Below are 72089 nucleotides of genomic sequence, written 5' to 3' on the forward strand. Positions count from 1 at the left end.
TAAAATGGTGCTTCTACAAGATAACATTCAATAAAACGACAGCAAGCGCTCATTGAAATGAAGCAAACAACACTTACACAAAGCGAAACACAAAAAGCAAAAGAAATGTAGCGCAAGACATGAGAAGCAGACTTACCTTGAAACAGCTAAGGTGAAAGTGCCGAAGACTCCTAGATGTGAGGTGGGATGTCAGAGCTGTAGGATCAATGTGAGGAATGAGCTCAGCATCATCTGGTTCATAAGTTTTGATAAGATCGAGGTTATGACATTCATGCCACAAATCTAGGAAAAAATGACACTTGGCGAGAGGTTTCTAAAATGATCTTTGCATGTAACCTCTAGCTGCTAAAAATAGATCCCTAAAATCTAGGGATGCCTTTTGCATGTTGCCTTTTGCTATTTCAAGAAAAGCAGCCCATGCATGAAAATCAGTTTTGCTCAGTTCCAGAGGGAACCAGTCAACCTGAAGGCACATGCATTGATCTGTGAGCCTATGATGAAACGTTTCAGAGTTTTTGGGCTGAGCAGAGCTAGTTGTCTGTTAGGCATTGCACAATTTTTGGGCTGAGAAGGTCACTGCCTCCCAGAATTATGCAATTCCTAGGCTAAGTTCTAGTGCTGGGTCATATTACACAAATTTCTATGGGAGGACTACATAACTGTTCACACAATTCTGGAGCCTAGCAGGCTCCCCAGCTAATTTGCCCAATTTCCGGAGGGAAGGCTAGTTCCCCTCTAGAATTTCACAATTTTCTGGGAGAGCTTCTCAGTGAGAAATTAACCTAAGTCTAGGATGGCACCCTTTAAAGGGAGTGAAGCAAACTAACATGCACAGGCTGGTGAGCCACTGAAAATCAGCCGAAGCCTATGTACTTAATAGTGCAAGACATGCTACTAAGGATGGTTGGTTGGGAGTTTCTGTGCTGAAGTAAAATTCTAAGTCCGGATACAAACAATTCCTCTAGCCCGATAGCAGGTCTAGCCACAAAAAGGGCATTCTATGGAATATTTTCTTATGTTAGAACCAATTAAGAGGGCCTACCTCTTAGTATGTTTATCCCGTTTGGTGATGACCTTGCTTGCTCGCTCCAACTATCTCCCGTTTCCTTCTTCGAGCACCTGGAACAAGTAAACAACAACAAATAACAACTGTGATAATAGACAAATTTTATTCAACCTACTTAACAAATCAAGAAACATTAAGCCATAAAAATGTGAGATGACATATTATGTAGGAAATCAATCGATAGTTGCATATATATTAAATCAAGAAGAGATTACAACTGTTGTCTTGACGTTGTTGTTCTCCTATGACAAATCTGGGTTCCCACACACTTCCCTTAGCATTCCATGATGGCCTCAACAATGGCAGTTATAAGGCTCTTCCCTTTAGTCTTCACACTAAAACAAATTCACACTTCTCCCTCACACACAACTAGATAGCTACAACTATGAATAACTTGTTGATTACTCCACAATCAAAATTTTAACCAGAGCCTAATTAGAAATAGTTTGTGTGTGGGAAAAAGGGAGGTTTATATAGCATGGATGGAAGGGATATGTTTCTTCTTCTCATGGGAGAAGGTCTTATCTCTTGAGGTAGTTCCATCCTAATAGGGGAAAGGAGCCCAAACTGACCTCCTCGACTCCATCCGACCCAACCATTTACTAGACTTCCATTACGAAACTTCTAGAGCTAGAAGCTTGGGCTCCTTATTTAAAAAACTATCCAAAAGAGGATCAGCATGACTGGAACAAGGCTGAGTCACTCCGGTCAGTGCTAGGGACAGTTATAATCCCTGCATATCGGTGCGAGGAGGACACGGGTCATTAGCGCCAGTCTTGTAAACTAGGAAAAATAAAATATTTTTGGGAAATGATGCAAAAGGGAATTGTTTAGCTCATGAAGAGGGACACAATGGGAGTTTCTTCATGAAGGTAAATCATGTAGGGTTCACTATAGAGGTCCTCCAGGATCATGGAACGGGAAGTACAAGGACAATGACAAAATGTTGTGTAAAAGATGCCCCCTAAAGCGTGAAGGCCAAACTAGAGTGAGGCGTGAAATGCTCTATGAATCAGTGCAGGAAACCAGAGTCTGTCTTTAGAAAACCTGCAAGCAAGTACAAATACATACACATAACCGAAAACTCTATCAAATGATACATGAATCGTGGTATGGACACATCCATCCAGAGAATGGTCATGTAAATGGATCCAGGCATGGGCACAACCATCCGATAAAGAGGATCATATCAAAAGCAAGGTATGGTCACAACCATCCAATAATGAGAATGATCACATATGCCAACTCATGGTATGGTTGCAGCCACCCATCCGAAAGAGAAATGCATATCAGCACAATCATGTCACACCACCGTGCAACCTAGACTTTTGTAATCTAAACCCAGGGTCTTGCGCTCCAACACAACCCGATCAAAGTACAAATTCCAACATGTGAATAGATGTGTTGACGTCGAACATGCTAGAAAATCACTTGATTACCAGTCAATGATGTAAATTGTTAACAAGCGCGAGAGAAACCACCAATGGTCCTCAAGGTACTATCAACACAATTCACAGAATGTGAATAAAGGAACTGAAGTCGAACACCCATGAAATCACCCGATCGAAAGCCAATGATGTGAACTTGTCATCGAGTTCGAAGAACTTGCCATTAGGGCATGCAAGCTCTAAGGTACTGGAAGGGAGTCTCTCGGTCAACTTCCTGGATAATGAGCTGAAGTTGACAGGAAGCGGCCATGTCAAAGGAGGGCCATAATGTATCCCACATCATCGACACGAGATGAAGGGATGCAAAATGATTTTGGATGATACAGAGAATCAAGGGTAAGTGTAACTGCAAAAGGACAAATCTTGAATATATCAATGACACGATTGGAGGTTTGGCAGCTTTTGGATCCATAGGATCAGTGGTCATAATCACATGGTAGAGATCAAATGGAAGGAAAAATAAATGACCCAACCTAGGAAGGTCGAAGATGAAGTGAGGACATCCCAACCCAACACGAAGCAGAAAGTGTCATTTTCAAGAGTGAGTTGTCGCACGAATGATTGAATTTCCAATTTTTTCCCCACCATTTCTGGTAGGTACCCCAATTATTTTTTAATCACAAGCTTGAAGGGGATAGAATATGCTTGCACTGTAAGTTCATCCTTCGTATGAACCTGACCTAGTAAGTTTAACGAGCCCTAAGAAGGAGAAGCTCATGTTCGTCATGGTGACGAATCTGATGTCATTTTATGTTTTAACAAGTCCTACAAAGGTGCAACTCGGTATCTTTTTCATGTTTAGAGAGTTTGAAAAAGACATGGAAAAGAAAACTCCACATAGTCCCTTTTCGTACATTTGTGTCTCTTAAGCTCGAAAAGGTAGAAAACGATACTTGAGAGAACCACTTGAACATTTCATTCAACGAGTACCTTTTTCGTAAATAGTGCATCCCAACCTGAAAAAGGGGTAAACATATACTAGATGCACGACATTTTGCATCCGTTAATGAGTTCAAAACAACAAGAGCTCAATGAAATTTTCATGTTTAAAGGGTCGGAAAAGAGATTGAAAGCGGACCCCGCATTTTCTTCTCTTTTACGAGTCAAAAGGGAAAAATACTCAATAATCTTTTCATTTGAGTTTTATGAGTCAAGAAAAGAGTTGAAACGTGACTCAACACCACCATCGAACATCCATCACCTATCATTGTGCACAAAGGTAAAATGAATTATCTAGTTCTTGAGGTAAAAATAGGTCAAAAACACTTTAAAACCCTAATATTTCATGAAAAACTGAATAAAAGGACGGAAAAGTAAATATATTTTACCATTTACCTTTTTACCTTGTTGTGAAAAACTTTTTACCCACTTTTGCCCTAATTTTTCGAGAGCAATGTGCGGGAGATCCGGGATTTCATTCTCCGAGCTGTCAGTTGCAGGTAAGAGCCAAGACCTTGAGCTCCATATCTATATTATTTATTCCTATTTTTATCCATTTTTTGGATTTCTGAGGGAGGTTTTGCCAAAAATAATTCTCCCTAGGTCGGTGCCATTTCCGGGCACAGAATCGCGTAGGTCGAGGGTTGCTAAAACAACCAACCATGCTGTCGGTGCAACTGTTTTTAAAATAGGCACGATGGAATCGTGAACAAAGAAAAACCATTTTTTCTCTTAGATCCACCATTTGAATCCAAATTTTAGTTGCAAAAAATGATTATTGACTTGAATACATGGTTTTTGTAGCAAAGAATCGTCGAAAATGGTAGACTAAAATGAATGTGAGCACGAAGATGTGGACACCCAAGTAATGGTTGATTCGAACTACTTGGATTCCTTGAGGAAATGTGGGATCCTCAAGTTCTTTCTCACACCAGGGATGCGGGCTCAACCGGAGTTGTACCTGATTAATCTCTGGGACATAAATCGGGAAATTTTTTTCATTGGTGACCAGGACTTGGAGTTGGAAACTTCATAAATCTATTTCATCATAGGACTGACCCAGAGATGGGAATCAGTCAACCTATATGGGTCACGACCGATTGGGGTAAGCATATCCATGCTACTTGCCGAACATTGCCCAGAAGCCCTCAATTCCAAGAGTGGCAAGATCGAGATTGTCACTGTGCGAGATCTTACACTGAGAGTGCTACTGTTGACCATCAATAGAGTGCCTGGGTCCCAAGTACAACACAATGCCAACAAGTCTAAATTTCTATATGCTATCGATTGTACATCACCGACGATCTTCAATTGGGCAGAAGCCATGAAGATCAACATGAAACACCAACTGTCCAAAGCTAAGGTGGGGAATCTGAAGCAATTTTGCTTCAGATTTGTGCTAGTGACCTTCTTCCTGGAGCGGGTTTCGTTGTTCCAGTACTAGCTAACTAAGGTAGGTCCATCGATGCCACAATACCCACAGATGGTCTGTTGGAGTCATTTGATGCCTAGGATCGTCGGGGGCCAACATATGTCCTACAAGCCCACCTTCTTCTCATGGCTACGATGACAGTAGATCGTAGTGGAGGATTTCCCGTACAATGGTACAGAATTCCGCAGAGATTCAGATATGCCGCTTCCAGATGGGGAGGATTTCGACGATGGTAAAAAATAGATTTTTGATTTTTTGATTTTTAATTGTTTTTTATATATATGTGTTTGTAACAACATTTTGTTTTACCAATGTAGATGTTGGACCAGAGCGTCCTACTAGGATGTCCCCGATAGCCAGGTGCATCACTCGCTAGTTTGATGTCGATCCTTATCAGAAAGGAAGCGAAAACGAGGAGGAGATTGCAAGGAACCTTGAGGGGTTGACTTGTGGTATCCCAGAGTATGCCTAGGTGGGAGACATCCCACGCCAGTACCAGAGGCATACGGTGGGGTATCTGATCGGATCCATTGATTGCTGACTCATGTAGCATGAGCAGTTTCATGTTACCATGATCACCATGTTGATTAGCTCCTAGGTCCAGCATTTACATTTTTGAGGCCTGTGTGCCATGAATATATGAGGCCTACGAGCCGTGAATGTTATTTGAACACACATATTATTTTTTTGGGTTTTGATGTATCAAACATTATCGCCATATATATATATATATATATATATATATATATATATATATATATATATATATGTGTGTGTGTGTGTGTGTGTGTGTGTGTGTATTTTCTTGCTTACTATGGTACAAATGATTTGTTTTAGCTTTTCACATGTTTCGTAAATATCTATCCAACACATAATTAGTTAATGCATCTGTCAATGTATTCATGTGCCTGGGAATATGATGATATGTAATGTAATCAAAATTTCTTTCTAGTAGACGAATACGTAGATACATTCTCAATATCTGAGGGTTTCTGATGGAATATTGCCTGTTGAGTTGAAGGACAACAAGTTGTGAATCCAGGTTGACAACCAATTCCCGAATGTCAAGAGCAATGGATTCTGACAACAATTCAATAACTGCATTGTATTCAACAATGTTATTAGTTGTACAACCTAAAAAAATACCTTGAATATCAATCAACTCACTATGAGGGTCATAAATGGCCCATGCCATGGAGGATAGATTCTGGGTACTACAGTAAGCACCATCAGTGAAACCGATGTGAGGAGTCACAGACATCTGCAAAGCAAGGAAAAACATAGTAAACAGGAAAGTTGTTTGAAAACTAACACACCAAACCACACTGCACAAAAATGAATGACACACTAATGTACACAAGTAACCATGCAAGATGACCTAAGCATAGTATTTTTTGAGATAAAGCCCATTTCGGGGCTTGTCTAAAGGATTTCCTTCATAATCAATTAGCTCATAGGCCCCTTTTTGCAACACTCATTTAACAATGTAGGGCCCATGCCACATGGGTTCGAACTTGCCTACCCCTAGCTTATCATTAGCTTGATCATATAGTAAAACCAAGTCACCCTCAGAGAACGTGCGAGGGGAGATTGACCTATCGAAATGGGACTTGACTTGCTTCTTTTGTGCTTCTATGTCCAAAGCAGCAAGATGACGAGTCTCATCCAGCCATTCTAAATACAAGAGGCATTCTTTGTGAGGTGAGGTTTCGAGGACAAGTTCGACAACTAGCTTGAGTGAAGGAATTTCGCACTCAATCAGTAAAGTTGCTTCCAGACCATAGACTAGCTGGAATGGTGTGAAACTAGTTGCGTCCTTGGTCGAGGTTTAGTAAGCCCACAGAGCTGAAAAGAGCATGAGATGCCAATATGACTTATGCATCCCAATAGTACGTTGAAGCATTGTAACCAAAACTCTGTTCACAGCTTCAACTTGACCATTGGCCTAAGGGTAATATGGGGTTGAGCCATCATGGTACAAACCCAATGTAGAGGTTAGCTTAGCCATCATGTAAATTCAGAAATGGGAGCCATGGTCGGTGACAATGGCTTGAGGTATGTTGAACCTAGAAATAATGTGATTGAATAGAAATTGAGCTATCGTTTTACTGTCTACAAAGTATGTAGGCATCGCTTCAGCCCATTTGGTGAAATAATCCATAGCAACGATAATATAACCATGACGCTTGGCCAAATGAGGGTTACATGTCATATAGTCAATGCCCCATTTGGCAAAAGGACCAAAGGTAATGACGGGGTGTAGGTGAGCAGGCGAGCGTGCATCTTGCGCTGGTAAATTTTGCATTCATGACACTTGCGAATGGCAAGGATGCAATCCTTAAAGATGGATGGCTAGAAATAACTAGCATGAAGGATTTTTTGAACAGTAGCATAGCCAGACATAGGACCTCCACATACCCTAGAATGGAGGTCATTGAGAACTCTCTTAGCCTCCTCAAGAGTAAGGCATCGGCGAAGAACTCAATCGACACGACACGGTATAAAGTATCTTCAATAATACGGTAGGGTTGGGAGTGATGTTAAATGCGTCGGAGATCATCCTTAGTCAACGCATCTAGAGATACATGATGATATCACCATACCACGGGTCAAGGGTGCTAATCAGGAAAAGAGTCTCATCTGGGAGCTGCTCATCTGCACCAGTGGGGAGAGATGTAGAAGGAAGGGAGCAAATCAACTCGGCAAAAACCAGTGATTTCTTAGATTTGGCAGTAGTAAACACCAAATCAAATTCTTGAAGGATGAAAATCCATTTAGAATACTTGCCCCGCAGCAACTGACGAGTTAGGATGTAGGTCATGGGGTTGCATTTAGAAATCACAGTAGTAGTGAGTAAGAGAATGTAGTGCTGAAAGTGTTGAACAGCATGTACGACAGCCAAAGCCAATTTCTCGACATGGGCATAACGCATTTTGGTGTCGACGAGATTGTGACTGAGGTAGTAAATAACATGGTCATTTCCTTCATCATCATCTTGTACTAACACCATAGCAATGGTACTACAGGTTGCAGCTAGATAAAGGAAGTAATTGTGATGATAATCTAGGGGATGCAGCAAAGGAGCATTTATGAGGACACCCTTAAGGTCATTGGAAGACTTTTGGGAAATCTCATCCCAAACAAAGGGAATTCCTTGCTTTAGCAACCGAGAAACTCCTAAAGCTAGCTCAACATAATTGGGTACGAAACGACGGAGGAAATTTTCTTTTCCCTGCAGGCTCTGCAGTTGGTGCAACGAAGATGGAGGGGGTAAATTAACAATGGCCTCGACTTTAAGTGGATCAAGGGGAATGCCTTCCTTAGAGACAATAAAGCCGAGGAGTCGTCCGGATTTGACGCAGAAAACACATTTATGCAGATTAAACTGAATGTTGTAGTGTCTACAGCGAAGAAAAATCTGACGAAGATGATCAAGTTGATTATAGCGCTTACGAGAATGAGTGGGAAGGTCATCCAAGTAAGGTTGAATAATGTTTTGAATGTCGTAAAATGTATAGGACATCACCCTCTGAAATGTAGCCCCAACACTTTTGAGGCCAAAAGGGAGTTTTTGTTTGCTCCCAGCACATTCATCAATGATCTTATCAATGAAGGGAGTGGGATAGTTATCCTTAGGACAGGCACGATTGAGATCACAGTAATCGACGCAAACGTGGATTGTGCCTTGTTTCTTGGCCACCGATACAATATTTGACAACCAATCTATGAGAGGGATCGGATAAATAAATCCAGATTTGAGAAGTTTTTCAATTTCACCCTTGATAGTTGTTGCTTTCCTAGGATGCACTGGCGAAGCAGTTAGCGCATGGGCTTCATGTGAGGATAAGTTGTTATTTCATGCATGATAATTCTAGGATCAATGTCAGACATTTCCTCATATGACCACGCAAACACATCACAAAATTCATGGAACAGACGAGTATAGATCTTGATCTCATATGGAGAACAAGTTACCCCGTTATGGACATTTTCAATGACACTAGGCTTGACAGAAATATCAATTGGCATCATTTGGGTAATGTTACCCAAATTTCCTTCCGACCATACTTCATGAGGCATGATCGGCACCTGAAGTGGTAGGGAAGGAAACTGAGAAGAGAACTCTTCGAGACAAGTAGACATGACTGTCGGGCTAGGCAGGAACGAGGAACGATGATGAGTATCATTCCAAGGTGGTTCCTCTAGAGACATTACTTCCATGATACTCTCGTCAGCAAGAAAAATCTCAGCTAAGGGATCAGGAGATTCCGAAGCACCAAGCCACAGGGATTGAGAATATGTATCGAGAGATGTCCTCGAAACAAGAAAATCAAAGGATACGAAACTTAAGGCCGAAACAATTTCCACATAATTGATTTTGGTGGGACTAAGTGGCATAACCTGGCCCCAGGTATCAACAAGATCCGGTGAAGGTATGACCCAAGGATCAGATTTGACTGAGATCATGTTGACATAGGCAACATGAGGAGGTGGGAGCAAAAAAATCCCCATCAAGGCAGAATCTTTAAAAATTCCTGCCCCCACACTCTCATAAGGAGCACCGGTGTGCTTAACATACGAAACATTTCCATCTGAGGAGGAAGAGGCAAAGAAGGACAATTGGTCAACTGTGACGATCTTCCCTTGATGGGGAAAACGAATCATGTAGAACAGGGAGGAGGCTACAACATGTATGGCATGGTTCCAACTTCGTCTGAGTAGAAGATTATAATTGAGATTAGCGTCAACAATCTCCACCTCGACGTGTACTATCTTGCCCTCCAAAGTAATGGCAAGGTTGGGTAAGACACCGAATGGTTGCGAATCATGCTCGTCAAAAGCTTCCAAAGTGTTAGGGGACTGGTTCAAAGTAGGAGAACCAATTGCCTTCCAACAAGCAACTGACATGATGCAAGTAGAAGCACCTTCATCGATGATGGTGCTATGAATAGTTTTCTCATTGATGATTACCTAAATGAGAAAGGAAATCTGATGAGGTAGTCCCAGAAAGTGGTTCTCTAGATCAAAACATATCAAATTGGAATCGATAGGTTCAATACCTTTAATAGCTGACAGTAATGATTTCCACTAAGACGGACAACTTTGGAGTACCTCGAGAGCAGACATAGCTGACGGTGCCTGACCCAAATCCTCAACAATATTATAGTGTTGAGCGGCTTGAGCATTGGGATTGTACGAGGACTTCCTTAGCACACCTCGAGAAGGTTTTCGAATGGGGGAATCAGGGTTAGGGCACTCAATATGAAGAGGGCCAGAACTCTGGGCTGAAGAAGAAGGGGTGGCCTCTTTCTCTTTCCCGGCTGTCGGAGCAAGAGTTTGATAATATTTTGATCTAGTAGCCACATTAATAGGCGTAATCATCATGAACACTTGTGATCCTGAGGAAGGAGATGATTGAGGTTGGTCTACCATTTGAGTCTGCTAAGACGGAAATGGCTCTTTCAGGATAATTGGGGTCCCTTTGAGCAAACGACTAACTGCGGACCATCAGGGACAATCCTTAGTATAGTTATCCTCCTCACAAATGAGGCATAGACTTAGGCTTCCATTGTGAAGAATCATCAACAAACGACATAGGAGGACCCTACTTTGGAGCATCGGCTTTAACGTTGCCTTTGCCTTTCTTCTTACCTTTCGAGGATTTTTCCGCTGTGGTAGAATGAACATCATGGGCCTTTGAGGTTTTACCAAGGCCAGGTGGATTCTGGGAGGGACTATTGGAAGCAGTTTTTGAGACCAACTTCCATTTGGAAGAAGATTTGGCAAGGGTCTGGGATACTGAACCAATTACTCCATCAACAGTTGGTGTAGCCTGTGACTTTGATGTCGTTGGATCGGATGATGGCCTCGGATCATCGGGTAACAACTCATACAAAGTGCTAGACGAAGAATAAATGAGGTCTAAGTTTTGGGCACGAGGTCTAAGTACTCTAGCAGCTACTCAGCTTCTCAGATCAATTGAAGAGTAGGCTACAACAATGCAGGGGGGTTTTCTTCATTTGGTGCATTATTTTCCATTAATGTCAAGGGGGGAGAAGAATTCCTTGAGTGGGATGATTGTTGATTCTAGGGGGAGTATAGTGATGGGAAAAACCATGCTTCATTTTAGGGGGAGCTTGGTCTGAAATTTTATGAGAATTCATCATGATTTTGATAAAAGCTAACAAATTGGTTGTGGAAATCTAGGTTACAACTGTCAAAATTTATTATTTTGGGTACGTTGAATCCATTTCCAACATCAAAAAAATTATTCAAACACTCCCACACTCGAATTTCGGTGAATATTTGGAAAATTTCTTGCCAAATTCCAGTGATAAATATGTCTCATTGTCTCGGTGTGGCCCAAGTCCAAACCATAGTAATAGTTCACCTGAGATTCTTGTACCAACAACAATAGTCACCTCTCAGTGACAACTCCAAATATCTGAATTCTCAAGTACCAAACCAAACCCACCTCCAAACGAAATTTCCCTACCCTCTCCTCCAATTTTACCCCAAATCCAATGTAAGAATACTCGCATCAACACTAATTTCCCACACTCATCATATCCCTGAGTCAATTCCACCAACCATCACTATGCCCATGCGATCCTCCCCCTATCCCCTTATCCAAAATTAAAATCAAGGAAGATAGTTATATCAGGGCATAGAAATTATAAAATATTAATAAAATATTAATATCCTTTTAATCTCAATGAACCCTATAGAATCACATAATCCTATCAATTTAAATATTAAATAGTCACGCTAAATGTATAATTTATTAATTATATGTCAGGTATAAGGGTTAATTAACCTTTAACCAATATTAACTATTAATTAAACTCAAGGCTGACCATACACTTGATCATTAATCAAGCTTAATGTTAATCATAGCTTATTCATTAATCACGCTTAACCATTAATTAATCACCTAACATAATAAGCTACAAAATAATAGCATATTTGTGCGAGATTTGGGTATGTAGCTAGCATACACATGCCTCATACGTATATACTAATAATACTTATAAGGGTCAATCACATAAGTCAATAATTTAGAAAGTAGGTTAATAACCTAGTATAAGATAATAAGGTAAGGGTGTGTGCACTATAATGTATTAGATCATGCATTGCATATGTCATTTCTAAACCTTCAATCAAGAAGTAGTGGTTTTACATTCCTCTACCTACCCCATACAACCCTTGGGAGTCACTCTCCATGGATTACATGCCAAGTTTACCATCAATGAAGCATGGTAATGATTGTGTGTTTTTGGTTATCGACTAATTTTATAAGATGGCCATTTTGGAACCATGCAAGAAGAAATACCCACGAGCATTTTTTGTGTCATCCCCAAACATATAGTCAAACAAAAGTGGTAAACAAGTGCTTAAAAACTTATTTTGATGTTTCAGTTCTCAAAAACCACACAAATGAACACAATGGTTATCCCTTATAAAGTAATAACTAGGTGTTTATTAGATGCCTCCAAGGATCATGCATTGGATACAAAACATGACTTAGGAGGATGCAACACTTAGAGAAAACACAAATATAATCAAGTAAAGAACATGACAACACTAGATATCTTGAAACGACAGTTCACATAGGCTCCAAAATTGAATTAGACCAAAATTTTGGAGGCTATTTGTCGCAATAACAATAGAGTATCACAAGAGAACCATAATATACACACCGATATCTTCCAATGGAATGAAAATAAGGCTATGGAATTGATTAAATTCAAGTTATTGAACCTAGGACCCATCTCATTCTTGGTAGGACATGTCAAAATTTGGACAAAATCCTTATCTTCTCATGATCCCATCAAATATCCCAGTACGCTCATCAATTGTAGGCCTTGAAAAACATTTCCAAAGAGTCATGTCTTGATATAATGGTTGAAGTTGGACAAAAATTATGTATATGTGCATATTTCATATATCTGCAACTTCTGTATATTTGCATCTACCATATATGTGCAACTTCCATATATGTGCATATACAAAAGTTACGCATATAAAGAAACTGTGCACAACTTCAACCTCTGTATATATGTAGCCTCTGTATATGTGCAGCTTCTATATATTCACATATGTTAAAATTGTGCATATATGAAAGATATGCACATATATAGAAGTTGTGCATATACAGAAGATATGCGATACAAAATATGTGCATATATTTTGTATATGTGCATATCTGAAAGTTGTGCATATACATGTGCATATATGGTAGATGTGCATATACAAAAGATATGCACATATATGAAAGTTATGCATATATAGAGGATATGTGCATATACGAAAGTTGCACATATACGGAAGATATGTGCATATACATATGCTATGTATATATGGAGACTATCATATATATGGAAGTTGGGAATTTTTTTTGTATATGTGCATATACATAAATTCCACATACATGGAAGATATGTGTATATATAGAAGTTTCACATATACAAATATATATGCATATATGAAAGATATGTAAATATACGAAAGTTGTGCATATACGGAAGAACATATGCGCATATTTTGTATATACATAACTTTTGTATATGCACAGCTTCCGTATATGTGCATCTACCATATATGCATAACATCCATATATGTGCATATATAGAAGTTGACAACAACTTCAACCTCGGTATATGCACTAGTTCCATATATGCACAACTTTCTTATATGTGCATATACACAAGTTGCACATATATGGAAGATATGTGTATATTGTATATGTGCATATATTTTGTATATGCATAACTTTCGTATATGCGCATATATGTAATTTGCGCATATAACGAAGATATGCCCATATATAGAAGTTGTGCATATATGGAGGTTGAATTTGTGCATAAATTATGTATATGTGCATATATGGAAGTTGCACATATATGTTAGATGCACATATATGGAAGTTTCACAAATAGGAAAGATGCACATATCTTTCATATATGTGCAACTTCTATATATGTGCATATCTTTCGTATATGTCCATATCTTCTGTATATGTGAAACTTCCATGTATGCACCTATCTTCCATATGTGTGCAACTTATGTATATTCACATATATTCCTAACAAAAGTTGGTTATGAAATATCTAAGTTGGGAACTTTCAAATTTTCAACAACATAAGTTCTCCCATTAAAAATCTCACTTGATTTTGGGTAATTTAGTCATTAGGAAACTAACTTATAGCCTAAATTTACATGAAATTCTAGCTCCAAGAAGCTATCTTCCCTTCCCATTATGGCTTCCTTTCTTTCTCGGTAACACTCAGTGATCATCCAGATAACTAATTAATCAACCTAAATTAGCTCATGCAGGCAAATAATTTGAGTTACCCAGTTGAGATGGAGATTCCAAGCCATTGTACTATTAGTTTTAGATTATTTTGAAGTGTACAGGTGGTGCATGCAGTCAAAGGAAGGACCTAGAAGAATTGCGCAATACAGATGAGGGAATTTCCTAATTAGTAGGGGCCTAATTCGCAGAGAAAAATCCCAAGGAATTAGGAGGTTGGAGGGCTTTAAAATTGGCTAAGTGTTAGCTAGATTTAGTTAGTCAGGTAGAGGGATAGACTATACACTTTCAAGGTCTACTCAAGCTTGAGAAAGCATTGTATTTCTTCTCTATTATTTGATTAATGAAATACAAATAGTAAGGGGTTTTGAGGATTCAGTTAAACTAGTTTTAACTGACCGAGGAACTAATGGAAGGTCAATTTTTGTAAGTGGAACTTAAACCACACTGAATGAGCATCCAGATAACTAATAAATCAACCTAAATTAGGTCATGCACAAAGAGAATTTGAGTTACCCAGTTGAGATGGGGATTCCAAGGCAATGTACTATCCATTGTAGACTATTCCGAAGTGTATAGGTGGTGCATGCAGTCAAAGGAAGGACCTAGAAGAATTGTGCAATCTAGATGAGGGAATTTCCTAATTAATAGGGGCCTAATTCCCAGAGGAAGGCACAAGGAATTAGGAGCTTGGAGGGCTTGAAAATTGGCTAAGCGTTGGCCAGATTTAGTCAATCAGGGATAAATTATACACTTGAAGGGTGTGCTCAACCTCGCGCAACCATTATATTTCTTCTCTATTCTTTGATTAATACAATACAAATAGTAAGGGGTTTCGAGCAGTTTCTTGCCCCTAGATAAATCTCTATGTATGCGTGTTAAATATTTGTGCATGTTTATGATATGTGTTCTCGATCGTGAATTGTTTTCCACAGATGAGTAGAGTAGATTTGAGACTTATGATTTAATAAATTTCATGAGAAGTTTCGAATATACACATAAAATTTTGACATGGTATCAGAGACGGAATCACTATAGAGCAGAGATTTCGAATTTTTCGTTGTAGGAGGTTCGAATTTGTAGAAGATGGATTTCAATGAACTAAGGCTCGAGTATGCCCTTGAGGGAAGCTCGAATTATGTTGCATGGAAGGACCGCATGGAGGTAATACTGGAGGATAATGGATTAAAGGATTTCATTCATAATGATATTCTAAAGCCAATAACATTTGATGCTAAGGATCTAGTAGAATAGAAGAAGTTTGTTTCCAAGGTAAGGATAATCATATTGGAGGGAGTACGAGACCATGTTGTCTCAAATTTCCACGAGAAAGAGACTCCATATGCAATGTGGCAAGCACTGATAAATTTTTTCCAGAATAGTAGTGACCATAGGAAGTTGGCACTCAATAACAAGCTTCAAAATATCATGATGCATAAGAATGAGATTATTTTGCAGTACCTGAGCATGTTCACAAAATGTCATGATGAACTTGGTCAAGTTGGTGTTACTATCACAAAAAATGATTTACTGAGCCTATCCCTTCTAGGATTTCCCAAGAGCTAGCACAACTACCAAGATTCAGTGAATGGGAGGGAGAAACTACCAAATTGGGAGCACTATTGTCTAACTTGGGCAGGAGGAAATAACGTGGAATAACATAGATGCGACCTCATCCAAAGAAGAGGAAGATGAATTTGCATTAGTAAGCAAGGGAAAGAAGGCAAGGGAAGAAGTCCCAAGGTGAGGCTAATTCCATCCAAGAGGGAAAGAGGAAATACTTGTGAAAAATCAGTTTCTTTCATTGTCATGAATCCATGCAATATACCAAGAAGTGTCCACACAAGAAGGCAAACAAGAAGGAGCCTACAATAGCAGCAATAGGTGAAGCTTTGGCTTCACATTTTGAGCTTGAGTTCACTCTTATCACATGCATGGGGAGCACAATGATGGGGAGCATGTCGTACTTCAACAATGGTGCCTCCTTCCACATGATAGGGAATAGAGAATTTTTATGTGATTTGGAGTAGAAAGATATCCGTATGAACATTGAGTTTGGAGACGGTGGAAGGTATAACATGACTGACATTGATATAGCCACCTTTAAGAGGGAGTCGGTCTCCTCTCTCAGTCTCAAGGATATGATGTTTGTTATGGGTCTAAAGAAGAATATTATCTTTGTTGCGGTTTTGGAAGACTATGATTATGATGTGAAGGCATTCCTGAGAAACATAGCCATAGGAAAGGTGAAGCAGATTGGGGTTTGAGTTAAGAACCTATTGTAGCAACTATAACCACCCTCCAAAAATTTTCCTTAACATCGTTTTGGAGCCTCCCTACCAACCATCCTAGCAGCATGTCTTGCACTGTCAAGTACATAGGCTTCATTAGTTTTTCGGCATCTTTCTAGCCTGTACATTTTAGTTTGTTTCACTCCCTGACAGACTGCCACTCCGAAATTGAGCTAGTAGTTGGCTGAGAACATCCCTCATAAAATTGTGAAATTCTGGAGGGGAACCAACCTTCCCTCTAGAAATTGTGCAAATTTGTTGGGTAGCCTGATGGGCTTAGAAATTGCATAATGCAGTCAGACAGTCTTCCTCGGGAAAATTGGGAAATCTGGCCCAAAACTGCAGCTTAACCCAGAAATTGCGAAAATCAGTTGGGCAGATTGCTAAGCTCCAAAATTGCACAGTGAAGTCAGACAGGCTTCCTTGGAAAAATTTCTCAATCTGGCCCAGCATAGCAGCTCAGCCCAGAAATTGCACAATTCTGGGCAGTAGTCACCTGCTCCTCCTAGAAATAATACAACCCCTCTGGGACAACCAGCCTAGCTCCTCCCAGAAATTGCACAATTTTGGACAAAAGTCACCTGCTCCTCCCAAAAATTACACAATCCCTCTGGGACAGCCAGCCCAGTTGCTATCATAAATTGCACAAATCCCTCTCTCAGTCAAGCAGGATGTTGCGTGTGCCTTCAGGTTGACCAGTTCCCTCCAGGAACGAGCAAAACTAGTTTGTATGCATGGGATGCTCTTCCCAAAATAGTAAAAGGCAACATGCAAAAGGAATCCCTAGATCTAGGGATCTATTCTTAGCAACTGGAGGTTACATGCAAAGATCATTTTAGAAACCTCCCGCTAAGTGTCACTTTTTCCTAGATTTGTGGCATGCATGTCATAACCTTGATCTTTTCAAAACATATGAACTAGATGATGCAAATATCATTCCTCACATCAATCTTGCAGCTATGACATCCCACATTGCATCCAGGAATCTTCGGCACTTTCATCTTAGCTATTTCAGGGTAAGTCTGCTTTTCATGTCTTGCACTACATTTCTGTCACTTTTTGTGTTTCACCTTGTGTGAGTGTTGTCTACTTGATTTCAATGAGCACTTGTTTTCATTTCAATGTATGTTATCATGTAGAAGCATTGTTTAAGTTTTCATTTGCATCTCACTATTGTCGCATGCATGACATTGTTTTGCACCGACAGTCGTCGTTGCGGCAACCTACTTCACACACATGGATGTCTTCCCGTTTTCTAAATCTGCACTTAATGTTTGCATGTATGATCATTCACTCTTGTTTACACTCAGTTTCACCATGCATTCAAACTTCTCATGTTTTCAGTCGTCCGTCGGTGGGTTTGGGCTGCCTTGCCCCAGACCTTGCCTTGCCCAGCTAACATTGTGCATTTCTGGAAATGAATGCTCTTCTTTCCTTCCAGAATTTTCCCAAGTCTGACCCATCACTAACCTCCAAGCTTGCATTGCGTAATTCTGGGAGGTAGTGCCTCGCTGGCCCCAGAAACTGCGCAATGCAGTTTGCTGGTTTACATGTCACTGCTCATTGATATTCGCTTTGCCTAGTTTCAATCCTTAGCAGGCCAAGATGGACTGTGCATTGCACAAATCTAGCATTTAGTTATCCTCCCAACAACCTAGATTGTGCCTTGCGCATTTTTGGTAGTAAGTCTCCCAGGCTCCCGATGAAAATTGCACAATTTTCACACACAGTCACACAGGTATGTTGCATGCGAGTCCTCCAGTTTGTTTTGGTTTTTGACTGACAGATTGCTTGTCATGAGTTTTCCTATGTCTCCACGTATCATAGGTGTTTATCTGCCTCTCAGCATCACAAGTACAATGTCTTCCAAGAGAGCAGAGTCGAAGACACCGTTCAAACCACAACCGGGGATGCAGTCGATCAAGTGTCTATGAACTTTCGTATCTATGAAGACATCAAGTTGTTAATGGATTAGGATATCAACATGAAATGGTAGCAGTGTCACACTGAGCATCACCATCAGCAGTGGGAGAAGGTAACAAACCTGCATGCGACAAATGCAAGATGAAGGTTGTTAACAGCGCAAAGGAGAAACAAAGTTGCAAGCTCAAGCAGATCCACTTGTTATGAAGGAAACTTTAGAGGCTGAGGCTATGAGGCGATGGCATGATAAGAGGATTGCACGAAGGTAAAGAGAGAAACAAAGAAGGAGTTGCAGGTGCTAAAGTAGCAACTCAAGGAAGAATAAGAGTTTCACAGACGAGAGAAGGAGTTGTAGCAGGAACAGGTACAACAGGAGGCGCAACATCTACTCACTGATGAAACTACACCCATACATGATGTAGATCCATTCAGCAACTGGCATGGAGCAGACATGGTGAGAAGTGTTGTCGATCGCATGTAAGGGTATTCAATAGCATGGATGTCATTGTGCACATGCATGCGATCCCACCCATTTGGCAAACTCACCGAGGTGAAGACAAGAAGAGAGTCCGAGTGGAGCTGAACATGTATTTTGACAAGTTGATGAGCATGGTCATCAACACACACTCAGAGATCAGCGTAGACACTATGCATAAGTATATTGCTGGTCTAGCTACACTCAAGATGATGATGCACATGTTATCAGACGAGTTGGACAAAGGAGCCATATCAATGTACCTAGATGCAACGGAGGCAAGAATTCGCTTTCAATAGGATGTCACAATTGAGAGCACGGACACCATCACGAATGAACAAGCTTGGCATCAGTTCATGACTATCGATCATCGAAAGGATGTCAAAGAGTTGGTCTTACCACAACTGTCCGAGTGTTAGTGATAGCTTGCATGGCTTGCTCAAGCCTATTTTGTCTCACATGGGTACATGTGCAGATTGGATGTAACATCTTGTAAAGTGGAAGTCCAAGTGTCGATAGTTGAATGTAACAGTCATAGAGTAGTTGAAGAGTCATGAGGGTAGGTGAATAGTCACAAAGGGGAATGTCAAGGGTCACCCCACCCTTTGCTATTTATAGTACCTCATAACTCATTGTAAAGGCTTTTGGTCAGCCAAGCTTCTGATAAGAGTATCTTAGAGAAAGCTTGGAGAGTATTGTAACGAGCCTTGGCTTCTCCACAGTGCAGAGCTAGTATATCTCTTTGGAGGAGCAAGCAGCAGTGACTATAACGTTCCACTATCGGGATTATTGGTTGGTCATGGTTGTACTGTATGATTGGAACTTTCACTTTTTAATATAACAGAGCCAACACGTTTCATGCATATGTTGTTATCATATTTCAGATATCTTGGTTACTCTAATGATACATGTATCTTTTTCTTACACATGCATGTATGGACACTTTCTGTATAAGTATGTATGAATCTTACTGAGATGTGTTGCTATTTTAACCATCACTTTGGATTGTTAGCTTACTTTCTTTCCAATTTGTGATGCATCTTCGCTCGTGTGTTCCCTTCCAAGCTGTGTGCTTCCACATGTTTCCAAGGGGCACACTCACCTCACTTTCCATGTGTTAGAATCATTCCTACAGCTTCCTTGGCTTGTTGTGCATGTCACACCCTTGCTACCAATAGGGACATCTTACTTTCCTCTGCACGCAACTACGGTCAAGGCAATAACGTACAACCACTGCTGGGACTCCTACACCAAACGGTCTGAGGTCTAGTTGGGCCTTCTTACCGGGGAGATCCCATGATATGTTGGTGGGTTCAGCGCCATCAACATTTCGGCGCTAGAAGGAGGGCTAGATGACAAGCTAAGTCCTCACAATCTGTTTTGAATCTCTGCATATCTATCATGACTAACTACAAAGTTTGCCTTTCGGAGTGTATGTCTAATGGAAATGACTTCAAAATCTCGGACAAGCTCTGGGATAACTTGTCACATAAAACATACAATGGTAGAGGCTATGTAGCCTTGGTTAGGTACGCAGTCGGCATTGTAGGGTCATGCGGAATACATGGAATATTTGAAGAATACATGACCTGTGCACTGTTTGTCTACATGCTTCGAGGGCACCTAATGCACTGGTGTGCCACATTGCCTAAAAAATATATTCATTCTCTTTTTCATCTAGTTACAAAGATAGATCGTGCTTTCAATCACTTTAACCGTAAATCACTCAACAAAGAAATTCTGGAATTACGAAAAGCACCTGATGAATCTGTTGAACAGTTTCACGCGCTCTTTTGTAATATTGCATATCGATTTCCCAAAGATGAAATTGATTGGGAATTTCTCGATGGAATATTTGAGTATCTTCTTTACATATCTGAAAATCCACAATTCTTGAAATCACTTGAATCCCACTCAACACACTTTAGTGATGGACCTACACAATCACAGGAAGGCACAGTTGTTGTCACAAGTGACTGTCCTTCTTCACCTCATCAAACAACTCCAGCACCGCAAGGTGATGTGGGAGATCATGCACACACATTTGTTAAACTGACACATCCTCCCACCCCACCTGCTCTTGATATCTACACAAATTTGGCTTGCAAGCCTGTTGGTTGTCATGTGGATTCATTCCCTCAACCTCTATCCCTGTGTTCTGTTGATCCTCCGGATTGTACTGTCTTATGCTCTTTCATTCCAGACTCCTCACCTGTTGAGAATGATGATGCAGCCAACCTACTCCATCATTCATGATGAGTGTGTGTGGGAATCTAAAGAAGAACCCACAGTGAAGGATGACTCCCTTCCATCCACACCTCATCCGCTTTATCCTAAAATCCCTTGTGATTCTACCACTGTTGATTTCCTCTGTGAAAACTCATTTCCAGATGTTTCTACTTCCATTCGTTCACAGGACACGTTAGATGTCAGTCTGTCATTACATTTTGGAGAGGACACATCTTCCTCTAAAAATCCGTCCAATTTGTCATCTGTCATTTCTGAAAAACACAGAGGGTAAACATCCTTTCTTCTCATCTACCCCCTCTACATGCTTCATCCAATCATGAGGATGTCGACAAACATCCTGAATTTTTTGATCTTGGTTGTTGTGATGTCTCTACTTCTTCATCTGATCATGATGTTAATTAAATTATCGTCAATCTGTCTAAGGCACTGGTCTACGATGATCTATCTTCCGACGAAGTCGAAACGCAGCAGGTTGTCGAGGCACTTCAGTTCGGGCTGATGGTTATGGTAGGCCCTCACTGTCCTGAGGTTGGCTTCACTCCCGATTAGGAAATTTTTGAAACACGCAAGGCTCCTCATCACTCTCTGCTTTTCATTGAAGATCAACCAAACACCCATATTTCGGTTCCTCCACTCGAACTACACGACCCCATTGCTCTTGCATTAGAGGAATCTTACACAGCAAGCACACTTGCAAAATGTAAGTGGTATACCTTTCTCATGTTTTCTTGCATTTCACAGTCAAGAGAATGCATACACTTAACATTTTCACGCAATGTAGCACAACACCATGGCAAGTCCACAGAGTGCATGTCATGCACTTTCACTCAATTATGTTATGTGGATGTTTTTAAACTCAGAGTGTGTTTGTCTTGATCGTTATATCTTTCATGTTTGCTGGGTTGCGCAACTGGGCAGTTCATGAAACATGCCTTCACCAACATGGGTCGACCAATGCGACAGTGGCTGCATTGGAAATATCACTTCACATGATCAAGCCCATGCACCATTAACTTAGGAGTAGGAGTAGTGTTTACTTTTGGTTTTTTTCTTGCATGCTTGTTTTCTTATTTTATTTGCTTATGCATTTACTTTTACTTTTGTGTTGTTTTGTTGTTTGTATGCTTGTTTCCGTCCGTAGGTTAGTTTCACATGAAACCATGTGCGACTCTTGAAACAAGCTGGGTAAAGTACAAGAGGACTTGTGTAGTTATCAATACTTGGTTATCTATCGTCCTGCCTCTACATGAATAACTTGTTGTCTTCATTCCATGATATATCAATGGAAAATACATACTGTTCGAAGTGAACCTTGGTGAAAACACAGTGCTTGTGTGCTGACTAGTGTCAGCTACTCTAGTCGGTTGTTTTTGGGTTAATCCTTGACAACTTAGTCAAGTCAATTAAGGTGAGGAGGAAAACCTTAACAAGCACGTCAGAGGTATATATAAGCTACTCCTCTAAAGGAACAACCTCTTCTGCTCTCAATAAGTTAAGATCCCTCTTCCACCTCTGAAATGAATTACTACGCACAGCTACAAAAATAAAAAATGAAAAAATGAAAATGTGAAAAATTTCGAAAAAAATGAATAAGGTCAAAGAAGAGAAAGGCTTCCTACACAGAGAGGTGATACAAGTAACTACACAGGGGTACTGACCAGGCTCGCTGGCAGTGAAGTGATGCTTGTGTTCCTGTGTGACTCCATCAGGTATGGTCCAGGCCTGCTGGCAGCGGAGCAACACCAGAGATGAAACTAGAACTCTAACGACAATACATCTTGTGCACCAATATACCCCTCATCCTAATAGAAACAATTGTGTTGGCTTGGCTTGGAATGTGTGTTGACCAACCAAGAGCTTGGCAGATGCTACATCTTACAATCAAGCAAGTGCAGAAACCAAGATGAACAAAGAACTGAACAATACTTCCAGAGGTGTTAGACTTTTTTTTCACGAACAATGTCCATTAAGAGAACTGGAGTTCTACCAGTGTGTCGCCAAGTGTTCTAGCGACTACAATCACCCTCCAAACTTTTGCCTTAGCTTCGTTTTGGAGCCTTACTACCAACCATCGTAGAAACATGTCTTGCACTATCAGGTACATAGGCTTCATTGGTTTTTCAGTAGCTTTCCAGCCTGTACATGTTAGTTTTCTTCACTCCCCTCACAGGCTGTCACTCTGGAATTGGGCTAGTTACTGGCTAAGCAGCTCCCTTAGAAAATTGCACAATTCTGGAGGGGAACCAGCCCTCCCTCCAAAAATTCTACAAATCTACTGGGAATCCTACTGGGCTCAGAAATTGTGCAATGCAGTCAGACAATATTCCTTGGGAAAATTGCACAATCTAGCCCAACAATGCAGCTCAGCCAAGAAATTGTGAAAATCAGTTGGGAAAATTGCTGAGCTCCAAAATTGTGGAGAGCAGTCAGATAGGCTTCCTTGGAAAAACTACACAATTTGGCCTAGCATAGCAGCTCAGCCCAGAAATTGCGCAATTTTGGGCAGTAGTCACCTGCTCCTCCTAGAAATAATACAGCCCCTCTGGGACAGCCAGCCTAGCTCCTATTAGAAATTGTGTAATTTTGGGCAGCAGTCACCTGTTCCTCCCAAAAATTGCATAATCCCTCTAGGACAGCTAGTCCAGTTCCGCTCAGAAATTGCGCAAATCCCTCTCTCAGTCAAGCATCATGTTGCATGTTCCTTCAGGTTGACCGTTTCCCTCCAGGACTGAGAAAAAATGATTTGCATGCATGGGTTGCTCTTCCTCAAATAGCAAAAGGAAACATGCAAAAGGCATCTCTAGATCTAGAGATGTATTCTTATCAGCTAGAGGTTACATGCAAAGATCATTTTAGAAACCTCCCGCCAAGTGTCTCTTTTTCCTAGATTTGTGGCATGCGCGTCATAACCTCGATCTTATCAAAACTTTTGAACCAGACACTACAAATCTCATTCCTCAAATCGATCTTGCAGCTTTGACATCCCACATTGCATCCAAGAGTCTTCAGCACTTTCAACTTAGATGTTTTAGGGTAAGTCTTCTTTACATGTCTTGTGCCGCATTTCTATCATTTTTTATGTTTCTCTTTGTGTGAGTGATGGATGCTTCATTTCAATGAGTTCTTGTTTTCTTTTCAATGTATGTTATCTTGTAGAAGAATCGTTTCAGTTTTCGTTTTCATCTCACTATTGTCGCATGCATGACATTGTTTTGCGCTGACGGTCGTCGTTGCAGTGACCCGCTTCACACACATGCATGTTTTCTTGTTTTATGAATCCTACACTTAATTTTTGCATGTATTATCATTCACTCTTGTTTACACTTAGTTTCACCATGCATTCAGACTTCTCATGTTTTCAGTCACCCATCGACGGGTCTGGGATGCCTTAGCCTAGACCTTGCCTTGCCCAGCTAGCATTGCCAATTTCTGGAAGTGAAGGCTCTACCTTCCCTCCAGAAATTGCACAAGTCTAGCCCATAATTGACCTCCGGGCTTGCATTACACAATTTTGGGAGGTAGTGCCTTGCTGGCCCCAGAAACTTTGCAATGCAGTTTACTGGTTTACATGTCACTGCGAACTGAAATTGCGCATTGCGTAGTTTCAATTCTCAACAGGCCTAGCTAGACTATGAATTACATAGTTCCAGCTGTCAGTTAGCCTCTCGACATCCCAGACTATGCCTTTTGCAGTTTTGGTAGTCATTCTCCTAGCCTGCCGGTGTGTGACACAGGTACGTTCCCTCTGCAGACAAAGGCAACCCCTCTAGCCCTAGAGTGGGTCTAGTCACTACAAAGACAATACCAAAGCAAATTTCCTTAGAAAGTTGGTGTTATGAAGGCCTACCTTCGGTCCATCGTTCGATGAAGTCCTCATCGTGTTGCTCCAGCCTTCGTTCTTCTAGTCACTTGTACCTGAAACAACATGTACAGAAACACCACAAATGTAATAGGAAACAACCAAACAATCTACTTGAAGAGTCAAGGAACCTCAAGCTATCGACATACAATTTCAACATGCGATATAGGAAACAAGCTATTGATTTGTATTAATATAAATCAAAGTAAAACTTAAAACCAAGCCTTAACATCGTAAGTCTCCTCGAAGGGTCCCATCGGCATGTCTTCGTAAGCATTTACTTCTGAACCATCTCCCAAGGGAACAAATGACTCTCTCTTTAGTTCAAAAGGTTGATGCTAGAAATTTCTCAAGTCAACTCTACTCAAACATCTCTCAAGCCAAAATACATGTCAAGCTACTTCCACACTTCAATAACACTCTCTACCTCTACTCCTCTCACAGAAACCTGAACCTATCAAATTACATCTAGCTATCATCCAGTTACCTCCAACTAGCTAATCTCATTCATGGAGGAGCCATTTATAGGAGGGAGAGGTTCCATAAGACATGGGAGGAAGATATTATCTCTTAGGGAAGTTGCACAAAAGTTGGAACAACTATCCCAGAAGAGAGAGGCGAGCTCAACTAACCCAACAACCATCCCTAGGACCGCCCATGAAGCAATTTCATCTCGAAGTTTTGACGAGTTGTTAAAAAACTTTCCAAATTTGGCTCGTCGTGGGTGCAACATAGGGACAGAGTGAAGACTTCGCTAGTGCTAGTGTTAACTTGACCATCTTCATGGGAGGGATAACTTATGACCTGTAATGACCCAGAAACTTAAGTAAAAAGGGGTCTGCTTTAGGGATAATGAACTGAGACATTCTTCCTGAGATTACAAGGAAGGTTTTGACACATCATTGGCAACATGACACAGAATAGATGTCAGCAACATGGACCAGTAGTATCCGGGATCAGGGAATGCAGAGTTGATGACAAATTATTGTGTAACAGATGCCCCCTAAAGCATGAAGGTCGAGAGAGTGGGAGGGGTGAAATGCTTTACGAATCCATAACCGAAACAGAACTTCTTCACAGAGAACCTGCAGACGCAAGTACAACTGATATATCTGATACATGAGAACATAGTGAAAGGACATACATGTTCATAAGGCATGGGTGCAGCCATCCAGAACATAAACATAAATGATCTATGGTATGGACGCAACCTTCCAATCAGAAAGACCAAAATACTCAAGTATGGTCGCAGCCATCCAATCAAAAGAGTCATGTATGAATCAATCCACTCAACCTAGACATGTGTAATCTGAGCCCAGGGTCTTGAATCCCAACTGGACTATGGTACAATTTCTAATATGCGAATAAATGTGTTGAAGTCGAGCATACTAAAAAATCACTTGATTACCAGCCAATTATGTAAACTGTTAACAAGCGCGAGAGAGACCACCAATAATATCAATGGTTCTCAAGGTAATGCTAGTACAATCCACAAAGTGTGAAAAATGATCTGAAGTCGAACACTTGTGAAATCACTCGATCGAAGAACAAGGATGCAAGCCTATCGTCGAATGCAAATAACATGCCATTGAGGCATGCAAGCTCTAGGGTACCAGAAAGGAGTCTCTATATCAACTTCCTGGATAATGAACTGAAGTAAACAGGAAGAGACCAGTCGAAGGAGGGCCATAATTTTTCCCACATCATCGAACCGAGACAAAGGAACAAGATGAATGTGAATGAGACAGAGAATCTGAGGAAGGTGTGTAAGGTCACAGACTACAAAAGGATTAAACTCTTGAACATATCGGTGACACGACTCCAGAATTTGGCAGCATTTTGGTACCAGGGGATCAAAGGTCATGATGATGCAGCAAGGATCATATGGAATGAGGCAAAATGAATAACCCAAAACCCAGAAAGCCAATGGTAGAATGAGGATATCCCAACCTGACACGAAGCAGAAAGAGTGTCGATGTCCAAGAGCGACAAGCTGCCGTAACAACCAACAGAATGTTTCCAATTTCCCCCCACCATTTCTGTCGAGTACCCCAATTATTTTTGAAGCACAAGCTTGAAGAGGATATCATATGCTTGTAATGTAAGTTCATCCTTCGGACGAATCTGACCTAGTGATTTTAATGAGCCCGCGGAAAGAGAAGCTCGGTCTCATCATGGTGACAAGGCCAATGTCGTCAGGGTTTAACGAGTCCGACATAGGTAAAACTCAAAGTCTTTTTCATATTTAGAGAGTTTGAAAAAGACATGGAAAAGAAAACTCCAAAGGTCCCTTTTCATAAATTTGTCCCTCGAATCCGAAAAGGTAGAAAAAAATACCCAAGGGAACCTATTGACCATGATAGATCAATGCATACCCTTTTTGTAAATAATCTATCCCAGCCCAAAAAAGGGGTAAACTTATACTGGGTAGATGAAATTTCGCATCCATTAATGAGTTCGAAATGACAAGGGCTCAACCATATTTTTGTCTTTAAAGGGTTGGAAAAGAGCTGAAAGTAGACTCCCATTTTTATTCTCTTTAACGAGTCAAAAAGGGAAAAATACTCGGCAATCTTTTTATCTTTTATGAGTCAGAAAACAGCTTAAAAGTGACTCATCCTAGAGGAACGAGTGGTATAAAGGGTAGCAACTGGTTCCAACAATAGAGGAACTGCTCAAAACACATAATGGTCAAGGGACTGGCTAATAAAACCACTCATCGCTGTGGTCCCTCAGGAAAGAAAAAAACAACCAAGTGAAAGCATATGGTCAGCCAAAGAGATGGTGGAAATGGAATGAAACAACCAAGGCTCATCTAGCAGAAATTAGCTGATGAAAATGGAAACCATGAGATGTAAGTCAGGTGTGGGTTCGTTTTTACACAAGCTTGAACCATGGAGAACTTTGCTTGGGTGCGGTTTCATGTTTACACAAGCTCGAAACAAAAAACTATGCTTGAATAAGTTCGCATGCCCCAGTATAATGACACAAATCGAGGTACATGCCCCCCAAGCTTAATTTCATTCAACTAGGTGGATGGAATGAAGGTTCACTTTCAAGATCTTGGAAAGACATGACTAGGATTGTATGAGATCTTAATCAAATACTCAATTTGGAAAGGGAGTTGTTTCATTTTTTAATGAGGTTGACACAGTAAAATAACTATCCTCAAGACTCTTATTTCATTTTTTAATGAACTTGACACAAGACAAAGAAATATGCTCATGAATCCTTGTTTCATTTTTTAACGAGGTTGACACAAGATCAGGAACTATCCTCAACACCCCTTGTTTCATTTTTTAACGAGGTCAACACAAGAAAAGAACTATCCTCGTGTCCTGTTTCATTTTTTAATGAGGTTGACACAGGAGAAGAACTATCCTCGGCACCCCTATGAAGCGATTTCATCTCGAATTTTTGACAAGTTGTTCAAAAACTTTCCAAATCTGGCTCGTCGTGGGTGCAACATAGGGACAGAGTGAAGACTTCGCTAGGGCTAGTGTTAAATTGACCATCTTCGTCGGAGGGATAACTTCTGACCTGCGACAACCCAAAACCATAAGTAAAAAGGGGTCTGCTTCAGGGATAATGAACTGAGACATTCTTCCTGTGATTACAACGAAGGTTTTGACACATTATTAGCAACATGACAGAGAATAGATGTCAGCAACATGGACCGACAGTGTCCAGGATCAGGGAACGCAGAGTTGGTGACAAATTACTGTGTAAACCGTTGAAAATTACAGAATATTCACAGATAGTTACATAGGTACATTCCATGTCAATCCTCCAGTTTGTTTTGGTTTTCGACTCACATATTGCTTGTCATTAGTGTTGCTATGTTTCCAAGTATCACAAGTGTTCGTCTACCTCTCAGCAGCACAAGTACAATGTCTTCCAAGAGAGCAGAGTCGAAGACATTGTTCAGAGCACAACTAGGGATGCAGTCAATCAAGTGTCTATGAACTTTCCTATCTATGAAGACATCAAGTTGTTCATGGACCAAGATATCAAGATGAAATGGCAGCGACGTCACAGCGAGAAGCACCATTCGCAGTGGTAGAAGGTAGCACATCTGCATGTGACAAATGCAAGAGGAAGGTTGTTGATAGTGCAGAGGCAGAACAAAGTTGTAAGCTCAAGCAAATCGACTTGTTATGAAAGTAGCTTTGTAGGTTGAGGCTATGAGGTGGCAGCATGACAAGAGGATCATGCGAAGGCAGAGATAGAAATAGAGAAGGAGTTGCAGGTGCTAAAGAAGCAACTCAAGGAAGAACAGGAGCTCAATAGACAAGAGAAGGAGTTGCAGTAGGAACATGTATAACATGAGGCACAACATCCACAAACTGATGAAAATGTGCCCATACAGGCTATAGATCCATTCAGTGGTCATCATGGAGCAGACAGGGTAAGCAGTGCTATCGATCACATGCAAGGGTATTCAAGACCATGGATGTCATTGTGTGCATGCATGCGATCCCAACCATTTGGCACACTAACCAAGGCAAAGACAAGAAGCAAGTATGACTCAAGCTAAACATGTATTTTGACAAGTTGATGTGCATGTTCACTAGCACACACTCGGAGATCAACACAGAAACTACACATCAGTATGTTGTTGGTCTAACTGAACTTAGGAAGATTATGCGCATGTTATCAAATGAGTTTGACAAAGGAGCCATATCAGTGTACCCAGATGCAATGGAGGCAAGAGTTTGCTTTCAGCAGGATGTCACCATTGAGCACATGGACACCATCATAGAGGACTAAGCTTGGCATCAGTTCACCACCATCGATCATCGCAAGGATTTTGAAGAGTTGGTCTTACTACAACTATCGAGTGTTAGTGATAGCTTGCATGGCTTGCTCAAGCCTATTTTTTCTCACATGGGTATATGTGCATATTGGATGTAACATCTTGTAAAGGGGAAGTCCAAGTGTTAATAGTTGAATGTAACAATCATAGAGTAGTTGAAGAGTCATGAGGGTAGGTGAATAATCATAAAGTGGAATGTCAAGGGTCACCCCACCCTTTTCTATTTATAGTACCTCATAATTGATTGTAAAGGCTTTTGGTTAGCCAAGCTTCTGATAAGAGTATCTTAGAGAAAGATTGGAGAGTATTAATATATTTATTTGGAGGAGCAGGCGGCAATAACTGTAACATTCCGCTATCAGGACTAGTGATTTGTCATGGTTGTACTGTATGATTGTAACTTTCACTTCTTAATATAGCAAAGCCAACACGTTTCATGCATATGTTGTAATTGTATTTCAGCTATCTTGGTTACTCTAAAGATATATGTATATGTTTCTTACAGATGCATGTATGGACTCTTTCTGTATAAGTATGTATGAATATTACTAAGATGTGTTGTTGGTTTAACCATCACTTTGGATTGTTAGCTTACTTTCTTTCCAATTTGTGATGCATCTTTGCTTATGTGTTCCCTTCCAAGCCCCGTGCTTCCACAAGTTTCCAAGGGGCGCACTCACCTCACTTTCCATGTGTTATAACCATTCATACACCTTCCTTGGCTTGCTACGCATGTCACACCCTTGCTACCAACAGGGACATCTTACTTGCCTCTGCATGCAACTGCAGTCAAGGAAATACTGTACGACCCATTACCGGGACTCCTACACCAAACGATTTGAGGTCTAATTAGGACTTCTTACTGGGAGATCCCCTGAGATGTTGGCGGGTCCAGCACCGTCGACTAAACCTATATGCACTTGAATTAGAAGATACATGCAAAGCCTTGATGAGCAAGGAAAAGACTATATATATGGTGGTTGAGACGGATCATATTAGACCTCTCAACATGCAGACTCAAAAGAAGCCTTAGGACGTTTTGGAGAAGCCACAAATGGAGAATCAAAGAGAAGCCAGAGTGGAGATATACACTAAAGTAGAGACCTCCAGGAAGGGGATAGTTCGATCCAAGTGGGCAGAAGGAGAACATTCATCCATGCCTCTAGGAGTGAGGTGGAGCGATGTAGATCCCTAGTCCAAGAGTTGCATAATTTAGGCAGAGTCCATTGAGGAATTATCCTCATGGATCATTACCTTGTTTCGGGGCCCACAATATTCAGCAACAAGAGGATCAGTTTCAGTTAGATGTTGAGAAATGAAGAGGAGTGTTAACATCAGAGTAGGAGGCTCAATATTAAAATTAACAACAACACAATTTTCCTAGTAGAAAGTTGCAGAAACAGTTGATTTAGTTTGTTTTTTGGATGCTTCTCAGTTACAGATGTTGCAGTTGCAGCAGCAAAAGTTAGAGGTGTTGCATCAAGTACATTCCAAAGGTGTAGGATAGGGGTGGTTTTTAATCCCTTTCTTGTTGAGAGGGAGTGTTGAAAATGCAGAAAGAAAGTCTCAATTTTCATTTTTTTCCTTAATTAAAATTGAGAAAATTCGAATTTCCACATCGATAGACAACTTGGAGGAGTTAACTGATGTGAAATAACCCTTTTCACTTAGTTAAGAACAGTCAATTCAAGTTAATGAGTTGAAGTTCAATTTACTTGAGTTGACTCCTAAAAAATAGGAGTCTAGCTCATTTAATTCGAGTTAGGGACATGAAGTTCATGTAGGTTTTAACCCTGTACATAAATTGCCTACAAACAAATTTTTAAAAATAGAAAATATACAATGGCCAAAAACACAAAACAAATACATAGATATTTTCCCCTGGATCGTAAAAATGGTACTCCCAGATTGATTTTTAATTATATTCCTTTCAATGTTAGAATACATATGTATACATGACGAAGCATCCATAAACCCCAATCCATTAACCCTGTATTAGAGCATAGTTGTAGTTGCCTTGACTAGATCTACAAAATACCATGGGAAGAAAACCATCATGCCCAAAACCATGTGCGAAATCCATGCACAAAACCATAGGTAGGTATTCCCATCTAATATAGGGTCGAAAAAAAAAATTCCCAGGGGGACTACCGCCCCCTGCAAAACCCCTAATGAAGGGGGAGTTGGCTGCACCCCCTCTCACCCCCTGGCTTCGCGTGTGAGTCTAGTCGTGGAAATAATATAGCACACACCCAACGGTTCAGTTGTCTGCAATGAGCTCCTAAATTTTAGTAGCTTAGATTGAGTTAATTTCAGTTGTAGTAATTTAATTCAATTAAATTGAGTTATGGTCAGTTAGACTAGTTCTAACTAATGGAGGAACTAGTGTAAGGTTAATTTGTGGAAGTGGAACTTCAACCACACTTAGTGATCATCTAGATAAATAATCAATTAGCCTAAATTAGTTCATGCATGTTGATAATTTGAGTTGCCCAGTTGAGATCGAGATTTCAAGGCAGTGTACTATTAGTTGTAGACTATTCCAAAGTGTATAAGTGGTGCATGCAGTCAAAGGAAGGACATAGAAGAATTACGCAATCCAGATGAGGGAATTTTCTAATTAATAAGGGCCTAATTCCTAAAGGAACATCACAAGGAATTAGGAGCTTGGAGAACTTGAATATTTGCTAAGTGTTGGACAGAGTCAGTCAATGAGACAAAGGGATAAATTATACACTTTCAGGGTGTGCTCAAGCTTGAGCAAGCATTATATTTCTCGTCTATTCTTTGATTAATTCAATACAAATAATAAGGGGTTTTGAACAGTTGTTTTCCCCTAGATAAATATCTGTGTATGTGTGTTAAATATTTATGCATGTTTATGATATGTGTTCTCGATAGTGAATTGCTTTCCATGGATGAGTAGAGTAGATTTGAGTCTTATGATTTAGCAAATTTCATGAGCAGTTTCGAATCTACACATAGAATTTCTACATGAAACCCCTTTGACAACCCCTTTATCTGCTTCTCTTGTGGAATCATAGCCCCCAAACATTATCGTACACCTCATATATTAGCTAACAATGTATTAGGATTGTAGAAATTTTTAATAATATAACACTTATTCACAGAGATTATCTTGATTATACACTATCTGCGGAATGCATGCATAATACATAACCTCCTCTACGTTGATCATCAATTTGTGGAATTAAAAATAATTGCATGCGCACATTGAAACATCAATCACACATATCAACACAGTATGTAATGGGGAAAGCATACAACCGAAAACCCCGAACTAGTTGTATATTATAATGATAGAGAACATGTAACAATACATAGTACAATACTCCTCACAAGTACTCAGTACTATCTCCACCTACTACACACAAACTAGCTCATATCCGAACAAGTCACTGGTTCAAATCTCCTCCACTATTTTCCTGCCTCTACTGCGCAATCCAAGTTGAGAATAGATCCAATCCAAGTTCAAATTCCCTTGGCTTGTATTGCGCAATCCTCATTGGCAATCTCCATCAATGATTGTGCAAATCTCATGCACAACTATAGTCACAACTGATAGTAGTCCCTCCCTTTCACCCACCTCTAACACTTGTCTCCGCTAAACTGTCCAAGCACTGAGTTAACTGATGTATTCTTTAGTTGATTTATGAGTTAATAATTAATTCACATCACTCATCACTAGTGTATTTGGCAGTTAGACTAAATACAACTAGTTCAACTAAGTCAAACTGAACACAACTCCATCAACTCCTCAATCAACTCCACCAAACTCAATCACTTGAGTTCTAACTGAAGTCCATCATGCAATAGCTCAACTAACCCATAGGAAAAGCATATTTCCTTATGGCAGTTGCATGTGCCACATCCGTAGCTCGAACTGAAGTGCTGCAAGAGGATAAGATAATGTTTATAGTCCAAATATTATTAAGAGCTAATAATATTCGACTGTTCTATTTTTAGACTGGCAGTCTAAAAATAGACTCCGCCCATATGTCTAACTAGCATTTGCACCACATGTTGCAAAAGAAACGTCGTAAGGCAATGGCATAAGAAACATTAGCAATTTTGTTGCTTTTTATCGTATGTTATGTTTTAGGGAGATTCCAAATAGGATATGTTCAAAGTGAAGGTAATGCATAACACTTCACTCCAAAGGATTTATGAAAATGCTCTTCATTAAGATTCTAAAACCGTTATAAGTAAATGTTTTAAATCAAACATTTCATAATAAAGTAATATCGTATCACCTTAATTCACAAGGCAATGGATAATAGTTTTTGTTGATTAAAAATTGGCCTAATTTTATGAGGAAAACTTAATAGAAAGGCTTTAATAGTAAGGGGAACATTAATAAACTCCCTCATTATTTGTTATATAATGTTGTTAATTTGGCTACTTGTTGCTTCTTATCGTTATTTCAGTCATGTAATATTTGAAAACTATAAAATAATGGTATTATTTATTCTCTTTGGACCATTGTATTGTTACTTGTTATTGATTCATGAAATTTTTGTATCCTCTCTTTTCATTCTTTTAATTTGTGTCATCCCAAAAAAAAATTCTCCAATAACCTATATTATTGCTATCTTAGCAGTGACATTGCCATTAAGTTTGCACAACTAAGTTTGTAGTTTCAATTGCAAATTTAATGCCTCCATTTTTGCTATATATGAAATTGATATTCACATAAATTGATTAATATAGATCTTCAAATAATTTATTTAAATAACATGTTAAAATATTTTTGAGAAATATAAGGTTTAAACATCTTACTCACATCAACTCATATCTACATATTCTAGCAACATTTTATAGTTACAATTTCTTATTTTATAGAAAATTCTATTTCAACTATTAAGACAACAAGTACACTTTTCAACTCAATATTATAAAATAACATCTATACCAAACAATAAACAAACAACCATAAACTTTATAAAGTGATAACTTTGTATTTTTATTTTATTTCATGTATGTATCACACTAATAAACATGTGTATATTTTAAAGAAATTATTTGTATTAACATATGTATCTAACAGATTTCAAAGTATAAGAAGCGAGCTGACGGTGGATGTGAAATTTTTCTTTAGTTTGTTGTACACAGTTTTGCCCTCTATCATTATCACACCGGCTCATGCAAGGAATTGTGATCATAATTCAATTCATAATATAGTATTTGAAAAAAATATTCATAGATTGGAAATTTCAACGAACATGGCATACACCGAATATTAAAATTTGAATGTGCTGAATCTCATATTCTATTAACGAGAGACATATAAGAAGCCTTTTAAGTTGAAATTAGCAAAGTATAAAATAAATGGTTAATTCACTCATAATACTCTTTATCTTTTTCGTGCTGAAATTCAAGTACAATACTTTCATCCTCATCATTATCAATGTTTCCCTCATCTTTCAAGCAACATGACAATCCCAATCCATTTTATTGGATTTGAATAGCTTTATCATCGTCTTTGATATTCTCCTTAACAATGGGTAATGTTTCCCTCATCTTTCAAGCAACGTGACGATAACAATCCATTTTATTGGATTTGAATAGCGTTAACATCATCTTTGATATTCTCCTTAACAATGGGCAATTACGTATGGTTACATTTTCAAGTTTTGATATTGCCTTTTCCTTCCACACACCATTTGATGATATGATGCTTTGTAAGTGCTCTAAAGACCATTCCTTTAACATTGGAAAATCACCATTTCCAATGTCCAACTCTTTTAAGCCATGACAACTCTGTATGTGTAATACATGTAAACTAGGTAGCCACATTCCCGATAGCAATGGCAATTTCATCAACACTCGGCAACAATACATGGTCAACTTTTGGAGTTTGGACATGGATTTTTTATTACACAAGTTTGATGTTCTTGAAAGACTCTCGAACTAGATTTATGACTATATTACCATAAAAGTTAATACAGCGTCAACATTGATTATAAAAGACCACACCAATTTATGACCTACCCAACCCATCTCAACACCCACTGACCCAAAACAGAAAAATAAAAAATATAATTACTCTTTCATTAGGATTCTTATTAGTCCCTATTGTCCAAGCATGGACTATAGTAATCGGAAATGGGCACTTCAGCATTATTAGTGCTACTTTTACTCCTTGCTTATCAACTATAAACGAAGTTTGTAGAGACATATTGATAAATCATGTTATTTGGCCTTTTCCCGAGAACCGAAGCTAATCTCGAAGCTAAAGCATAAGTTATATTTGTGTTTGCATGATATTTTCAAACTGGTAAAAATACTAACTAATCTAATGTTGGCATTAGTTCGATGGCACTAAATGTTAGCTCTGCTATTTTGGATTTCCATGGGCTGCATGGTATAATAGAGTAATAGAGGCTCCATCGAGGAACTATCAGCCCTGCTTGTATGCCACGGTACACCTGCCAGCTTCTATGCCTGCCACTCCTGCCTTCCACAACATCCAGGTGCCATCTCTTATGTTTGCATGTAAGGAGGTTTCCATTAGGTGTCCATTGAATGGATGAAGACATTGAATGGATTATGCGTGCACTTAGCATTAGTGTTCCTAAGTTTCTCATAGGCTATCGATGCAACTTCCTTCATGGCGCTTGCTTCACTGGCAGCTACGTCCTTGGTATTCCTACTATCCATTTCTTCCAATTAAAAATTTCTTTTCTGTCTCTTATTTTTTTCCTTTTCTTCTAAGTCTAGGCACCAGTGACATACATTTAAGCTCTCTGATTCCAACTGATCAGAGTACACTTTGTTGCAATATCTGCAAGAGTGGTGGCATATGAACAAAGAAGAAAAATAGTGTATCATATCCATGCAGAGAAAAGAATATTAGACGCTATGATTCTTGAAATTGTTGTGGAACAGAGACTCACATATGTGTTGAAATTGAAATTGCTGTGAAACAGAGACTCATGTGTTGAAGTCGGTGGTTGCATCTGTGGAATCATGCTAGAGTTTTCCTTGTTAGTTTGATCTGGTGTAATGCATCTGGTTCAAGTTGGTTGTGCTTATGGTCTTACCCGGTGGATTTTAGAGCCTGCTCGGCGTAGGGCTAGCTTAGTATTTGAAAGAGAAATCCGTGTTCAAATTTCCCAGTAGTGACTCTGTTGTTTCTTGTCTCAGAACATATCAACAGCAACCCGACTTGGTGGAAAACTGTTTCGGCCAAAACATATCAGCAAAGTGAAAAATACTTCCCTGGACTCGGCAGACGATCTCTCAGAACTAGGCTCCTGTCCCCAGTGCATGCAAAGTGGAAGTGTCTTTAACTCAAGCTCCCCCTCTGTGGTGAGATACAATGAACAAGGTGAGACTTCAAACCTCAATGGTGAGGGAACATGTAATACATGCAACAAATTTTAATAAGTGTTATCTCTCGTGTCAAAATGGCTAGGTTATTAGTCGGGCTCAGACTTCGCAGAGCACCTACTAACCTGTAAGCGTTATACCTACCATGAAACCTGCATTATATTCCACCTTATTTCTCTACTGCTCTTCGACCTGGCTTGGCTAGCTCTTCTGCCCTGCGTCTGGTTTCCATCCTTCTATAAGTGCGATTGCCCAATACGCATGCAAATTACTTGAGGGATCTTCTGCCCCGCATCTGGTTTCCATCCTTTTTGTAACTCAGAGAAAATTACTTGAGGGATCTCAAATTTTTCTAGTAAAGAGCTGATGCCCAGCACAGTAGCAAATCATTGATGCCCAGCGCCTACCTTCTTCAACCGGCCCCTCCCTTATTTCTTATCTAGCTCAAGCATGCTTTCATTTTAGCTAGCCTACACCCCTGGGTTCTACAACGTGAGCATGATCCAGTTGCCATCAATAGATATCACCGTGTCAAATAGTGATATGTAAGCATGTTGGGGCTCATCATTGATAGATACGTGGTTGTAACATGGGCCAACTTTTACATTTTAATTCATATTTAATTAAATTAATATAGTTCCTTTAATATACGTGGCTGTAACATGGGCCAGATTTTATATTTTAATTCATATTTAATTAAATCAATATATTTCCTTTAATAACTAGTTAAATGTAACAATTATCACCATGCACTCTGCCCGATATTAGATTTCGGATGCATTACAGGGTCTCCCGGCCACATGCGTTAAGTTTATACATGCACTCTGCCAGATGTATTACAGGATCTCGTCACCACATGCTCTGGCCAACATGATATTCTGGTATGCCAATGTCGATGGCCTAATATACCGAAAAATGATGGGATAATTCCCATTTGTTAACAAAATTTTTGGAACATTAGGTATCAGGGGTTCTGCATATTTCAATGAAGTGCCAATCTTCAACTCGGTCGAGTACTAATAAATCATTTTTACAGGTTGACTGTTCTATACAATGGGTGTACATCCTACAAGATGCAAAGTAAGTTTTCCATTCTTTCACGCTTCTGTGTCTTTTAAATTCTGTTGTTTATGGAACCCATGTGTGAAAACCTCACCCTTGAAGTAGATTTTCATGCGTCTTAACGAGTCTGTCCTTGGCCGTCTCCACACTTCGATAGATGAATGGAGGTACAACATAGCCTTCCTTCCATCTATTGAATATGCATCTTGGGTGCCTGCTGATGTAGCCCCTACCTAAACTGGTCTAAATCCGCTTAGTATAGGCCATACCCCTTCGTATCTAAAATTACATTTAGGTGTAAAATGGGCGGTTCCTAAATGGTTAGGGTAGTCGGCATCCTCACTTTTGTATCTGCGATTCCACAACAAAATAATTTGTGAATAAGAATTTCAATCAAGGGAACGATCATGGATGATTTTATTATTAATAGTCCAGGAAACCATAACTTTAGGAATTGGATAAAACAGTATACAATGTCAATTATATCCTTTTAATGATCTCTTTTTCACAATCATCAACAAATTACCCTCAAAAAGTCCAGAAAATTATTTACCTGTTGAAACCCCACAACTGAGAGTACAGACTTTGTTAAGAGGAGCCTCTGGATTAATTTGGGCAACACAACTGACATGCACAACTGTATACTGTCTGAAATTGGATGTGCCAAGGAAGTGGTAAATGGGTTTCCCATTGATTGAAAACCTCGACTTCCTGTCATTTATCATAACCCCCCTATCAGTATTAATTCTTAGAAGATCACACATGTTGCTTTCGTCTCACTTGCAGTGTCTGCATTCTCCACATTCTCCAGTAAATAAGGGAAGCACACTGTCACCCTCCTTGAGGTCAGTCACCCCTTCTCCAACACTCTCAACAACTTTGCGTCAAGCAACAGACCTATAGTTAGTGACTGATGAATTACAAGAAAATAACTGTCCCTTTTCCCTTTTGAAATTCTACATGATGCCTTCTAGTATGACTAATCAATTTCTTTGAAATCCTACATGCCTGCTAGTATGCCTAATTAATTTCTTTGAAATCCGGAATGCCTGCTACTATGACTAATTAACTTTTTTGAAATCCCACATGCCTACTAATATGACTAACTAATTTTTTTGAATACATAGAACTCATGGGCAAGAGCAGAGTGCATACCCAACTGCTTCATGTCCCAAAATGCGGGGAAAGAGAGGAGTTTGGCCCTGCAACCAAAGCAGTATCAGTATCAGTCATTCCATTTCACTGTTAAAAGAAATATTTGTATGTGTTATACAGTACACTACAATTGGAGATGCGTAATTAATATCCTTCCTTCAAATTTTCTTGATGTTTAATGATAATTATTCATAGCATACCTTTGCTTCCCAGAAATAAAGGTCTGTATGACACAAGGCAGTATAATGCACTTTGATTCTCACTTCCATTGCCTGTGGAGGAGCCACTTCCACTTCTTCAATCTTCAGAAGCTCCCCTGCACCCCATGCAACAGCAGCTGTAACAAAAGTACAAATCAAAATATATCAAATTTCAAGAAGCATAAATTGCACACATACAGTTTGCATAAATCCAGCTCAACCCTGAAAATCAGTTTTGCCATGAAATGATATACATGAAATAAAAAGAATGTGGCCATGAATCCTTGCACTGAACTGAAGTGAACTGAAGCAGTTACCTTTTCATTTGATAACCTGGCCTGCAGTACAGCTCACCATTTTCCTTTCTGCCCAAACAAACAAACTTACTTTTGCCTGTCGCGTTGGTGTTGTAGGAGGCAGAGATGGATCCTTGATTTATATTATACTTCCTTTGAAATTTCCTTGAGTGAATGATGTTGAATTGCTTGTTGATGTAGAATCGTTTTTGATATCTTGACATAGGGTTTGATATCTTGAAAATCTTCTCCACAGAGTTTGGGATTGCCTATAAATGCCTCTATGAATTTACTCAAGCTACTGGGGACTGTTCCAAACAGTTGATTGTTTGATAGATTTAGGAAACTAAACGTAAGGTTGGCTAAAGATGCAAGGACTTTACCCTTGAGTTGATTTCTGGATAGATCAAGGTATCTGAGGTTTTGGAGATCACCCATTTGCATAGGTATTTCACCAGAATTATCTTTTCCTTTCAAGTTAAGCTTTGTAAGTTGTTTCAGAGACCCAATACTCGACGAAATGTTACCAAAAAGTAAATTTACTTGCAAACCCAATACATCAAGATTATGTAACCCATAAAGTGCATCTGGTATACTTCCTGAAAATTTATTATTGCTAGCATTGAAAACAGATAAAAGCCCTACCTTGGCAATCTCAGATGGAAGCTTACCTGAAAATCTATTACAGTCAATTTGTAGGTTAGATAAATTTCTAGCATTGCCAACATCTTTAGAAATGCTTCCTTCAAAGTTGTTAGAACTGAGATGTAGCAGCAAAACTCTTGCCAATCCCCATTCCAAAATAAAAAATCAGTTTTTTTACCTTAATCTTTGCTATTCCAAAATATTTCAGAAATCAAAATAAACCCTGCAAATAAAAATGCAAAAAAATTAGCCTACCTAGAAGTATGTTCTCTTTTGCAATGCATTTATGCTAAAAGGAAATGAAATGCAAAAAAACAGGGTGATATTGCATATGAAAATAAATGGATAAAAAACAGGGTGACTAGAGAACTTAACTAGTGAAACAGTTGAAAATGGTTCTATCAAAGCCGCGCCTCTGCTCCAGCTCGCCATTTTCTTTTACTTGCATCATAATGTGTGCTCAAGTTGGAGATTGAATTATTAGCGCCATGTTTCAAGCCTTTTGATCTTCGTTGGACAGACACAAATCGGAGGTATGCTCTAATCCATAAGGATGGTTGATTGGATTGTTATCGATCCGTGTCGCATATGAATGAAAATGATGAGGCTTCATTGGGTTGAAAAAGATTTGATCTTGAATGCGAGATGCCAGCAAAATGATCGGTCAGAGGTGCGTGCAGATCAATGTATACCCATTGCCAGAAGAATTTTGTCATCTGTGTTCCTTGAAATGAATTATTGTTCAAACATGAAATTGGTATCTGAAATCCATAAAGAGTTTAATAACTGTTGTTTTGAATACTTGACAAACCTCCAAGAAATGGATTTGTTCTCTAATTTGGGAACTTGACGAATCTTCAATTTGAATAACTTTATGAATCTTCAAACACATGACTTCTCCTCGAGTTTGAAGATGCTTCCAAATGCTTTCACAATGAAATTTAATTTAATATATGGCAAGTCTATGTATAATGAAATTTCATAGTTTTCATGATTCCATATTTTTTAAAATGAAATTTAATTTGACATAGAACGAATCTATCCATAATGGAATTTGGATGTGGACAAATATCTAACTCGTTTGGATGAAATGGTAAAAGATTTTGAAGAAACAGAGTTGTTTTATTAACACAATTCAAGATCTATGCACAGTAGTTGTACTCCACTTTGCAGATGATTCAAATTTTTTGATAATGGTATCTAACTTGATACAATATAACGGAATTTAATGTGCCACTTTGCAGATGCATCCACATATTTTTTGAAGATGGAATTTAATTTGATATGGGGCACGTCTATGTGCAATGGAATTCAATGCAATTTTTTACAAATTGACCATGGAGTTGCATAAAGAGAAGGATAGAAAATAGGGGCATGTGGGTGGAAACCCTACTCATTGTTTGGATGTTTGGAGTCGTAGGAAAATACAAAGAGGGACATATGGATGAAAATCTCTACTATTGCTGCTAACTCTTTGAGACATGATTTCTTATGGTGATCCAGGGATGCGCTAGGTTGGATTGTGTTGAACCCTTCAGGTGGTTGAAGGGATAACCTTTAAGATGGAATGTGCTGAACACTTGAGGTAGTTGGAGAAATTTGAAGGCTCTGGCTGCTACAAACTGGAGATGGTTGAAGGGATAACCTTTAAAATGGAATGTGCTGAACACTTGAGGCAGTTGGAGAAAGTTGAAGGCTCTGGCTGCCCCAAACTGGAGACGCAGTAATGTATTGGGAGAGCATACGAGTCATATGTGGTATAAAATGAATTGCATCCTACAATACTGTAATGTCCATTACTATGTATTTCATTTTTCCAACACTAATTGTTCAGCACAATCTCTCCATGTGAAAACAAAGTACTATTTAGTTTAAATTTTATTTATTCACCCATGTTGATGATGATCTTTTCATTATACTCCTAGTGTTTTATGATGGTTGATTTTGAGAGAATGTCAATATTTTTACTTCGGTCCTACTTCTAATTTAATAGTTATGGACAATGAAAGATGGGCCACCATGCGTTGTTTTGATAGTATAGACAGACTGTTTTCATACGGTTTGGTTATGGATAATGAGAGATGTGCTGCCACAAATTGTTCTCATGGTAGATACTGTCTATTTGCAAATATCCACCATTTTCATGGTATAGTTTGACATTTCAAGCCCAAAGTTGTTACATAAATGCATTTCCAGACTAAAACACCAAAAATTAACATTGAAAAACAATTGCAATCTAGCAACGTTATACTAGTTACAAAAAAAAAGGAAGGGAACTAGGAAGCCAGTAAACAATAGAAGCCATATTTGGGAACTGGGAAGCCAGTAAACAATAGATGCCATATTTTGTTTTTTATCCAAGTTGAAAGATATTGTATGAAATCATGACACACATGGTTCTTTTTGTCTTCGCCTAGTCCACATAGTTAACCAGGTATCCCATGGAGTTGCAAATTTGTATTTTCCAGATTCATTTGTCCTTTAAAAATTTCTCTTATCCATCGCTATTTACAATTTTCTAAAAAAAACTCTTGGGAGTTGAAAGTAAGGGCTTTTGTAATTTCAAATATTAAAGTTTTCAATTTTAAATTATTAATGGTTTCCTTCCATATAAAATTATAATGATAGTGATCTCTGAACATCCTTCTTGATCAAGTCATGTTAAGGTTACCTTTATGATATTTATTAAAGTTCAGTTTGATAGATCCTTATAATGTGTTCGGAACTCTATCCTTGGGGAGTGGAACATGAACTCTGTAAGGGCCATTTCAACTTTAGTGTGTTACTCTAAAATTTCTGTACCTTATTTTCTCTTCAACTAAAAAATTGGTTCCAATATATGAAGTTGAAGCTCCTGGATTTAAATTTTCAAAATATGATTTCAACTTCTAAGAAATGAAATTGAAGCTCCTAGAATACAATTTTCTTTGGATCCCAACTGCATGCTACTATCGCTGGAATAACATTCGCACATAATTTTTTTCCAACATGTTGTATTTGCCTTTTTGCATAAGAAAATGGAAGGAAATATATGCATGTATTTTTAAGTCAAAATTAAAATAACCATAAACAACACCATGAAACTTCTTGTAAATTACAAATACGACTATTCAATAGATAACATATCTCAGTAGAAAAAACCAAGTGTAGAGGGATATTGTTTCCACCCAGATGTAGAAATCCCAAAGGCTCACCACAAGTTCAAGGCGAAAATGTGATAATGGAAAACTCTCCCAAAAACAACAACAATGTGAAATCCAAATCCAAAATAAATGAGCATCAGAATATTTCATTACAACGAAATAGATCCCAATTATGTCTCTGTAAAAGAAGGGCATCAATTCATAAAGTAATCAATCAATCCCTTGCTGTACTTAGCCATCGGCAAGGAAAGAGAAATGTTGTTCCTATACAATGAAAAAAAGCCCCCTGAATCCCAAAATATTGTGATATCCATCACCACTTGAAATGAACTGCAATGAATCCCAGTAGATAAATCTGTATCATATGAAATGACTTGCAATTAATCCCAAAAAATTGTGATATCCATTGTCATATCTTTCGCGAGGGAAATGTGTATTGTCATATGAAATAATTTGCAGTGAATCCCACAATATTGTGATGTTCATTATCATCTATGTCGTTTTGCCAATGCTACTTGTCTGGTTGAGCACAATCTCTTTTTGTTAATTCACTTTATTTTTCATTCATTCATCCATGGTGAAGATGATCCATGTTAATCTTTTTACTTCTGTAGTGCTAATTTTATATTATAGTTATGGGTAACGAGAGATGAGCCACCATATATTGTTTTCATAGTATGGACAGACTGTTTTCATAATATTGAGTGTTCTTATAATGACGCTGATACTCTTAGAATTTGTCTTCCAGGAAGAGGAGGTTGAAGTGTAGACTTTAGAGTTAGGCTTCTCTCCATCCTCGTCTTTCTCAGTAATAAAAAATTTCAAAATTTACATTAAAATTATAAAATACTTGTAATGTTATTGAGGCACCCCAATTTGAAGCAGTGGATCTAGACTGTAAGAATCTGCAGGAACAGTGCTGCCGCGCCACCTGACAGAAGATAAGTTTGTAATGTCAGGTAATAGACATGTGTTCATGAAGTTAATCTGTTCTAATAAATAGCACCGAAGATAACGTGCAGAGAAGGATTTGATCTGATAGATGAAATAAAAGCTTTGTTGGAGAACAGATGCAGAGGAATCGTCTCCTCTGCTGATGTTCTCATATTGGCTACTCATGCTGCAGTTGCACTGGTAAGCTGTCAATATCAAATATCTTCCTAAAAAACAATGAATTTAGATGCAAAGGCAATATTTACAACTGGAGAAATGTTTTTCCAGTTCAACCTTTTAACAAGAACAACTTCTCAATTTTGTTACTTTTGTTCTTTCTCTTTACGTTCAACATGGGGAGGACATGGACATCCATCCTAGTTATTTTCGAACCTGCAGAGAAAAGACTAATTTTCTTTTAAAAAAATGGACTGAGAATTGGGATGGGACAAATTGGTCATCCTAATGTTGTCACACTGAATGTTATTCATGAAGATGCAAATACTTTGTATCTTGTGGGGAAGCTATGCTCCGGGGGACGCCTGATCGATGACATGTCCAAAAACGGATGCTACTCTCAGCATTATGCTGCAGAATTGATCAAAAACTTAATTGCCACTGAAAAATCAAAAGAGTACCATCAGTCGGTAAATGATATATGTTGATGAGTAACAGTGAACAACGACATGCTTTCAAAATTATGTGTATAAGAAGATCTTTATATTAGATTGCCACCAGCATCTCTTGCTTGAGCCTTTTAATTTTCTAAGTCTTTTTGCTCAGCTTCAACTCCAACTCCATTTCATTTTTGATAGTGGACTCGTTTTGAATGTTGGCTTATAATTGAAATGCTTTTGTTGCATTCTGGTATCACAAAGCAAAGTCCTGGCAAGGAAACAAGGACAGAAGTACTGCGTAGAGGTGTATATTTCCTTTCCTCTATCCAATAGAGGGGCACTTTTTTTTGTGTCGCCTGATGTGAGATTTTAGCCCTTGGGCCCTGAACTCGTAACATTTTATGGAATCAAACTTAATACCATTTTTAATGTGAAGGAAAAAGAGGATTTACAGTTTATGTTTTTGTTTGGTGCTTCTTATTATGTGAGCAACTTGTGTTTCAGCCCTTTTATATATTCTTATGCATATCATATCTCTCTTATAATTGGAGACCTTTTCCAGCCATTAATTCTTGCTTGCTTTTCCAACAGCTAAAGTTTTGGAAGATGGAACTTCAATAACAAGGTATTTGTCTTTTAAAAAGTTTTGCAAAATCTGATAGCAAGTTGGTGAGAGTCAGATTGTTGAATGGTCTGTTTAACAACAGTCATGGGTGCAACGCATTGAGATGCTACTTACACATATATGCACATATATGTATCAGGGTCTGAATAGTGGAGACATGTAGAGCTAGAATATTGAGCTGCCTTTGATGAAGAGTTTACCATTTTGAGGTCTCATGTTTACCATGCCTTATCCTTCAATTGTTTCCTTAATAAATACTGAGTAGTGATAATAAACTGATAGGTATTTTCTACTGAGCATGCATTTTCTCTTGAAAATAGAACAAAATGATGCCCGAAATACCAAAATATCTTGGATAAGTGCCATATCCTAACCATTTAATATGCTATAATCATTCATCAAAACATCCCTTGAAATCTTGGAAAAGTAAACTGAAAACAACTCTACATAAGGTACCATTTCCTAGCCATGCAATCATTCATCATGATTACACTTGAATCAGCTTAGGGTTAGATTCTATAATTGGTAAAAATATCGCTCAAGTACTTAGCAGGAGGCCAAGTTATATGTATATGTGTGACCATATCATTGTCATATTTCAGGTGTACCTTACATTACAGAGCAGAAATAGCAACTCTGCCATTACAACCAGCTATTTCAAGTAACATACCATACACAGATTTGAGGTAAAACCCGTGTAAAGATGCATGACAGGGTGGCACAGAGTAGGGAATAATTCTAATCAAAGGAAACATTCCCATTGTCATACAGTGAACTGATATGTTGCTAATACTATGCACAATTTTCTTTAGTACAAGCATGGTGAGGCAAATGCAAAAAACAAGTGAGAACAATCAGATTGCTATGGGGCTGGCCTGTATGCTGCCCCTAGCATCTACAAAATACATACAACATCCTCTATACCAAGTATATGATAACTTTTGGCAACCCTCTGACCATAGAATCAATCAAATGGAGTGTCATCCACATTTCTTACTAAGAAGCAACCACCACTGGCTTCTATTAGAAGAAGACCGTCCCACTGGCTGAACATACTCCCTCAACTCATACACAGATAGCAAGTTGGTGAGAGTCGGATCGCTGAATGGTCTCTTTGACAACAGTCATGGGTGCAATGCATTGAGATGCTACTTACACATATATTCAGATATATATATCAGGGTCTAAATAGTGGAGACATGTAGAGCCAGAATACTGAGCCCCCTGTAATGAAGATTTTACCGAAGAGTTTACCATTTTGAGGGCTCATGTTTACCATGCCTTATCCTTCAATTGTTTCCTTAATAAATACTTAGTAGTGACAATAAACTGATAGGTGCATTCTACTGAGCATGCATTTGCTCTTGAAAATAGAACAAAATCATGCCCGAAATACCAAAATATCTTGGATAAGCAAGCTGAAATACTGAGCAGTGTCAATAAACTGATAGGTCTCTTCCACTGAGCATGCATTTTCTCTTGAAAATAAAACAAAATCATGCCCCAAATACCAAAATATCTTAGATAAGTGCCATATCCTAACCATTTAATATGCTATAATCATTCATCAAAACATCCCTTGAAATCTTGGAAAAGTAAACTGAAAACAACTCTATAGAAGGTACCATTTCCCAGCCATGCAATCATTCATCATGATTACACTTGAATGAGCTTAGGGTTAGATTCTATAATTGGTAAAAATTTCCCTCTAAGTACTTGGCACGAGGCCAAGTTCTACGTATATGTGTAACCATATATCATTGTCAGATTTCAGGTGTACCTTACATTACAGAGCAGAAATAGCAACTCTTCCATTACAACCAGCTATTTTAAGTAACATATCATACTCAGATTTGAGGTAAAACCCGTGTAAAGATGCATGATAGGGTAGCACAGAGTAGGGAATAATTCTAATTGAAGGAAACATTCCCATTGTCATACAATAAACTGAAATGTTGCCAATATTATGCACAAGTTTCTTTAGTACAAGCATGGTGAGGCAAATGCAGGAAACAAGTGAGAACAATCAGATTGCTATGGGGCTGGCACGTATGCTGCCCCTAGCATCTACAAAATACATACAACATCCTCTATACCAGGTAAATGAGAAATTTAAGAATGATTGAGTAGAAAACAACTAAATCACTCCAGATTCCCACTGCCAAAGGCATTGGAATGAGGTGCCTATATTAACTTTTCTTAATACTTATGCATGGAAAAATACTCATTATAGACAAAGGATCATGGGATTGCTATGCTGAGCTCTGTATGAACCCTACAAATTTGGCATTATCTTTTTTTTTTCTACAATTGAGAATCTTGGGCATTCCAAAGAGGATAAGTAGGAATTATCGAATTTAGAAATAGTCCATAAATACAACCATGAAGGCCATTATTAAAATAAGGACATTAAGAATTGTTTGTTGCTTCATTAACATCATATTTTCATAGCCATATTTCTGCAATATTCATATTTCTTGCCAAAACATTAATTGACCACTCAATGCTAATTAAATGTGGTTGCATGTATCAATGACTGAATTCTAACTGTTGTCGCTCGTCGCAAGTGAGTCAGTCGCACCATGTAACATCCAAAAACAGACCAAATGGAGGCCATAATAGTAGCATTTCCATGACCTTTTTGTATCATAACATTAGTAGACAAATAACTATTTCAATAAGATGTACATGACACCTCTCCAATAAGTTAACGATGTACTACATGCAATCACCTTTTGTTAGATGCAGCTTCCTGGTTGCTCTTTGTGTAAGATGCACTTTGATATTACTATTTTGGTAGTATTGGGGATGTTGGTTGCAAGGCCAGTGTTAAGGTTTAGATATAAGATATGCTATTTTAGCTTTAACTTTTGGAAATGCTACCAATGACCTAATACCATGCGAGAATTATTCTTAATAATTCCTAATGTCAGCGGTGTGCAATTGCATCTCTAATGGTGAATTATGAGATCACTGTGTCCACTTCATGCAATGAAAATGGATCGATATCTCTCCTCTTGATACAGAGATCTTTCCTCTTGATTGAGAAAGCACTTACTTTATTTAAGAGGATGAAAAGAACCACTAAGTTAACGATGACCAATGCTCTCTACTATTAGAAAATAGGAGGTTTCTCTATAGGTAAGACCAGGAGAACTCATACAGAGGACTCTGAGGCCCCATCACAACCCACCTCTCCATGAAATCCATGGACCATTCACAGTTTCTCATAAGAAAAACCCCGCATTGATTCCCAACCAGCTCCTTTTCTTATAAACATTTTCCTCCCATCCATGGACTATGAAATTGAAGTCCTTGTACTTCTCCAATGGGTGCTCAAATTCAATGTCTATGATCACAGCATCTGAGTCCATCCACCGTATCCATATCCATATCAAAGGAATTTTGGCCCAGAAAGTGTACATTTTCTGATTAAGGAGGATTGTGTTGTAAAACATGTCCAAGCCATGGATCCTGTAATAATCTTGCTTTTTCTTGAAGCACCTTAGAAGCAGATGATCCCCAATTGGGTTCTTGCAGGAATGAGGTTGTGAGCCTATCAAGACCAAGATACGAGGCCTCCCTCCTTCTCTATAGTTCTTTATATGAGGATGGGTATTCAACCATTTTTGTCTCTTGAGGTCCCAGTTTTTCACAGTGCTCCCCACAGTGTAACTAAAGTCAGAATCAGCATAGAAATTATCACAACTTTTCTCCCACTCATCCATTGATCGATACAAGGATTCCTCTTGTTTGCCATTCATTTCATGTTCATTGCTCTGATTCTGTTGAACTCACATTTTGATTTTCTTGAGTACCATCAGTCACATTGGTATCGTCAAACCTCTGGATCCTGAAATTGCATTGTGCTGAAGATTGTTGTGCTTCAATTGTGACAGCTCTATAAGCAATTCCATAAGAGCAAATTCTCCATAAACTCCAACAAAGTACTAGAGCAACAATGACCAGTGCGAAAAACACAAAAATCTTGGAAAAGTAAACTGAAAACAACTCTATAGAAGGTACCATTTCCCAGCCATGCAATCATTCATCATGATTACACTTGAATGAGCTTAGGGTTAGATTCTATAATTGGTAAAAATTTCCCTCAAGTACTTGGCACAAGGCCAAGTTATACGTATATGTGTAACCATATATCATTGTCATATTTCAGGTGTACCTTACATTACAGAGCAGAAATAGCAACTCTTCCATTACAACCAGCTATTTCAAGTAACATATCATACTCAGATTTGAGGTAAAACCCGTGTAAATATGCATGATAGGGTATCACAGAGTAGGGAATAATTCTAATCGAAGGAAACATTCCCATTGTCATACAACAAACTGAAATGTTGCCAATACTATGCACAAGTTTCTTTAGTACAAGCATGGTGAGGCAAACACAGAAAACAAGTGAGAACAATCAGATTGCTATGGGGTTGGCACGTATGCTGCCCCTAGCATCTACAAAATACATACAACATCCTCTATACCAGGTATATGAGAAATTTAAGAATGATTGAGTAGAAAACAACTGCAATCACTCTAGATTCCCACTGCCAAAGGCATTGGAATGAGATGCCTATATTAACTGTTCTTAATACTTATGCATGGAAAAATACTCATAACAGACAAAGGGTCATGGGATTGCTATGCTGAGCTCTGTATGAACCCTACAAATTTCGAATTATCTTTTTTTTTTCTACAATTGAGAATCTTGGGCATTCCAAAGAGGATAAGTAGGAATTATCGAATTTAGAAATAGTCCATAAATACAACCATGAAGGCCATTATTAAAATAAGGACAATTAAGAATTGTTTGTTGCTTCATTAACATCATATTTTCATAGCCATATTTCTGCAATATTCATATTTCTTGCCAAAACATTAATTGACCACTCAATGCTAATTAAATGTGGTTGCATGTATCAATGACTGAATTCTAACTGTTGTCGCTCGTCGCAAGTGAGTCAATCGCACCATGTAACATCCAAAAACAGACCAAATGGAGGCCATAATAGTAGCATTTCCATGACCTTTTTGTATTATAACATTAGTAGACAAATAACTATTTCAATAAGATGTACATGCCACCTCTCCAATAAGTTAAAGATGTACTACATGCAATCACCTTTTGTTAGATGCAGCTTCATGGTTGCTCTTTGTGTAAGATGCACTTTGATATTACTATTTTGGTAGTATTGGGGATGTTGGTTGCAAGGCCAGTGTTAAGGTTTAGATATAAGATATGCTATTTTAGCTTTAACTTTTGGAAATGCTACCAATGACCTAATGCCATGCGAGAATTCTTCTTAATAATTCCTAATTTCAGCGGTGTGCAATTGCATCTCTAATGGTGCATTATGAGATCACTGTGTCCACTTCATGCAATGACAATGGATCGATATCTCTCCTCTTGATACAGATATCTTTCCTCTTGATTGAGAAAGCACTTACTTTATTTAAGAGGATGAAAATAACCACTAAGTTAATGATGACCAATGCTCTCTACTATTAGAAAATAGGAGGTTTCTCTATAAGTAGGACCAGGAGAACTCATACAGAGGACTCTGAGTCCCCATCACAGCCCACCTCTCCATGAAATCCATGGACCATTCATAGTTTCTCATAAGAAAAACCCCACATTGATTCCCAACCATCTCCTTTTCTTATAAACATTTTCCTCCCATCCATGGACTATGAAATTGAAGTCCTTGTACTTCTCCAATGGGTGCTCAAATTCAATGTCTATGATCACAGCATCTAAGTCCATCCACCATATCCATATCCATATCAAAGGAATTTTGGCCCAGAAAGTGTACATTTTCTAATTAAGGAAGATTGTGTTGTAAAACATGTCCAAGCCATGGATCCTGTAATAATCCTGCTTGTTCTTGAAGCACCTTAGAAGCAGATGATCCCCAATTGGCTTCTTGCAGGAATGAGGTTGTGAGCCTGTCAAGACCAAGATATGAGGCCTCCCTCCTTCTCTATAGTTCTTTATATGAGGATGGGTCTCCAACCATTTTTGTCTCTTGAGGTCCCAGTTTTTCACAGTGCTCCCCACAGTGTAACTAAAGTCAGAATCAGCATAGAAATTATCACAACTTTTCTCCCACTCATCCATTTATCGATACAAGGATTCCTCTTTTTTTCCATTCATTTCATGTTCATTGCTCTGATTCTGTTGAACTCACATTTTGATTTTCTTGAGTACCAGCAGTCACATTGGTATCATCAAACCTCTGGATCCTGAAATTGCATTGTGCTGAAGATTGTTGTGCTTCAATTGTGACAGCTCTATAAGCAATTCCATAAGAGAAAATTCTCCATAAACTCCAACAAAGTACTAGAGCAACAATGACCAATGCGAAAAACACAAAAAAATCAAAAAGTTTCTTTTTCATCACATTTACAGGGAAAGAAACGAATAAGTGGATGGTCTCTCTAACACGGGTTTGAAGCTAGACCTGGGTACATGCCATATCCAAGAACACAAGGAAGATCAGATTTTTGAGGATTTTCATTTATATTTTTTCAGATCTGGGTTCATAACTTTAAAGTTACTATCATGTTGTTTGTATGTTGCTTAAGAGCCCTAAGACAAGGATTTGTTTGAAGGCTTTTTCTTTAGCTCTATATAGAAGAGGTTATAAGCTCTGTCTAGGACAAAATTAAGCTACACATGGACCTATCCACATGTTTATGTTTCCCGGTTGATCCTGAAAGTGGTTCCAATGCATTCCTACTCGGAGGAGTTTCAGGACACGCTGGCCTATTTTCCACAGTAAAATATGCCTATCTGCAGGGTATTAAATACTGATCCTTACCTCCAACATTATTTATGTAGTAGGTTGCGCTGAAATAATGGTATACTGCCATGGCCCATATGCATTTCTGGTGGTGTTTCTTTTCTTGAAGCCCGCTCATGGTAGGGACTTGCCACCATGCAGCTTCTCTTGTTAATCAATAAATGATTGTAGTACTTCAACCATAATAATCCATTCCGTTGCCATTCTCATTCTCAACTGTATAAGCCATGGTCTTTTATACAGAGAATTTGATTAATAAATTGGAATCCGGGAAATTTCTTCTTTCCCACATCAATGAAATATAACTTATATCACAGCAAATGCCTAAGTTTGCATGAACATCACATACTATGGTAGAATACAAACACCATTAGTTACAATGGGTAGAAGCTATATTGGTATTAGTATTGGACATTAAGTTATTGTATAGTAGAATAGGTTATAAATAAAAATGCATACTTTCAGTGTTATCGATCTTAGGACAATGTCAACTATTTACCTATCTATCTATTCTGTTGAATTAATGATACCATAAAAACATTCATCCAAAAATAGGCAAGTTGTACATTTAGCATTCCTTTCGTCAACATATGCATACAAATCTGAAATTGTTTTTTCTTTTCCCGTTTTTGGTAAGTTGGGCGGCTGAAATATCATAACAGTATAGAAAATAAATGTTTTCATGTACCTAGTCGTTTGCTGCTTTTTTTATGACTCAAAAACTTGGAACCATGTCAGAAAACCTATCAAATACCAAATATAGCTATCATATAGTTTTAGCTTACTGCTTAGGGTGGCTTATACTAATTCTAACCAGATAACAAGATTGTAAATATAACTAAAAGCATACTAAAAACAAAAATTGTTCATCAGATAAGCAGTGGGGGAGTCCACCTAGATAGTTTTAAGCTTACCAGCATCCTGAGAGTCTGAAAATACAAAGTTATACAATTTTACTCAGTTTCTTTACCATAACTGTGATCTTACAATCCAGTTTCCCATACTGAAATTGTATTATTCCAAATTTTGAAATGAATCTTAACCACAAACTGACCCATGTATTCATGCATGCCATCACATTACGTAGATAGTTCAACTAAATAATATTATATTTACATATATTTTTACTGATAGCACAGACTGTCTGGTAAGAGAATCCAAGAGAAATGCCAGCAAGTACATAGGATGAAAATGTCAGAATCAAGAGCAAGAAGAAAATATATTCAGATGGTAGAAAAATCCAGCAGAATATGTACAATATTCTTCCATCATTGTCTGAGAAGCAGCAAGGGCTTTCTTTCTAAGTTAGGTAAGAATGTTTGGTCTTCATCATCAAAATTAATCCCATTGAGGTGGGTTTAAAACTATCGACCATGATTGTTGGCAGTGGGAATGTTGCATGATGCAGCACTGCTGAATGTATATGTTTAACAGCATTGTCGCCAGTAGATCCTTCAGTAGAGCACCATCTTTTCCCAGTATGATCCTTGAGGTCAACAACTAACTTGGGACTTGCAAAGTATGCTTACTATATATCAAAAGCAAATAGTGGACACCATGTTCATTCCATATTAAGAAAGCAGACAGTGGAAACCATGCTCATTCCATATTGAGAAAGCCATAAATCAGAGCAATACCCCTACTTATATACCCTCTTGTATAGCCTAGATGAGGGGATACCATCGTAATAATTCATGTCAGTAGTTAGCAAGGTTATGCCCAGTTATTAGTCAGCTGTTAGCAGAACGATTGGTTACTTTATGGATCTACTTGAAAATGTATTTTATAGTTCGTGTTTAATTATGTAGAGTGATAGGTTCATTGGGTTAGAGAGGAAGTACGTGAAACTTTTAAGACGCTATCTTAGAGGTGGATCCATCGAGATATTGTAAAAGACCAATTGAAAATAATAAAGTCAAGAGTATTTTTCGAGACATTGTTACCTATATGGAAATAGTAAGGAAGATAAACAAAAGTGAAAGTTATCAAGCCTAAGCGATCATACCTTGTCATGTGAGAAGACTCAGGCAAATTAAATGCTGATAGCGCTTTTCGAGTCAACGTTTTTTGAGAAGGGCGCTTCATCAATATGAATATCATCATGTTGTTGAATCACTAATATTGATGCACTAATTGGAACAGTTGGTGAGGCCAGAAATTCCCCAATTGGACCTAGTTCTAGATAGTCCACAGTTTGATCTGCCAAGTCTGCCACTAGCAGGGATGGAAAATGCCCCCTTCCCACAAAAAACAGGTGGTACTTATTGTTCTTTGCAATTGCCAGAATTGAATGCACCGTTTTGCTGATCACCTTCTCTTCATACACAATGGTTTTCCCTACATCACTACCATGAGATGAGTGAGTTTTCTTCATGATAGGTACTAAGGCATCTTCATCCATAATACTCTCATGCTCTCTATTCATTTCTGCAGTGGAAAATTTGTACTGTTGTTGTGTCTCATGCTCATGGGCGGGCAGAGGAGTAAGGTTGACGAGAGTGTGGCTGAATTATGTTCCAGGCAGGAACCTTTTGACTATGAGCGCAATTCCTGGATGCTCTGCCATTCTTCTTCCAAACACCAGAGCCTCACAATCATCTGGACCTCTAAAGAAGAGAACTGCAATGTTATGGTCTACATTGGAAGGGGCCAACTAGGACTGACTCCCAAGGCCCCTATCCACCACGATGCCGACTGAGCAGGGTGAGTTCTTCAATATCTTCTTGTTCATCGTCCTGAATCCTAGGTTCACAGACTCTAGGACACCATCAACGCGCTAGTATTGGTGGAAAGGGAGGACGATCATAGCGGCCAGTTTCTGGTCCACAATTTTGCAGATATCATTATGCATGTCCTGAAATTGAGAGATTGCTATCATGGGTCTAATCGCCACTTTGCTCAGTTGTCCATACGCCTCGAATGCAACCACAATTTGGTCTTCTTCTGATCGGTTGTGGTTGCAAAACGAGAGACCATTTTTCCTTGCCTTGTGAACCATCATGATGGCAGAAGACCTTTCGGACAACTACACTAGGTGCATAATGTAGAGGTGCAGGGCATATTTTCCAACCCCTATGGATGCCTCTATTAGGTTTATCATGGTTGGGATGTTCCTCGAACCATGTACACAAGCTACAATTCTCAACTCATCTGGTTTATCTCTTTGTATCTTTATGTGCTTCTATGGGACTTGTTTCCATGCTGGTTTGTAAATGGCCATTACTATTGGGATCGTGATGAATGTCGTGACCAGAGCCATCAATACAAGGATTGCAAATGTTTCGTCATTCATCACTTGTTATAATAAAACAAACAAGGAAATGATACTCTTATCCAGAAGATACGGAAATCACGGATCAAATATATTGCTCTGTTAAAGAAATACAAGATAGGCAACTAATACGCAATTCATTCATCGCAGAATCTGAAAGTAAAATAAGCTCAAAAAGATAACCTCGGGGATCATACTGGGAAAAAAAGGTGCTTTGTATGTCTATGCCCATAATACTGGAAAAACTAGTAATAATTTAACAGAAATAAGAGGCCCTGAGGCTGCTGAAAATTTCTTTTGTCGCTCATTCAGCTCTTCCCCGGGCGCTCTGCCTCCAAAAAAACCTAGTGAGGGTTTCATGAACCCTTCTTACTGCTCAGGTTTCTGGTGGCCTTTCCTCTTTCTTCAAACCAACAAATCCAAAAACCCTGTAACATGCATGATGAAACTGAAACAGTATTGAAACTGAAACTGAAATGGTATTGAAACTGAAACTGAAACGGTATTGAAACTGAAACTGAAACGGTATTGAAATTGTTAAAACTGTGAAGCTGTATTAAAAGTATATTAATCTAACGGCACATTATTCTTGAATCATCTAACATTTGATCGGATGGTGCATACTTGTGCCAAGTGGCAATTTGGGGTGTTCATTTAAGAGGGAAAGGCCTTACGGCGTAAAAATAGAGGTCCGTCTATTTTTACCAACATGACCAATCATCCATAAATAGCATCCTGCAACTCATAGACCATGATCCATATGTCTAAAAATAGAGATAGTCTAAAAATAGACTTTGTGCCAAAAATAACCTGCGGGCCCACTTAGTGAAGGCGACTTCTTTTCACTAAGCTCCATCATCTTGTTGCATTTTCAACACTCCATCTCAACAAGATATGAATTATCTGCAACCCCTATCCTGCCTCTCTGGTATTCGAATTTGCTCTTGGTGAGCGCCTTCGTCAAGATATCAACATCCTAATCCTCCGTGGGAATGTATGAAAGTAACATGATTCTCCGCTACACACAATATCTGATATGATGGTACCCAATGTTGATGTGCTTGGATCTATCATGAAATACTAGATTAGCCGAGAGTTTAATGCAACTCTAGTTATCACAATAAATCACAGTAGGCTCCAAGTGTGACCCGAACAACCCAACTAGGATCTTCCTCATCCATATAGCCTCGCATGCATCCAAACTTGCTGCCATATACTCGACCTCTGCTGAACTGAGTGCCATGGATCTCTGCTTCCTGCTGTACCAAGAAACTGTTGTCAACCTGATACTGAAGACCCTCCAAATGTGCTCTTTCTGTCCATTGGGCTCCCTGCCCAATCTGCATCCATGAAGCCACATAGCTTCACCTCATCCTCCTATATGTACCACAATCCATATCTCGATGTGCCTCTGAGATAATGCAATACATGCTTTCCTGCCTTCCAAAAGAGCTTGGTTGGCTTAACCATAGCTTGTGGAAGCTGGTTAATAGCATAGCATATATAGGGTCGTGTATTGACTAGATACATAAGCGACCCCACCAACTATCGATATATAGTGGCATCCACTACCTCCGCTAAAGTAGCATCCTCCTTCCTCCAACCTCCAGGAAGAGGAGTATCAACAGGCTTGCAGCCATGCATGTTGAATTTCTCCAGTATCTCCCAAGCATACTTACCTTGAGAAACAAATAGTCCATCACTGCGCTACCAAATTTCCAATCCCAGGAAATAATGAAGGAGGCCCAAGTCCTTCATCTCAAACTCTCTAGCAAAATCCTCCTTGAATGAAAGTATCAACAGCTCATCTCCTATCAAAATCAAATCATCTACATAAAGTACAATGATCAGCAACTTACCCTCCACCAAAATCTGGTATAGGTTAGGATCCACCTCACTCTTGGAGAATCCAAGTCCGATGAAATAATTGTCTATCCGTGTGTACCAAGCACAAGGTTCTTGTTTCAACCCATACATCGCTCTCTTGAGCCTGCACACATGTGACTCGCTGCTGAAGATCTCGAAACCTTCGGGCTGCTCTATGTACACCTCCTCTTCAATGACTCCATTGAGGAATGAAATATTCACATCCATCTGATGAATGTGCCACCCCATCTACGCTGAGAGAGCAAGAATCGTCTGTATGGAAGAATACCTTGCGACAAGTGCAAAGGTCTCCTCATAATCGATCCCCTCTATCTGTGAGAAGCCTCGAGCAACAAATCTTTCCTTGTACTTCTCCACACTCCCGTCAGCTGCCTGCTTCACTTTGTAGATCCATCTCGAACCCACCACTGATTTCCCCTCCGGTCTTGGGACAATCTCCCATGCACTGTTTCTGACAATCGAATCATACTCTTCCACCATGGCATCTACCTATGCGGGATCCTCCACAGATTCCTCGAAAGAGGATGGCTCAATCACGACACATTTTCTCACAAGAGCCATGTATCCAGTGTACCGATCAGGTGAATGTCTCTGTCTACGCTTTGTTGTAGGTGGTCCTACAACCTTCTCTACATCTTGAGCCAGTCGCTCAGCTTCTGTAGTGCGCTTTCACCCTTTAACGGTTGGCGTTGGATGAGTGGTCTCTTCCACTGCATGAACTTCGTCTTATGGCTGATCCACATCCTGAAGCTCATCCTTAGGAACTAATAGCTCCTCATCTGCATGCAAGTGTGGCTCCCTCTCAAGCAAACACTTCATGGCTTTCTCCTCCTGAAATTTGATATCCCGTCGCACAATAGTCTTGCAACTGTCTGGAAAATACACACGATAGTTGTGGGGCGTATCAGTGTACCCCACAAATAACCCAACCTCTGCGGTCAGCTCTAGCTTCTTCCTGGCATGCTTCGTCACATGCATGTAAACAGGAGAACCAAAAATCCTCAAACGGGATATATTAGGCCTCTTACCAGAATAAGTCTCCTCGGATGTACTCATGCCAAGTATCTTGTGAGGACAACGGTTCTGCACATATACTGCAGTATTGCATGCCTCCGACCACAAGGGAAGGGGTAGGCCCTGATCATGCAACATCACCCGTGCAACACCCACGATCATTCTTTTCTTCTTCTCAGTAACCCCGTTTTGTTGTGGGTTATGGGGAGCTATGAGCTCTCTTCGAATCCCTTCTGCACTACAGAAGTCCTTGAACTTGCCAGAGATGAATTCACCACCATTGTTGCTCCTAAGGGCCTTCATCTTCTTCCCCGATTCCTTCTCAACCAGTGCTTTGAACTCACAAAACTTTGAGTATGTCTCGCTCTTCTTCTGCATGAAGAAGATCCAGCACTTTCGAGAGAAATCATCAACAAAGATCACATAGTACTTGTGCTTTGTTGTCGAAGCTAATGAGAAAGGTCCACACACGTCCGTGTGAATTCTCTCAAGGATCGTCGTGGCGCGACCATCCTTCTCGTGAAAGGTGGCTTTCACAAATTTTCCCAAAGTACACCCCTTGCACTAATCTGACTACACAAGAGTGCCTTTAGGAAGCCCAGTAGAAATCTACTACAGTATCTTCAAGGCTCCATGGTGAAGGTGGCCTAATCTCTGGTGCCACAGCTCGCCATCATCCTAGCTCACCAATCCTTCTGCCTTGCATGCCATTGTTGCGCAGCCATCTACATGCAATTGATAAAGGTTCTTGACTTAGACCCCTATCTTCCGGGTTTCTCCAGTTGTCTTACTGTGTAGGAAAGCCTTTCCCTCACTGAAGACAACATCATATCCCTTGTCTTCTAACATTGCCACAGAGATAAGATTATTCTTCAATCCTGGAACATGCATCACTTCCTTCAATACGAAGGGTTTACCGGAATCCCTCTCAAAGGAAATCGTACTGATACTGGTCACACTGTATCTACCATCATCGCCCATCTCGATGTGCACTCCAAGATCTTTCTCATCCAGATCAGAAAACAAATTTCAATCTCATGTCATGTGAAAAGACGCACCACTTTCCAAGAACCATACCGATCCCATCACACTTGATACCAAGCATGCGATCAGTGAAAAATCCAGCTCAAACTGTGAGGCTAAGGCCTCTCCCACTGCAGATCCAACAGCTTTCTTATTTTTCTTCTTCTGCGGACAATTGTGGCATAATGTCCGTGCAGGTGACAGTGAAAGCAATTCACCTTGGACATGTCCTGCTTCTTTCCTTTCTCACCAGAATGAGAAGCTTTCTTGTTCTTCCCCTTCTTTGCTTTGGCAGCCAAAGCACAATTTTCTTCATCAGATGCCTTTGATGAAGATTCGTCCCTGGTATTCCACCTGATCTCCTCTTGCACAAGATCAGACCAAAGTCTCTCCCATCGTGGCAATTTCTCCCGACCATTGACAGAGTCCTGATAGGAATGCCAACTCTTTGGAAGACCAAGGAGAGCCAAGCTCACCGAGTCCTCATCATCGACAGTCACCCCCACACTTCCCAGCTCATCCCGGCATTGGGTGAACTTTGTGAGATACTTGGGCATGCTATCTCCTTTCTCACACTTAATGTTTCTAAGTTTATCCTTGAGCGCCAACTTCCTCTGGTTGCTCTTGCTTTGGAATAAATCTGTCAACGCTTTCCACATCAAGTATGGAGAAGCCTTTCCATGTAGGCTGGATACAATGTGATCCTTCACGCCCTCAAACAGAATCCTTCGACACTTTGCTGTCTTCTTTTGCCAAGCCTCAACGTGAGCAGCATCAGTAGGCTTTGGGACCTCAGCATCTATGAACTCCTTCAACCCATTGTCATCTAACACCGCCTCCATCCTATCTTTCTGTTAGCTACCTATACCAATAGGTTTCATATTTCATGATTGGCTATGAAAAGGTCCAAATATGCTCTGCTTTGATGATTCAAAGATCACATATTTCCAAGAGAATCCAATCTGTGCTTATAGCTTGGTATGGACTCAAATTTTGATGGATGGTCCAACAATCTAATCTGGATCATGTCATGTTTTAAATTTTCAGTTGTAGAATAGAGAAAGGAGTCTGTCCAAACTGTTTAATCTTGGCAGACAAGTAGTTTAGGTAGAGAAAAAAGGCTCCCAACAGCTTAATCTGGGACCTTGGAAGAAATAAGGGTAGAAGTAGATAGAAAAACAAAAGAAAAAGCCAAAGAAAAGAAAAGCGAAGTAAGGGTCTACAAGTCCAAGTGCACCCTCCAAGAAGAAATAAAAAATGCTAGGCAAATAGATGGGTAGGCAGGTGGGGTTGCAGAAGGGTCATCTCTTATAAGTTGCATGTGTGCTAACTTTGTTTACCAAAGCAAAATCAATAAATTGAGAGGGTGTCATCCTTCATCAAGTTGCAGCAAGCAAGAAGCATGTCTAACCTCCCTTCTTCCCCTTTCCATTTCATTACTAACACTCCTTCATCAGCTGAGATTCATGGGAGAGATTATGGTTTCATGGTGGTTCTTAATCTTTTCAGAAGCCACATTCCTTGTCTAAAAACTCTTTTCATTTTGATCTACTCCCTAAACTAAGTAAGTTTCAAATAAACTTAGTGATTTTCCCCTTCATTCACATTTTCCCCCATATTAACTCTAACTCTACTATGTAAATCCCCTATGTTACCTTTCCCCTACTAGTATTAACACCATGGTGTATAAACCCCAAATTTTGTATAAATATCCCTCCCCTTGGCATTATAGCCAATAAATCCTCTGTCAGGGATCAAATTGGCATCTGGTCACTTTGATGAACCTAAACCTTACCCCTCTCCCTTCTTTGAAGTCATTCCACCCATTAAGCCTTTGATTGTAAAGAAAAACCTTATAAAAACCCCTCCTATCCATAACCCCTTTGAAATTATGAAAAAACCCAAAAACCCACCTTTTACCGCTTTTCCAAAGTTTCGGCGCATATATTTGATTTTCCAAAATACATTGAAAACCTTACAAAAACCCATATCCTAATGTTTTCCGCCGGGCGCATATTCCAAAACAAATAATAAATTAAACCCGCCCCCACTCCGTATTGTTCGATCACATCGCCCTTCCGTCCACCGTCGGATCGGACCCATATGATCCGACGACCCTCATTGATATCGGAGCGGCCCCCACGCCCGACGGTTAGCACCCGAGAAAATGACGAAGGGTTACGTCAGTCCTCGGCCACGCGTAACCCTCTCGAGTCTCTCAGAGCGGCCTCTGACAAAACCAGGGCCGTATCGTAAGCGGTCCAAGAAAAACCGTAACCACTATTGCAATTACCGCCCGATTTGCTGGTCCCACGTCATGCCTACGTCAGAGCCACGTCGTCGCCACCCCGCCGTCGCATCACCTCATTCGTCCGTCCCTACGCTGACATGTCCGCCACTTCAGCTCATCCATGGACCAACCAGGGCCTGCCACATAACCCGGTGACATCATGCTGACGTCATCCGACTCCGACCCCACCTGATGACGTCATGCTGACGTCATCCCAAAAGCGTGCCAATATTGCCAAAAATCTATTTTAAGCCAAAATTTCGCGTTTTTTCTACTTTTGCCGAAAGAGACTGTTGTTATTGCTGCATGAATTTGACGACCATACCAGCGCCAACCTGCACCGTTCAACTCTGAAACCAGGGGCGCCTCCGCCGTACCTGCATTTGCAACTATCAGTGATAATCCGCAAGGTATTTTTCGAAATTATTCTCTGCACCTGGTTTTTGTCCAAATTTCTTCGAACAAACTGTTAAGGGAGTGTTAAAAACACTGAATTCACCGTCCAGTATCCAGTAACCAGCACCTATTTCCCTCTGGCAAGACAACGAACAGTTTATGAAACCTGCATTCGACTAAAACAACCTGAATTCACAGGTATCTCGCGCAACCATGAGCTACAAACCTCTGCTGGCTAAATTCACCATAGAAAAGATCTGGTCAGCCCTGCTATTTGTCTTTGTCAATCTGTTAAACAGTATTTCAATTGCTGTGTGCTCAATTCACCCTCTGGTCCCTGAAATTCACACTTTCATTGCAAGTAATCACCTCTGTGTTGTTCTGCTTACTTCAACCAGTTCACCTGCAAGTCAGAAGCTTAATAGACCATGGAAACTCCAATTGCACTGAACATCAAGCCTCTCAATACCCCTCATAGGGAGTTAGAATGGAAAGCTCTGGGAGATATGGATTATCAAATGTTGGATTGGTTTCCATTAGGCTCTAAATACAATATTCAGTTGCTAAATGAGTTGAAAGCCCAGCACCTTAGTGGAGCTGATATCCTAGGGATTTGGGACTCAAACTTGCCCATCTACAACCTCCCCCAGGTAAATCCTATGCCAGAATTGATACACAGATGCCAGGAGTGCTATGATCCATGCCAAAGAGTTGTCCTCAGCCCCACAGGCTCAATTCTGTTCCATATCACCCCAGAGAGCATAAATGAGATGCTGCATTTCCACACTGCAAAACCATTGACCCCCCTCTACATACAGAACTTGATAAAGAAGGGGACTGAGTTGTCAAATGACCAGATCATCAAAATCAACCAGCTGTTTGTACAACCAGGCTCTGAAGCCATCAGAACTCCTCCTATTGGATATGCATACTTAAATGAATTGGGCAGAATGCTAGTGGATTTGATCAGCTATGTCCTAGGGTTCAAGGGAGTGGAGGATGTGGATGATAGTATAATGGCAATGTTGTCTATATTCTCTCCTGGAAAGCCTCCAGCTGTACATTATGACTATGCCACATATATTGCAGATAGGATCCATGACCAGCTGATGAATCTGCAAAGGGAAAGACTGTTCAGATACACTTCCTACATTTACCATCTATTCTTGTTTTATCAACCAGGCAGCTTCCTCATTCCCCTGAAGCAAGTTAATGCCCAGGGGAATCCAAGGTCAGTTGTGTTTTGGACCTCTGTTTTTCATTGCACCTCTGTATCACCATACACATACTGTGAGTTCATAGACTTGTTCATTCATCCAGCTATGACATTATTGTATGGTGTTTCTCCTCCAAGGTTAACTGATGACATGAGGAGAATTCTCCATCTAAACAAAACCTACAGCATTGGTAATTGGTACTTTTACCAAGACCACACAGTCATCAGAGTATATGGCTGTGAGTTGAAGCCTTATAGGCTGCCAAGGTATGTCCCTATGAGACTTTTTTCCCTAGAATATTTCAGGCAATTTGGGAATGCCGACTACCTCAACTTCCAAAGTAAGAACAAAAAGGCGCAGTTGAAGGTAAGGATCCAGCTGGGCCCTTTGCTATATAACAAAAAAGAGGAGGGATGGAAAGAGGCAAATAGTATCCTAGAGGCCCTCAAACTGCAAACTAGTTTTGAGTGGATACACTATGACCCCAATCATTTTGTTTTCCTCAGGAGGATAAGATACAAATTGGGTACCTATTCACATATGAGGCTGCCTGAGATTGAGCAGTATGCCAATGCATTGAGCTGGGAAGAGGGCACCCTAGAAGAGAAAATTACTAGTGAAGAGCTGCTAGAAAGAGAGGCTAGAAATATTCAAAAATAAGCTGACTTAGAAACTTGTGGACAAGTCCCCCTCTCATATAAAAGACAACTTGGAGCAGCTGCCTCAGCCTCAACAACACATCAGCAAGCTGCCATTAATAATCCACAGACATCCAGCAAAGGCAAAGAAAAGCAGGTGGAACAGCCACCTCCTATGACAGAAGAGCAAATGGAAACCCTAGTGCAGCAACAAGAAGAGATGGAGCAGCAGGGAGAAGTGCAGCAGCAAGAAGAACAGCAACAACAGCAAGAAAAAAGGCAGGAACAGCCTGTCCAGCAAGAGCAAACAGTGGAAGCCCCTAAATCCACTGAACAAACTGTGCCTCCAAGGCAAGAAACTTCAGCTGAGGCATCAATCCTCCAAACTCCACAAAAGGAGGATACAAGCAGGAAAAGGGACAGAGAGACTCCCCTTACAACATCAGCAACTCATGGGGAGAAAAGACAGAGAATCAATCCCTTCTCAGAGGAAGAAATGCCAATAGGACAGTCTTTTGGTATGGTCCCACCCAACAGGGAAGCATCAGCAAGTTCCTTTCAACAGGAACAGGATAGAGCAATGGGAGGAGAAGTGAGTTCCTCAAATCAGCAAAGGGAAGGTGGACCCAACATTAAACAGCAGTTCATCGACATTAAGAGGAGAAATGAGCCCATCAAGATACAACTGTATAACCATCTGTTAAACATGGCTCCCACCAATCAATAAAGACTCATGTCTGCATATGATGTGCAGGAAGGAAAAATGATCATGAGTCATTTTATGCCAACAGCAGTGCAGCCCCAATCTGCCTCTGACTACTTGAGGACTAACCTGGAAGTCCTTGCCAAGGATATCCACCCAATGGACAAGATAGAACTGCATAAGCAAACGGGTGAGATGGTCTATTCTTCCTTGGCAGACCAAACATTGGATAACTACAGGCTACAAAATAGCCTTAACAATATAGCCTCTCAGCTAGAGTTGGAGAGAGCATCATCCCGGGCAAAGGACAATAGAATAAGGTCCTTAGAGGACATCATCATAGAGATTGGGCATGATCCCAAAGATATCAAGGGCATACAAGAGATATTAAAATTGAGGGATGCAGACATGGAAGCCTTGAGGAGAAAGATCAAACTCCCAGCCACAATTCACCCTCAAACAGATGAGGTTGCCCAGCAAAGACATGATCAAGAGGCCACAACCTTGTTGATATCTCTGTACAAGCAGCTAGTCCAAACTCAGGAAAAGCTGGGAGAATCGGAGGCTGCAAAAGCAGCACTACAGGCAGCCTTGAAACAAAGAGAAGAAGGGCAAACCTCCAAGCCTCCTCCTGAAGTAATCAACCTAGAGGAAGCTGCTCCAACAACTCCTCCTCCTCCTCAGAAAACAGAACCTACAGCACCAACTACATCAACAGCTGCACCAACAACAGAGCAGACTCATAGTCTGGATATGCAGAAGCTTCAAAATGAAATTCAAGTCCTGGAAGCTCAAATTTTAGAGCTTAATCAAGCCAAAGAATCTTTGGCTAAAGTAAATGAAAGATATGACAAGAGCAAACAGAATGTGGCTGAGAAGGAAAGAGATATAAAAGCTCTCAAAAAGAGAATAACTGAGCTTGAGAAAGAGCTCACACTAGATAAGGTGACAGCAGAGCTCAAAAGAGTCCTTTGGACCAATATTGGCCGGTCCATTACTGATCAGTGGCAGTTCATTGAGACCATAGATGAACAGTCAATACTCATTACAAAGGCAAATAGGGAAATACACAGAGCAAGAGCAAGCCTTGGCAACATGCCTGATGCTGCCAATAGGATGATCAACATATTGAATAACAGGACAAGCTCTCAACTGACCACCATGGGAATTGCTCACAGGACTGAGACAATCTCAATGGTTAAAAGGGTCCTGACGTTAAGAAACCTGGTTGGAACATTAGAAAGGAGAACCCAAGACATGCAAACCGAAATCAACAAGTTCATGGACAGGTTTCAGGTATTGCAAAACAGAGGCCTCCCCAGCCTACTAAGCAGTGTGGGAAGACTGCTTACCCATGAAAACTATGCTAAAAGGGTCAATGCCTTTGCTGCAAGTCAAATTGCAGGACAGACCAGCACTTCAGCAGAATCAGGGCCAGCATCAGGGCAGACTCTATATAATAGGGTGGAAGACCTGTTTTTTATCATGAACGAGATCAATCATCTGTTCGATGTGCCTCCAAATTTCTAAAAATATACAGAAGCAGATGAAACCATAGAGGCAATTGTCAAGCACCAATTGCCCACACAGGAAGTCTGGAATAAATTGACACAGATAATATTATCAAGCCAGAACCTGTAATGTTATGTTTTTTCCAAATTATAAGTGATCATACACAGGGAAAATTTTGGTAGATAAGCATACAGAGGAAAGATGAAAGGCAGAGCCAACTCAGCAGGGCTATTCGGTCACCACAGCAACAAGCACAGTCACAGGTGGCAGGGCCGAGAAAATACAGCGCAGCAAACATAAAGACACATTTTCCAGCATTAAGGCAAAGCGGTTCAACCGACTCACTGACCTCCAAAGGTCAAAATATCCTCTGACAGACTTAAAGAGCAGTTATGCTGCATTCAAAGCTGTAATAACTTCTTTTCTACTTTTCTGTACGAAGTAATGAAGATATTTCTCTCTCAGATGACTCAATGCCTGAGATATTTTGTATAAACATTTCTATAAAGTCCCCTTCGCATGAGTTTGCAAGGGGTTGTTGTTGATTTCATTTCTATACTTCTGTTGCTGTATAAATCTTAGAGAAATAATACAAAAGGTGGATGGAATTTCCAAAGCTCTGCGTTCCTTGATGCACTGTGGTGGCTGGCTGATTGTTACAGGATTCCTTCATGTTTCATAGCACAATAAGTCTTCTTTTAACCTCTGTGTTATATGTTTTCTAGTCTTTCATGTTCTTTCATGTTTCTGAGTTTTACACTTAATGGCAAAGTAAAAGAATAGTTCCAGGATTTAATCACAAATTACCCTAAACTCAATCTAAGCTGTTATAAATGTTTTCTTCCAGATAGAGTAAATAAGGTGTAATTCTTAATTGCTACACTTTCAAGCTATATCTCTCACTGTGATAAATATTTTCAGGAATTCAAGTTTTCTCCTGAGGCATTTATCTCTTCCCCACACCCCAGCTTTAGTGGAAAATTCTTAAATGCTTTTCACTGGTTGTTTACATGTCACTATCATAATCTAACTTTGTTATATGAAATATTTAATTGGCCCTGTAATCTCAGTAAATCACCTCAAGGTTTCTAAAACACTTGTAGCCACAGACTCCATTGCCCAATGAAATAAACTCATCTGCAGATTGCACACTTCAAGTACAGAAAGATATCCCTCAACCAAAGCATAAAACTAAACACCCTCATTTCATAACTAGCCTATAATCTCCACATAACAGAGACACATTATAAAGAGAGAGCCCTCTCTGATTACATTGTGGCTAGGCACTGTAATCCAAAGATTGGTTAGTGGTTACCCCGGTCTTATTCCCTTGGGAGTCATAGGGAACAACCTAGGTGTTAACATAATTGGCGACTCCACTGGGGACTCTTAGGATTTTCCAATTTCTATACATCCCTCAAAGCCGGAAATCAAGCCTGAAACAAGTCAGGAGGCCTTCAAAACGGTTTCTGTGTAACATTGACAGTTTTAGGGAAGAGCTCTTTCAGTGAATCTTCATCTCAGCTTTGAAATATATATAGCCATTCCAAAATCTTTATCCAGTCCTTGAAGATATAAAAACTTCCTACAAAATCCTAAAAACAGTTGGAAGCTGGCTCCCAAGAAAAATCCACGGCACACTAGGGCAAATCCTGACCCTAATCCACCCATCATTGTTTATAATCCAAATACCATCCCTAAAAACATTAGGAGGTAGCAAAGGCAGGAGCAGCCTGCTGATCTAACTTCAGATTCAGATCATCCCAGCCGTATCTCTACCCCATGCAAGGTCCTCTTCCGGTCTACCCCTAATTCCCCTAGTTCACCATCCACATCTCAAAGTCCTCCTCTCACATCTTCATCCACTGCACATATCCCCTTGACCAACACTCTAGGTTCACCCCTACTTGTCACCCCTGTGGTACCCACTGTTCCTATTATCCCAGCTGCCCCTGTTAATCCTCTAAATCCTGTAAATATGGCTAACAGATATGCACCCTTGCAGATACCAGCTAATGCTGCAGCTCTACCCCAAGATTACCAAACCAAAATCTCATATTTTGACTCCAACGGCCCTCTGATAGCCGTCCAGCATGCTAAGAGGATGCAAGACCATTTTGAGACCTATGAAATAGATGATGACAGTGTCAGAATGAGGATGTTTGTTCAAAGCCTAACTGGGGATGTAAGAACTTGGTTTAGATCCCTGAATGCAAATTCCATCACAACTCCCGATGAACTGTATCAAGCCTTTACTAGTAGATGGGAGAAGAAGAAAGATCCTCTGCACATACTTGGGGAATATGACACTATCAAAAGAGGTCCCCAAGAGACTGTTTTGGAGTATTGTGCAAGATTTAACAATGTATATAACGCGATTCCATAAAATTTAAGACCTCCTCCTAATTTAGCCTTGTACAAATTCCCTGATGGTTTTGACCCTGACATGGCCTATCAGTTGAAGGAAAGAGATCCTCAATCCCTTGCAGAGGCCCAAAGGGTTGTTGTCACAGTGGAAGCCAACCTAATTGCCAAAAGAAACAGGGCAAGGTTGGAAAAGAGGACTGCTTTCAAAGAGGAACCCTCTGCCTTTGATCAAAAGCTGGATGCAATACTCAATGGAATGAAAAGATTAGGGGACAGAGTGGAATCGGTTGAAAGAAAATCATCATGGGAACCACCACAAAACAACCCTCCTAGGAATCCAAATTTTAGGAGAACTCAAAACCCAAATGTTGGCAAGACCAGTGCTGACCAAGACATAAGACCCCCTTTCCAAGAAAATTATGCAGAAACTTCCACATCAATAGAGCCCAATGAAGATCCTGAGATTAATTTAATGGGTCTAGATGGTGAAAGTCAAGTTTTCTTAACACAAGAAGATCTTGAGGATGATGAAATCAAACTGTTCCAAACTAAATCAAGTGAATCCTTTGACTTCAAACAAGGCTATGATACTGATGTTTATGAAGTCCATAAACAATACAAGCTGAGGAGCAGAACTGTGAATGTAAACCAGCCTGAAAAGATAAAGGATAATCAGCAGCTTGAAAGAGTGATAGTCATAGAACCTAATGACAAAACAAATTCACCTGCAGAAGAAGTGATTATTGAAGAGATCACTGGACCACTGTGCTCAAAACAGTAGCCCATGGCCACTTCACCTTCTCATCCTAATTTAAATGTTACTCCCCAAGAGATGAGTAAAAGAGGCAAGTCCCAAAGTCAAGATAAAAATCAAGAAGAAGATTTAATGAACAAGGAAAGGACTGTCACCTATAACCCCAAGGCCCAATCTGAAAAACCCTTTGACTTAGAAACTGAAATTGGCAAAATAAAGATAGTTATTCCTCTCTTAGAACTAGCCAAGCATGACATCTATAAACTACAGATCAAGAAGTCCCTTCAACTCACTAGCAATAAAGATGATCTCAATGTGCTGGATGACACCCCAGAATTACTGTTCGGCCCAGAGGTGGATGGAAAAACGGTAGTCACAGGGGTATTACCTTTCTATGTCAGTTTACATATTCATGATAAAATATTACATAATGCAATGTTTGACTCAGGTGCCTCTCACAATCTCATGCCAAAAGCAGTCATGGAAAGATTGAATCTAGACATAACAAGACCATACAAGGACCTGTTTTCCTTTGACTCGAGCCAAGTCAAGTGTCTAGGTCTCATAAAAGATTTATGTGTGTCTTTGGTTCAATACCCAAACAAGACAATCCTAATGGATGTGGTAGTTGCTGATATTCCACCTAAGTATGGGATGCTGTTGTCAAGATCTTGGGGAGCTAAACTCCAAGGTTCCCTGCAATTAGACATGTCCTATGCCACCATCTCTATTTTTGGGCAACCAAAAAGACTGTATAGAGAAACACTCATGAAATACATGGTCAGCAGCGAAGAAAAGCCTCAAAACTTTCCCATATATGCTGTCCATTCAGACATATACTCATATATTCTCTTCAATAACAGCACAACTCCCTTAAAAGGTGAGGTTTACACCAAGATACTCATACAAGAGGAAGACTCAAATGAAAGAGTTATCACCCATGAGACAACAGTCAATCAAACACTAAATACTGCTGTTGTTCAAAATATCAAGCATGCCCAATCAAATGATAAAACTGTCCTAGAAGACAAGCTAGATGAAAAACCACAACTTCTACTCACATGGCCAGCCCATGAACAGATCATTAAATCTCCTTCCCAACAGGATATTCTATGGTTCCTTGAATTTTATGGCTCAGTCAACAAATTAGGGGCAGGAGCTAGAGTTTGGGTACACAATAAAGAAAATAGTCATGCAGAAGGCAGAGCCTATAGATTGAATTTCAGATGTACTAACAACATGGCAGAATATGAAGCTCTTTTACTAGGCCTCAAGTTAGTAAAGTTCTTACAAGCTGCCAGGGTTTCAATCATGGGTGATTCAGATTTAGTTATCCAACAAGTAAAGGGAAATTTTGTCACCAATGACAAAAGACTAAGGACTTATAGGTCTGTTGTTGTTGAGATACTAAACTTTTTCTCTGAATTCCAAATCACTAAAATTCCTAGAGCCCACAATCTGCACGCTCATATTTTGGCTACCTTTGCAAGTACCTACAAGCTGCCTTTTGAGCCCCATCATTGTTTTACAGTTGAGGTAAAACACAAACCCTCCATTCCAAACAATGTTAATGATTGGCAAGTATTTGAGGATGACAAGCAAATAAACCATTTTTTAACTCTACAGCAGGAATTTGCAGGATTAAATATTGACACTGATACAGCAAGTCAATCACAAATACTTGATACAACAAGTCAATCACAAATACTTGATACAGCAAGTCAATCACAAATACTTTATGGAGCAAGTCCATCACGAATACAGTTTCAACAGATTACTCACCCAATATCACCTAGAACAGCAAAACAAATGCTGAATCCAACTATTTTCAACAAAGACAACATTCAGCAAATTCAATCAATCAATGGTGAGGAAGTGGCCAATGCTGAAACTGAAATCATAGAGCTGAAAGACAATTTTCTACCAACAGGCCTAACCCCACTAGAGGACATCTTTGATTCAAATGATATCCCCAGAAAACCAAAAATGCAGCCCTTAAATGCAGCCATTGAAGAATGCAACATAGGTACAATTGACAAACCCAAAATAATTAAATTGTCTACTTCTTTACCTCCTGACCAAAAGCCTAAATACATTGACCTCTTTAAAGAGTTCCAGGATGTCTTTGCATGGAGTTATGAGGACCTAAAGTCCTATGACACCTCTGTTATCCAGCACACAATCCCTCTCAAACCTGATCAAAAGCCCTTTAAACAAAAATTGAGGAGAATCAATCCTATGCTTCTCCCAACGATGGAACAAGAGGTACAGAAAATGTTCAAGGCTGGCATCATAGCACCAATCAGATTCTCTGAATGGATCTCCAACTTAGTCCCTACAAGAAAGAAGACTGGTGAAATT

The sequence above is a fragment of the Pinus tabuliformis genome, chromosome J (genome assembly GCF_031772625.1).
Source record: "Pinus tabuliformis cultivar Carrire ecotype Pingquan chromosome J, CPIR1, whole genome shotgun sequence".
Classification (NCBI taxonomy): domain Eukaryota; kingdom Viridiplantae; phylum Streptophyta; class Pinopsida; order Pinales; family Pinaceae; genus Pinus; species Pinus tabuliformis.